Here is a 72,089-nt window from a genome sequence, read left to right as displayed (position 1 = left end):
TATACATATATATATATATATATATATATATATATATACATATACATATATATATATATATATATATACATATACATATATATATATATATATATATATATATATATATATATATATATATATATATATATATATATATATATATATATATTTTTTTTTTTTTTTTTTTTTTTTTTTACTGATTATGTATTCCGGATTACATGTCGACACAGCTATAGTATGATTCATCATTGACCTATCACTGATCAGACTTTAGACTTCAGAATGTGATGAATGAGTAATGGATAAAAAGTATGCTAATATTGTTGAAGTATCACTATGAAGAGTAAGGTGTCCATTTGTAAGTTTTTTTTTTTTTTCATTGGTTTCTGCCATATGATTTAAACTTTTTTAAAAATGTTGTTTTAAAAATTTGTTAAATTCATCTAAACACACGATTATCACACTGTTTATCAAAACAGTACACATTTGTTCTGGTGGTGATAAGAGACCCCCTATAACTGTAAAGCTTTGGGTGTATGGCAATATACAGTCAGTGTTCTATACTGTATATCATAGATATATACACTTAATATCGCATAGGGACCTTGAGCATGCGTCAATATCGCCGCCATATTTGTACAGTGCTCCCAGGACAAGTGTCATTAACCACACAAGTCAAGACAGTGTTATTATGTGAAGATGCTGGACTTTAGCGCTGTCTACTGTGTAGTAATGAGCAAACAAAGAAAACAAAGCACAAAGGCAGAACACTTCATAGGTAAAATGTAGTTTTTTATGTTTTTGTATGTTATGAACTTTTGTGCTAAACAGGTCACGTTATTGATGATAATACAGTCGCTTACTGCAATTACCATAAGGCAAAGCAGCACCAACTCACTCTAAACACTCGGCTTATGCTAGTTTTGTTGAATAAAATCAGCAAACAATGCAAAAGAAATATGACAACGAGATGCTGCGGTGCCAGAAACGTATTATTGTCGCCTCAGTGAATGAGTCGTTTATAACGGAGATTCATTCACAAACGAATTGCTCCCTCCGTCAGTATGAGTAATGAAAGCAGGAGAGGGGGTGTGTTTCAGGACAAGATTAGATCAAATTTAACAGGGAGGGTGGATAGTACATTTCCACACACACAAACAAAAGCTTTTTGTCATGAATGCATGAGCGATCACTGATCCATCAATGTAGAAAAGTGATGTAAAATTATAAGTTTCGTGATTTTAAAAAATTGTGCATACTGACCTCCGGGAAAATTCCCGATCTATATGTGTATATGTCATGTGTAATTCTTTGGCTCTGGATGGCCACAGTCCTCCACTGCAGCTTGTTCCCACATTCATTTCAAAGGAGCGCTACCCTGTACTAAAATGGCGGCTCTATTGACGCATTCCTTCTAATAGACAACAACAGGGTAGGTGACATCTACTGTATATATCTATGACTGTATATAAATAAGACCTTTACTTCAGTCCCAAACTCAACAACCTCAGTCTTTAAAAGTTTATTGTTAATAGTAAATAATTTTAAAAACTTGTTATTATTGACCTATTGATTGTTTATAATAATAACCTAAAAATATATAATTAACTAATAGATTAATAGACTCTTTTGCACCCGAGAGAGCCTGTTTTTTTTATATATTACTTAAGACTAAAAACTCATGATGACGTTGATAACAAAAATGATAACATTATGGACTCTTCCAGAAGATCCACCCAGTCTCTAAATTAAAATATAATAAATTAAACAAGATTGCCACAGTGATTTAGAGCAAAAATTGGTGTTAATGCCTATTTTATGATATTCTTGTAATTAAAACTTTGTTAATTTTAAACAAAAATAGGTAATATTTGATATTAAATGAGACGTCAACACAGAATGTAAAACTGTTTTACCCAAAAGCATTAGTGTGTCTCTGGAAATAAATAAAAAAACACCCTATAAGTGATATATATGATGATGATGATAAGTTAAACATTTATTAACAACCCCAATCCTAGAAGCATAATGTAAGAGTAGGCCCTAGCTGTTATTGGACCAACAACAAGTGAAAATCAAGGTAAAAAAATTACTTTTTTTAATTAATTTTTTTACATAATTTCTAGTCAATATGTCATTTTGTCAAGCTGTGAATTTAGCAGTAGCAGGACAAAGACATCTTCTTTTCTTTGTATTCAAAAATGTTCAAATGTCATTGTCATTACAGAATACAATAGCCTTGGAGATGAGGTGTGAATGGAATTTTTAATTGCTGTTTTATTTTGTTTAAATAAAACAACAAAACAAAAATGAATTCTTATGATTTGTCTGTGCTGAATGACGTCCACTGTTAATGGACAAATCCAACACACAAAATATGAGTGGGGAAAGTGTGCTCTATAATAAAGTTTTTTTTCTGTTCTCTCTTCGAGTCCAAGGCCAAAAGTGGGCACAGTTAATGAAATATACATAATAGAAGACCTTTGTGTGACACTGACTTGCAATGCAATATAAACATATTGAGAGAACAAACAAATAATACACAAAGCCTGTGCAATCTAACTAAATAAAATAATAAATGACATTTTTTATCACTACAGTATAGCTCTGATTCTGTCGTCACATTAAGCTGTTTGTTGTAAATGAGTTAAACCCCCTCTATAATTTGATGACTTTATAAAGGCGTTCTTAACCCTCTACCGCATGGTGTTGCCATATGGCAACATTATATTTATGTTCATTTCCCTGCCACTGTTTCATCAACTAGTTACATGGAGTTACTAACATTCCAATTTATTTATTTGTTTATTTATTTATTTATTTATTTATTTGTTTGGAAAGAGAAGACCTTAGTGTAGCCAATGGTGTGCTTTGGTTAGGTCACATGACATGAAGTGTTTTTCTGTACCACAATTTCTGACAGACATTTATTGTGAACAGTTGCTGAATGCAAATAATAATAATTTCCCATAATAAACATAAAGCTTCTTTTTTTCACTGGGGGTTTCAAATCTCTTAACATCCAATGAACATTTCCGTCTAACAAAAGGCTTTTTTTAGTGGGGTATACTGCGTGACTGTGATGGCCGAAGCCAAGTAAATATTTATGTGTATTTCTTGCATGACAGAGTGATTTGAACAAGACCAATACTGTATATTTAAAGGAATTTCATTAAACACTCATTATGTCTACAACTACAAAATACGCCAGATATTTGTTATACCGACAAACAACTTAATAGGAAACAGGCAAACTCTTTTCCAACTCATTTATGCAATAAACAGATTCATTATTGCCTATAAGTGAATGCTGGTGTCCTCAGCTGTGTTGCCCTAAGGAGTTGAACCCTTATGACGGCTAATTAAACACTAACATGACTGATGATTTGTTATGCTTGTCAGTGACTGATACTCACAAATGTCTCTGAAAAAGTGTTCCCAAAAGTCGAAGTTTTGGGATCTACAAAAACCATTTATGTAAATATAATAATCAGTGCTTTAAAGGAATGAATTACAAAATACCCAAACTACTGTAATTGAGTAGTTTTTTCTCAGGACTTTGGTTATAAAAAATGTTTCCTTTTATTTGAGAACATTTTTAGCACTGTCTTCATCTTGCAGTCAATAGGTGCGTCCCAGATCGCATACTTATGCACTATTCTACGCCATTTTGTAATATAAAAAGTGTTTACACTTAAAACTATAAAAAATAATAAATGCACTTTAATTACGCGGATGCACTCATTCGACTGGTAAAATGAGGTATGGAATAATGGACACTTCACGCACTCAACCTCCGCAGGTTTGCTCACATAGTGAAAGGGGCGGAGCTTTGAGGCACTTTGATAACTTTATTTATTTTGAGTTGTGAAAGTGAAATTCTCATTTGAGATTAATTATAGGGATTCAATTCATTTGGGATGACACTATGGAGTTGAGTTTTTAAGTGCATATGTACATAGTGAATGAGTGCATAGTGTATAGTGTGCCATTTGGGATGCAGCTAATGCTTTGTGTATTTGTTTCTTGTCTTCTATGATTGGCTACCCTACTGAAAAAAACAGGCTAAACCAGCTTAGGCTGGTTGGCTGGTTTTAGCTGGTCGACCAGGATGGTTTTAGAGGGGTTTTGACCATTTCCAGGCTGGTTTCCAGCCATTTCCAGCCTGGTCTTAGCTGGTCAGGCTAGGAGATGACCAGCTAAACCAGCCTTGCCAGGCTAGAGGTCAAGCAAAAACCAGCTGCGACCCGATTAAACCAGGCTGGTTAAGCTGGTTTTAGCTGGATTTAGCTAGTCATTTTCCAGCCTGACCAGGCTGGAAACCAGCCTGGAAATGGCCAAAACCCCTCTAAAACCAGCCTGGTTGACCAGCTAAAAATTAGGCAACCAGTAGGCTGGTTTAAGCTGGATTTTTCAGCAGGGTAAGAATAACCAGTCCCCATGATTCACGTCCAATCAAATCACACATAGTAAAAAAAAAAAAACAATCTGATTAAACTTCAAACTAGGTGGAAAACTATTGTATGTGCACAAGCATTCAGGAATGGTATACAAACTTGTATTTGTTTGTGAATTTATGGTGGGGGTGTCATGTTCCGTGAATATCTCTCTACCAAGAAATATCATGTGTTTCTTTCTCTCTCTCCTTCAATGAGGCTTTAATTCTGATCAGGTGCAGTCAACCTTGCGAATCGGCTCTACTGATTCTCTGTCCTGATTGGTCCACGAAAGAATTTGCCTGTGGATATAAGACAGAGCTGCGATCTCTGCATTGTGGAGGCTTGGAGCCAGCAAGCTGTCTGTCTGTCTGTGATGTGGTTAAATTGTTGATAATGTCTGAGAAGACCTTTCACCTCTGGGGTCCGTTCTTCGTACGTGGATTACTCAGTTAGCTGGATTTGGATATTGACGATTTGACATGATCCAGGATTGTTTCGTTCTTCAAAGCTGATCTGAGAGTTGTTGTCATAGCAACAGTTATGCTAGCTCAAACCTGATCGGAAGCAGGTTCAATTCATATAAACAGGATTAGATCGGGTCAGTTCAAGCAAAGATAATAGACAAAGTACCGAATTATGATATTTTCTTACAGTAGTAGTTATATACACTTGGGAAAATAGTTTAAAAAAATTAACTATATATATAAAGTTATAGTTATTAATAAAATAAATAAAGTTATATTAACAAAACTTATGCAATCTGCACCCTCGAAATGAAAGAAATTGATATGAACTTTTTAGATCGCTTTAGTACAATTTGTGTATGATAATAGAAATGCAGAATATGTGACTTAAAAATAAAAAAATAAAAAATACATTTATGCAGTCATGAACATGTTTTGACAGTAAATATGCCAGTGATTATGCTTCCCAAGTTGCCGACGCCTTTACCAATATCAAAATGTTTTTGTAAACATCCAGTTATTCCATACAGTGATTAAAAAAACGGCTACTATAATAAAGAAAATATTTTCTAAATGTAGAACTAAATACATTAATATGCATTGAAATACATGATGAATACTCTTGACACATGAAAGTGTAAAGCCTGCAGTTCACAACATATGTGGAAAGTTATTGCATGTCATATTTAACAAACCGTCGACTGCTAATTTGATGTAATTTTGCTCACATGGATAATTGAATATTAATCAGATGATGTCATTACGCTGCTGTTTCGTCAGCCAATCGTTGCATTGCTGATCATGATTTCGAGGATCGATAGATCTGTCCTTCACAACACCTGCAGCGATCTTAGATCAGTTCATCCAGACATTCTAATCTGATTCACGAACTTGTTTGAAGAACCAAATTAGCCAGAGATCAGTTATCAAGATTAAAAGATCCAGGATCGGCAAAATCATCTTAGATCATTTACGCGAGGTATGAAGAACGGACCCCTGGTGAGAGGATTAGTTTAGCCAAATCATGCGAGTTAACACAAAACCTGTTAAAGCTTCTTTTCTTTATCTTTGTGGCATAAAATACTTATTTATTGTTTGTTCAATTAAAGGGCACCTATGGTAAAAAATCTACTTTTCAAGCTGTTTGGACAGATCTGTGTGTTGGTATAGTGTATAGACCGTCATACTGGGGTGATATGAACACACCCAGTCCTTTTTTTTTTCAATTTAACTACAAAAAAAGGGTCGGCCAATTGGAGCTGTTTTCAAATCGATCGCACCATTACGTAGGTGTGCGATACCCCCGCCCACCGAATTGATTGACAGCTGCACGCATTAACATGTTCCGGTAGTCACGTGTATATGTCAACAAGACCAGACAGACATACGCAAAGTTCTGTTCTGTTCGCTAGGATCAGCAATCATCATCAAATGTGATTAAGAGTAAGTTTCACATGTTTAAAGTGTTTTAAAACAGAGTATGTGTGTAATTAATTACAGCGTTTTACTTCAGCTTTACTTCATCAGCACAGCCGCGTGTCAGAACAATTATAAAAGAAGACGCTTCAATCCCGGTTTGTGGAAGTTAAATCAGGTTTAAATCAGGTGTGTGTGCGCGCGTGCACGTGCTTTAACTTTGTAATGATATTGTGTGTGACTCATCAATGCAACTTCACAATACTGATTAGTAAAGGTTAGTTCTTACTGTAGTATCTCACAAACGCTACGTGAAACCTTCTTCCTTTAAGTCTGTCTGTTGTCTGACGCAGCTGAGGGAGGAGGCATGTAGAAACAGTGGGCGGGCAGAACTCGGCTTAAAGGCACAGTACGACAAAACCACCACCTGCTGGAAATCAGTATAAAACTGCATCTTGTAAAAGGTATAATGAAAAATCTGATGGGTGTTTTGATCTGAAACTTTATATACACATTCTAGAGACGCAAAAGACTTATATTAAATCTGAAAAAAGGGGTAACCTAGGTGCCCTTTAATTGTTAATTTATTGGAAGCCATAGGGATGCGGTATTCTCCTTGTAAGAAAATAAAGTGAGTTAGTGTGGTTTTTGTATTTTGTTTTCTTTTGTTTATTAGTTTAGTTAGATTGAAATATGGAAGTTAGGATGTTTTGTCATGTTGGCCTTGACGCCCCTGAAGACTTATTTGATTTCTTATGTTTAAGAATGTGTGTGTATATATATATATATATATATATATATATATATATATATATATATATATATATATATATATATATATATATATATATATATATATATATTTGAACTCTAAGTTTGTTTTTGTGAGTCAGTAGAAGGGAAAATCTTTATCCAAACCTCCATACTTTCTTCATTATTTCTTCCCAACCCTAGACTGGGGATATTGTAATAATATGTTCACTTTATAAATGTAGCAAGCATATACAGTGCAAAAGCATTAAAAGTGTCCAAAAGACACAAAATCATTAGACACAACAACCTAAAGACTTTTAAAATTCATGCCACTGATGAGAAGAAGGATGTCTTCTGTATGATGACTGAAATTACTACATGGCCTCAACCAGGGTTGGGTAAAAATACACTGAAATGGGTTTTAAAATAAAATACCAAATACCTTCATTTTAGGTGTATCAAATTGAACCACAAAACACAGCAGTCACAAATAAATTAAAATAAAATACTGTATTTTGTATTTTAAAAATACTAAAAAATACTTTCATAAATTAACGTAAACCTTTCAAGAATAAGCTTATTCAATCAATCCCTTCATTGTTAAACCGTAAGTAAACTATATTTGATCGCAGCTTTTCTCTGAGCAAATTATAACAGATTCTCTACCACCTCGTTCAGCTCTACTTATACTGTACATGAGCTAGATTTCTATACATTTTTTTTACTTTTTTTTTATTCATTTCGTATATTTTTATTCAAATTTCATACAAGAAGCCCTGTTCAATACAGATAATAGGGTAAAATGATACTATATCTGTTGATTATGTTTCTACCCATTATGATTATGATTCCACCCATTGTGTGGCCAATAAAATTGACAGTCTCTGTTCAATGATTATTCAACTTCTTAACATTCTTATTTTTTAAAAGTGTGATATTTAGAGCTGTTTATTTTTTCCCCAGAATTTCTTTCTTAAATCTTGCTTTATCGAATTGAACTCTTCAATACGCCTACTTAATGCGATACATGACTTCTGAAAACACAATGGAAAGAGTCATTTCCACATGCAATTTTTTTAATAATTTTTCAGTGTGCAACATAAAAACATGATACTTTAAAATTGCTAAAATTTAAGTCTATTTTTTAACTCTCAATAAACAGTTGAAGTGAGTATTAGCCCTCCTGAATTATTAGCCCCCGTTTAGTTTTTTCCCCAATTTATTTTTAACGGAAAGATTTTTTTTTTCAGATCATTTCTAAACATAAATGTTTTAATAACTCATTTCTAATAACTGATTTATTTAATCTTTGCCATGATGATAGTAAATAATATGTTACTAGATATTTTACAAGACACTTATATAGCTTAAAGTGAAATTTAAAGGCTTAATTAGTTTAATTAGGTTAACAAGGCAGGTTAGGGTAATTAGGCAAGTTATTGTATAACGATGGTTTGTTTTGTTGACTACTGAAAAACAAAGTTTTGTTTAAAGAGGTTAATAATTTTGTCCTTAAAATGGTGTTTAAACATAAAAAAATGCTTTTATTCTGGCCAAAATAAAGCAAATAAGACTTTCTCCAGAAGAAAAAATATTATCAGACATACTGTGAAAATTTCCTTGATCTGTTAAACATAATTTGGGAAATATTTAAAAAAGAAAAAGAAATCAAGGGGGGATTTGACATTTTCATGACGTCATCATGTACTTCTTACAAAGTATTTTCAATACACAAAAATACTAGACACTGAAGTATTTTGATGCAAAACATGAAGCCATTCTCATAAACCCCATCACATTCAAATTACAAAATACTATTTTGTATTTGAAATACATATTTGAAATACTTTTGTCATAAATACTGCCCACCCCTGGCCTTAACCTTTATGTAATGTTTTATGCCCCTTTGTTATGCTGGAGCTGTTTTTTTCCACTGTTTACTTCCATTATAAACCTATTTTTTGATTGCAAAACCATGACACCAAATAATCATGCACTCTTGATTGTTAATGGTTTTCCCTGTTAAGAAGATGTTGAATTTCTCATTTTTTTACTGTTGATCATCAGTTGGCATCAACCCTTCAGATAGACTTGTATGAAAACGTGTGCTTTTATGAAGTACAAATTGCGTAAATACACCTATTATGTTCTGACAGCTGAGATGCTTTTGATTTTCATGATTTTGATTTTCTCAGACATGTCAAAGTAAGTACGCATAGGTCCCTCTCTCTTAGTCACACACACATACACTAAGCCAGAAACTAAGCTTTTTGCACTGCAACTGATGATCAACAGCAAAAATGACAAATTGTACCTCTTCCCAACAGCGGAAACCACCAACAATCAAGAATGCATGATTATATGCTGTCATGGCTTTGCAATAGTGATGGGACGTCCGGATCATTTTACTGACTCGGATCTTTGAGTCTCTTTCATTGAGATGAACAAATCTTTTTTCGAGTCATTTCATTCATTTGGATCAATTTGCCAAAATATTATTAAAATGTTATGAATTGCTTCCAAACACATCTACAACTAGCCCAAAAGGTTGATCACATAACAAATAAGTCATAAATAGAATACTACAAGAAGGAGAAAATAATAATTCAATGTTTACCTGCTCTTTTGTCTATGAAGGCATTGTTGTCTCTTTGCTCAGCTCACCTCTTGATGTCTTCAAATGTCAATGGTTCATTCACGTTACACTGACAGTCACATATAATCTTATAATCTCGTTCATCATGTGACAGAATGACTCAAACCCAAGGACTCGAGAGTTTAACGGTTCAATTCTTTTTCCGACTCTAAACGCAAATGATTGGCCCATGAGGAACGAATGACTCAGAGCCGATACAGAACTCGAGAGACGAACGGATCAATTCTTTTTCTGGCTCTAAACACATATGATTGGCCCGTGAGGAACGAATGACTAGGACCCAATAGAGGATTCGAGAGATGAATGGTTCAATTCTTTTTCCGGCTCTAAACGCATATGATTGGCCCGTGAGGAACGAAAGACTCTGACCCGATAGAGAACTTGAGAGATGAACAGATCAATTATTTTTCCGGCTCTAAACGCATCCGCGATGAAAGATTCAAAAGACTTGAAATGAACGATACCACCTGCACAAATGTGCACACACGCGGATGAACGAATAACTTCCTGAGAGGACTCGTAGTTCCCCAGTCAAATTAAAGATTCTTTCAAAATGAACGAATCGTTCATGAACGACCTGTCACTACTTTGCGATCAGAAAATGTCCTAATAATGGAAGTCAATGGGGCAAAAATAGTCACCAACATAACAAAAGGGTAGTCAATTTGCCCTGTATTGTTAAGTTTTTGAAAATCTTTAAAGCATTTACTTAAAGCATGTGTCAAAATAAGATTTGGCACCAAAAATCATTATGGTCAAATTTAGACTCAAAACCAGCCCAGAGTGAATAAAAACATCCCCAACAGTCCACAAGGGTAAAACAATAGCTAGATACACTTCAGAACAATACGTTTTCAAATACATGGACAAATTGCATGTATTCTATCAATGCTCTGAGCCTGGTTTCATCGCCAACTTCAAAACACTCGTAGCTTGTTAGTCAGAGTTTAAAGTGTATAATAAGCATTCAAATATAATCTCAGCTAGATTTTTAGGTTACACAGAATTTACTCCACATCAGCCTGCTTTATGGCAGGTTATTATAGGTGCAAAGAACCTACTGCTGTAACGTGTTCTCACATTAAATTAATCTAACATTTTAGAATTAAACATTTAGAAACACCCTTAAAAGATAATGACACTAAGCATGTACTTATTTTTTTATATATTGTATTATTCATCCTACTTTTCGAGTACATTTAGAAAGGTTAAGTACTTTAAGTGCTTTTTAAAGGCTTATCTTTTACTCATATTTTGGCAAGTAATGTTACTTTTACTTGAGTATGATTTATCAGTAATCTTTATTATAATTCAGTTTTTTCAGAAACTTGCTGAACGTGTTTTATAGTAAATAATTATGATAATAATAATGATAATAATAATAATAATGATAAAAATAATAATACCAAAACACTTTGTTTTCTCGAAGTGTTAATATTACTTGTGGCATCAACACATTTGACTTTCTGGAGTCCAGGTGGTATTGGATAAGACCACCAGGTGTGACCTAGTTTTTTCTTATGCTATTTGGATAGGCCACAAGAACAGGCATCAAAGATGCTAAATTAGTTTCCTAAATAACCTCTTGCTGTAACCACTTCAAGATATTTGCATCTTTCTTTCTGCCCAATGGCAACTTTCTATTCCTGACATCCTTCCAAATTTACAGCCTCAGGTTTTTAGAATGTTTAGTTTCATGTAGACCTGACCTGTAGTTTGCAGAAGCTATGATTATATCATGTATTAGGTTATCTTTCATACACACACACACATTTTTTTTTTTAAATCTTGTTGGGGACATATTAACGTAAACATTGATTTTACTTTTTTTTTTTCAGTCGCTTTGGTGCATTTCTCACAACACTATTTACATTTGCACAACAGTTCATGCATTTCTCAAAACATTAATTATTTGTGCACATCATAGTAGCAGTTTCTCATTCCTTCCAACAAATTGCAAATGTTTTTAGACATGCATCAACTGCTTTCATATAACTTTCTGCTGTTTATAACATTATCATTTGTTTATGTCATGTCAGTCAAAATGAACTAAACTTGAGAATGCTGAATAGTCATTCAATTTAAAACTAATAGTCTTCATTTCATTACTTGCAAAAATGTTAAACTAGTTGTCAAAAGCTGTCAAGCCAACTTTATAATAATATTTAAATCTTTTTTTTTTTTTTTTTTTTACCTGAAAATGTCTTCTAAATTTTATGAATGATTTACAGACCTATGTATGTTGTAGGTTCAGTTCAATATGTACTGTAGTATTGTTTACAGTTGTGGAAAGCTCTAGCCAAAGGGAAAAATAAATATATATATATATATATATATATATATATATATATATATATATATATATATATATATATATATATATATATATATATATATATATATATATATATAAAAGTGAAACATACAGGGGGGTTACTTTGGGAAAATGAAGATAAAGGAGTAGTTCTTAGCTAGGTTACTTATAGTGAGTTTGGATCGATCTGATTGGCTAGTTAATGAGTGTAGATGAATGGCCAGCTGCAGGCCATCATATCACATGCTCCTCTCGAAATTAGTTTGTGAAACTTCATATAGTGCTGTCTTGAGCATTTTCAGGAAGTTTTACCAAAATCTGACTTCTTTGCGTTGAAAAAAATGTATAGAGTAAACTGTCTTAATGAAAACAGGACAAAGCTGACTATCTTGTTCATAAATAATGGTGTCATGACTTTTCATCTTGATCACACTGACACTTTTTATCATATCAATACTTGCTTTTGAGGAATGACCTTTGCATTTTGAGCAAGTGACATGCTTTTCCAGGTTATCAACTAGGTTTTGCAGTTTACTGCGTTTACTGTTGTGCTATTGTAAATAGTGTTGTAAGAAATGCATCAAAGTGACTGAGAAAAACTTTCGAAATAAAATATTTGAAAAGATGTCTAAAATGTAATATTTTTTACTATAGGCTATGCAAACACAATGATAATAAGGAGTATCTTTAACAAATGGAGTGGAGTGATTGCAAAATGTAATGTGAGTAGACATCCGTGAAAAAGTGAGAACCATGGCTGCAGAGGGGAGTAGAGTTCATTCATTCATCCATTCATTCAATTTCCTTCAGCTTAATCCCTTTATTCATCATATGTTGCCACAGTGGAATGAACCACCAACTTATCCAGCATATGTTTTACATAGTGGATGCCCTTTAGCGGATGTACTGGGAAACATCCATACACACTCATTCAAACACATAGACTACAGCCAATTTAGTTTATTCAATTCACCTATACCGCATGTCTTTGGACTGTGGGGGAAACCGGAGCATCTCAGCCACCGTGTCAGCCCCAGTTTTTTGTAACAGAAAACAATAATTTGGAATGGGAAAATGAACTGGTAATGATGAAAAAAGTATAATTGGAATGAGCATTAAAACCGACTGAGGTAACTGAATATTTAATTTATATAAATATACACTACACTTTAGTATGGGAATTTGTATTCCTTTTTTAACGCAACTATAGCCACAGTGGCTGGTCAGGCCCAGATGATGATGAGGGTTATTATTATTATTACAGTGAAATAAATTATTAAATAATTCCGCCCGCTCTGATCATACAGGTTTGGTTTTCAGCAGCGGTGGAATGAGCCTCCACTCTTTCTGTAACAAGCTACAAGTCGTTTATCTCACTAACTTAATCTGACTTATCAAACAAAACATTGATTCACTAACTTTTCTTAATAGTATTACAGTAGTAGAATATAGCCTAAGGTGTACATTCTGGCCAAAACTAACTCAGAATCTTGTTGTTATTAATCAGTATTTGTATATACTTTTCCATGTATTTATGATGTATTGTTTTTTTAACCAATTTAAGATGTTTGACAATTTTAAGATAAATATGTTGCATTTGGCATGGTTTTTGACTTAATTATGAACTATTAATGGACAAAGTTAAATAAAAAAATATCCTGGATTTGAAAATATTGTGTTCCTGGCTTTCACTGAGCTCAGGTAATAGTTTAATGTATAAAAATTGTGAATGAACTTGACTGTTAATGTCTTAAATAATAACATCAAATAACCAACATTTCTCAAAATGGATACATCTCGTTTTGCAACGAAACTCTATATATATATATAAGCACTCACAGCAGCCTTCCTCCAAAGTCTGGTGTGAATAACAGCTTCTCTCAGTAATGCACAAGCCATGTTTCAGATCCCCCACTGACTTGAGGTTTGCCAGCATGGCATCATATCTGGCCTTTAGATGGGAGAGACTCATTGAAAGGAAGCAGATGACAGAACGCACTGGTATTTCCATCAGGCAGCTTGTGAACATCCAGTCACAGGTGAACATGCAGTCATTTTTTTTCCAACTGCCACATTTCTCATGCGCTCATAATGGCAGTGTGAATCTAACACTATATATCGTCACGTCAAGGACTTTGACTCTTCAACAAAAACAAAACAAGAACAATATAGCCTTGAAGTGAAATTTATGTATATTTCGAGAGAATCACGTGCTTATGATTGCTAGATCCGCATTATCCAATTCACTACGCTCCAATCAGATGACCACTAAACTACTATAAATACCCTGGGTTTCATTCCACTGCTATCTTCGTTTTGAAGAGTCCCCCCTTCCACCCCTACTCCTCCTTCTTAGATGGGTGACACGGTGGCCCAGTGCGTAGCACTGTTGCCTCACAGCAAGAATGTCTCTGGTTCCAGGCTTTACCAAACCAGCAGACATTTTGGTGTGGAGTTTGCACTTCTCCTCGTGCTCACGTGGGTTTCCCCCGGGTTCCCCGGTTTCCTCCCACCGCCTAAAAACATGCAATTAAGTTAATTGAATTATCTAAATTGGCATCATAGATATGCTTCTAGTACCTAGTTATCTTCAAGAGCAATCACTTACTGTTCATTGATTACTACAGCAGGGGAGTTCTCGAGATCTACCTGAGCTCAAACGGGAGGGAGCCCTGGGCTCGAGGATCTCATGAGCTCAGGGCTCTCTCCCGGGACAGCATGCCAAACAAGCTTTTATAATTAATCATCAGCTAAGTGTGAAATCTTGAATTAAGTCACAGCATATTTCAGTGGATACTGATGTCCATTTTCTGGTAAGAATGTCAATAAGCTTTATGGATTTGCTAACATTAGCCACATTTCCACTGTCAGGCCAGTGCGAGCCAGGGTTTTATTGGGCCGGGCTGGGCCGGGCCAAATCGGGACTTGGTTTAATTGATATCTCTAACGCAAATTGGTTACCTTTTCTTTCTGGAAGTTAGCTGGGATTGGCTATATAAAATATTTGGATATGACTACATATGACTACATACCAAAAAAGAGAGAACTAACAAAAGCAAAGGTGGCAAATCAAAGATCGAAATGCACCAATCAATGCATCAAATCACACATGGTGAAAAATCTCACAAGGAGCTCAAATGCTTATGTTGTTTGTATATATGCAATATAGTTTATTTTTAAATTCTGTAATGTAAACGTCAAATGGGCGGTTCCTTCCACTGTGGCGATCCATGATGAATAAAGACACTAAGCTGAAGGAAAATTAATGAATGAATAAAGGACAAATGTGTTGAGAGCTTGCATATTTGTAAATGAGTGACAACAGAAACGTCTATGTACTGTATGTTATCTGGTCTTTGTGTTTCCTATAGCCATTTTCCCAGTTGTCTCTTTAAGGAGTTCTATTAAACTGTACAAAGTTATTTTATAATAATTTTTAGATGAATCAACTTAACTTTTTTAGCCATCTCAACCATCAATTAATCAAACTGACAAAAATATAAAGTTTAAACTTTGTATAACTATATATATATATATATATATATATATATATATATATATATATATATATATATATATATATATATAYAYATATATATATATATATATATATATATATATATATATATATATATATATATATATATATATATATTTTTTTTTTTTTTTTTTTTTTTTTTAAATGTAGAAAAATAAAGATCAAAATAAGTTTAAGCTTGAAATTATTTAATGACAGTAAACTGGCTGTTGCTTGCTCATAGTTGAAAGGCATTAGAGAAAACAGCATGGTTAACAACATTTAAACAGCTTAAACTGAATGTGATGGTGTAATTCCACTAATATTTAACATTTAATCTCAACCCGAGGAAGGCAACTTTCATTGCAGTCACACTGTTTTATATGATTATATTCACAGTTTGAAGCATATTGCAAGCACCTATTTGTTTCTGCACTAAAATAAAAAGTGCTGGCCAAGAAGCTGCCAAGCAGTGATAAAAAAGGAAACAAACCATTACTTTTTTTGTGATTAAAGAGACACAGCTACATTCAATCAATCAATCAATCAATCAATCAATCAATCAATCAATCAAGCGAGCAACCAAGCAACCGATGTTATTGCATCATGTCCAAAGACATGACTTTGTTTGATAAAAGTGAAACACCATAGCTTACATAAAACACACAAATTATTTTGCATTGTGTTTGAAACCCACTGTGTTCACACAAAAGAAATTCACAAATGAAATGGGTTTCTTTTATGAGCAGCAGATCATTTTCTATTTACAAAGCAAAACATATGAATACAGCAGGGCTGTTTCCGAAATCACATTCTCTGTAGTACAAACTCATTTAAAAAAACAAGTTATTTATCTTGAATAAAAAAGGCTCTTTCAACCAATCCCCATATCAACTAAGCATATATCTTATATATCTGGTCGTTGTCCAGTCGTTTTCTTATAAGGTGGTAGACTTACAGTTTTTCTAGGCATCATTGATATTCTCCAGTGGTAAACAGCAATCTTCTTATATGTTGTTCCTCAGAGTTATATCCAACGTATCTCCATGTCCTTTCCTCTCCATATTTTGGTGATCTCATTGGTACTTACACCAAACCCACCTAATCTTTTCCAGTCTTGTGATTGGAACACAGGCTCATTCTGAAAATGTACCACTATACATTTCTGGAGATCATGAATTATGTAGCCAGAAGTGTGTATGGCTGCATTTAATCTTTAAAACAAATGCTACACAGCGGTATGACACCATTCCTTTTTCGTGCTTACCAGCTGTCTGCTTATCTCTGTATAGATGGCTTTTCCTGTCAGGATTCTGCCACTCTAATCTTGTTAATTTTTGTTTTGGTGGCAGAGTCCAGACTGTCTTGTCTTGTTTGTTGTGCTCTGCTTGAGTTTTCTCGGGTCGAGCACTTCTTTTTCTGTCATTGTGTGTGATATGTGTAAGCGCCGTCTCGACCGTCGGTCTGTGCATGTTCCCGCTTGACATGGGCATGCGAGGTCTGGGCATACTTGGGACCCATGCTCTTGTCCAGGGATCTCATGTGTCAACGCTACGTACGCACAAAATCTTTGTGTATGCCAGGTTTCACACTCATGTTTAAATTTACTAACGATGAAATTAACGTGAAAATGTGCATTGGCCCTCACCAACTTCATGTCTGGTGTACGAGTATTTCTTGTGTGTGACATGGAGCTGACGATGACGATGACCAATCAGAGTTACTTAAGGGCAGGCCTTTCAATTACTTTGTTACATTGGTAAAATTGTTCATTGTTATGGCATGTACTGATGTTGAAAAAAATATATATTAAGCTTTTTTACTGTTTCATAAAATGTTTTAAAATGTTTAAGCAGCTTTTTTTTTTAAGTTTATGCATCTGGTATGACATTGTGATAGCTTAAAATCTCCCTCCTCTAAAAAGGAGACAATGTAATTTTTTTTAATCTTTCAGTGTGTGTTTGTGATAAAATGTTAAAGGTATAAAGTTACAATTATCGAGCAGTTTGTACTCATAAAAAAAATAGCTTTTTATTTTTTTATTATGTCATGTTTAAACATTCATCCTGTGAAAAATGTTGATATTTAATATATTTAATAAATGTGATAAACAAAATTTAATGTGCTGTGTATTGAGTACAAATCTGAAATTAAAGGCTATAAAATTAATCGCTATGGAAGAGAAATTGTACCTTTTTTAAAGGTACATCATTGTACCATAGCCTAAGTAAAAACCAAATAAGTCAGCAGAGGTACATATTTGACCCATGAAGGTACATACTGCTAGGGTACAAATATGTACCCATGTGAAAGGGTACAAGAGGTGTACCCTTGAGGTTACTGCCCCAGTGACAAGCCATTGTACCCGTTAAGATACAAATTTTGCACATTTTTTTCTGACAGTGTAGAGATGGAGCTGCTGCTTGAACTATCCATGCTTGTTCAAATCGCCAGTAACTTTAACAACAAGCGTGTCAACTTTCTGTCTTCTTCTGTGTTACAAGCAGGTGTCAGAAGCTTAAAGATGTGTAGCACCATCTAACGTCAGAGAGTGAAAATTGCTTGGGTTTGAATCAGGAAAAAACATCTAAAAAAATGCAGATAATAAACGCAAACAAAAAGCTTCCCGGTGTGTACGAGCCTTAAGACCAGCAATCCTTGCCTGCATGAAATGTTGCACATTATGACAAGTTTTGCATGCTACACAACTGAAAATTTTAGTTTTTCGCTCAGAATTGTAGTATTAAAAAGTACTATAAAGTTTTCTAACTGGCGAATGACATGATCTAGAGGGTCTCTATCATTTTATTGTGCACGTTTGTAATTTCAGGAGTCGTGTCTTTGGAGGGCAGGGGAACTCCGGTTTAAAATGCAGTAGCTAGAATCCTTACTAGAACAAAATTTATGATTAAACTTATAAAATCCTGAACGGTTTGCTTGCCAGTATCTGATGAAGCTCCTGTCGCATTTTCTTTATAGACCAAAATACCAGACAGAAACATTTTTCTTCTTGACATTTGACTCTGCATGAGAGCCTCTAACATTGCTTTTTCTTGCTGAAAAGGTGTAATTGCAGCCACGTCAAAAGGGTACAGTTGCAATCAAATGGTCTAAATGGTCATGTGTTTTTCTCTGTAGATTCCCCTGAGTCAAACTTATTGATGCAGGAAGTGAACACTGAGAATATCATAAAGTTTCATCAATAGCAGTGTTTCAGCTGATCAGGCATATGGGTGTAAAACATCGGTCATTGATTTCAGCATGTAGAAAACACTCAGGAGCTGACTTTGTCATCCACCACTTCCTTTGAGCAGTTAGCAATTGACTGCAAGCATTCTTTCTCTGCTGAAGGTTAGAAAATCCCACAACATGTCAAAGAAATTTGCATGAACCTAGACTAAATAGAACTATTGAAGACATCATTTTTAAGATCATGAAATGAGCAAAATGAAATGCATTTGAAATATGGAGATACAGAATGATATAGCTCACAATTGGAATAAAGGTAAAAGGGAGAAATAGAGCTTTTCACTATATATAACTTACTATATAATACAGTATTAATATATATATATTTCTTAAATTTTTTAAGGGTATTTTAATGTATAACTTTTACAAACGTATAAAGCATATTATTGGCATGGCATATAACACACACAATGCTTCTCCAATCCAGTTCTATGAATCTGAGTCTTTCATAATACACACACTTATTAATGATTTACTGTCTCTCTCCTCCTCTCCCTGTATTTTCTATACTCTACTTGTTATGAAGAGTGGGCAAACAGCATAGATCAACTTGATTATGAACCTAAAAGTATCCGAAATCAAACACACTATACCTCTTCCCCTCTCCGGTCTCTCTCTTCTTCAGGGCCTCTTTTTCTCTCTTTCTCCCTCTCTCTCACTCTCTCTCCTTTTTCTGTCTGTCTGAAATGATGGATCCTGTCCGCGCTGCACTGCTGTTAGCCTCCTCCGCCTAGTTAATGCTAGCTTACTCATCTAACGTTATCAAAACGTCTTCTATACCCTCATTCTCCTGATCATGGGTCTGTTTAAAGAAGGTATGTATGGAACATGCCTCAATAACGATGCCTCCTCTCCTCTTTCTTTCGCATTTCTCTCCATCTATTAAATGTTCTTCACACAGTGCCATGAGGTCGGAGAATATGGGTGAAGTAGGGCTAGTTGCGGCAAATGATGATGACGAACAGAGTTCGGAAGATTGTAGATTAGATACAAATTAATTCTATTAAGATCTTGCTAATATTTAACATCAGGTGGGAAATAAATGTTTATAGAATATAATCACTATTTAGATGCTGTTAGACATTTGAAATAGCCTAAGAATTATTAATAGCCTATTCACGAGGCACTTGTGACTTTATCACATCTGCATTATTTTTTACAAAATGTTTCCTTCCTATTAAAAATAAATATATTTCCAATCTGATATGTATGGGGAGAGAAAAAGTAGCACAAGTTCAGCAGATGGTGGATTCAAACCGGGTTGATGATCAATCGTGTCTAAAGATTATGCTGTGTGCTTTACGAGGTACGCCGCTCAAGCTGTAATGCTGATTCGCTTTTTACTCATTGTCTCTGTCAATCAGGCATCAATGGGCATAAACCGTGAATAGCTTATTCCAACTAGGTGCGCTATTTGCAGTTAGCCTAAAAAGACACTCCAAAATTTGCTTTTTTCCCCCTTGCAGGGGCCCAAGTGCGCACGGGCCCCTGGGCCTGTGCCCATAAGTCCCTTTGGTTAATTCGCCCCTACTCAACAGGCTCTATTTTAACGATCTAAGCACATAGTCCAAGCAAGTCTAAATCCACTTTTTAATTTTAACGATGGGAAAAACAGTCAGCGTGCCCAGCTCATACTCTAAAAGGGTTGTTTTTATTCTCAGAGTTATGGAAGAGTTTTGGGTGTAACATGTACTAAACCAATCAGAGCCTCAATGTTATATTCCCATTTAAGGGCATGTTGCAGTTGCACTGTGACACATTTGCTATTTAAATTACAGACTTTGTAAAAAGAGAAATTGAATGCTTCACTTACAAGAAGACAGATCTGCTAATGTGTGAGGTAAAAGCATGAGCAGATCATCTACAAAGCAAGCTGAATTCCACTAAAGCCCCCTGAGGTGAAGATGTGGGAGGAGGTAGTGGTTTTATATTGTTGCAGACAATAACAATATTTTATTTTATAATCCTTTAATGTTTTAGATATATTTATATGCCTGTGTGTGTATAAGCAGTGTGTACACAGGTTGTGGACCTACCTACAGGCACATACCAACTCTTTAAATAACAGAAAGAAAAACCGTGCAATTAATTCTAGACCAGATTTTAGTTGGTCAATGATGTGGTCTAATATAGTTGCCTCAAAATAACAATGCACTAAAAAGGCATCTTAACACACCTGCTTTTCAGACCAGCATGACCATGAGTGCACAAATGGTAGCAAATACATTTGCTATTTGCAGTTTTTGACTTTTCAACAACAGAATGATCAGATTTCTTTTCTAATTGATCATGCTGCAGAACTTTCTAGGTTGATTAACTGTAATGTTACTCTGGCTGGACTCCCATCTTGCACTTAAACATCTACAACTGGTCCAGAATACTGCAGCTCGTCTGGTCTTCAATGAGCCCTAGACACCCCTTGTCACATATCTCTTGATCTCCCTGCATTAGTTACTGGTTGAAGCTCGTATCAAGTTCAAATCATTTATGCTTGCTCACAGAACAGCCGCCGGCTCTCTACACTTTTACCTCCACATGCTTCTGAAAGTTTCCCTTCCAGAAGCCTCTGGTCGGTAAGTGAGTGTTGCCTCATAATGCCATCACAGAGAGGCTCTAAGCCACTTTCCAAAAGGTTTTTATTCAATGTTACCCGCTGGTGAAATGGTTTTCTTATTCGCTGAATTCTGATTCATCATTCAACTAAAAAGCCCTCTCTACTGCGTGCACTTGTGCACTTAATACAAAAATAAATAAATAAACACAGCACCCTCCCCTCCTTACTCCAATTGTTATTTCTTTGAGCAATAAAAGTTTCTTTGTAAAAGTATCACTTCTGGTGTGTATTGCCTCTTTATGTTTAATCACTTAATTCTTCCTCATTTGTAAGTCACTTTGGACAAAAGCTTCTGCAAAATACCTAAAAGCAAATACTATTTAAACCAGTGGTGGGCAAACTTTTTAGACCTGAGGGCCACATCAAGTTTTGTAAACCAAGTGAAGGGCCACATGTCAAATTCTTAAAAAAATAACTTTTATTTATAGTGGCAGTATGCATAGAACATGTAATATCGGACAGAGACATGTCACATTAACACAAAACAGAATTTTTTAAAATAGTTATTATTTAGGCAAATTTACAAGTCAAATGAATTTGCACTGATATTTATATATACTTATCAATCATCATAAAACAATAAAATAATCCCTTATAACATATAATAATAAAATAAAAAATAATAATAATAACTAATAATAATAATAATGATGTAATATTTTTTACAGTGGAGAACAGAAAATATATTGTCTGATAGAAAAAAATCTCACATTAAAACATCAAAAATATTTCTTGAAGTTTACTATTCAGTCAAATTTACAATAATCTAATTTGCACTGCTTTTAGAATACACAGATTAATCATCATAAAACTTGATAAAACCACAAATCTTTGGTAAAAGAACTTTTTAAAATGAACGTATCCAAGGAAAATATATTCTATGACAAAAATTTTTTTATTTTCATCAAAAAGGCAGCACGGTGCACTTCGCATGTTTGGAACGTAAAAGAGCGTTCGGTGTGATCGGCCCCTTAGGTTGTGCTCTATAAAATCAGCAATACTTTCTTTGCATATTAGACATACCTCGTTCTGTCTGATATTGGTGAAGAAGTATTTTGTTGTCCATTCTTGGTTAAACACATGACATTCAGAGTCTTTTTTTTTCTGACTCATTTTCAGTCATTAACGGTCAAGTGCATTTTAATATTCGAGGGTGTGTTCTAATTTTTATTGTTGTGCTAACTATATATGTTGTGCATATATGACCCGTGGGCCGTAGTTTGCCCACCACTGATTTAAACAAAGTGTATTTAACCTAGCAAAAGACACTTGCATCTTGCCTGTTGCCACATTGCACTGAGTATATTATATATGGGTTTAAGTAGGCCCACTCAGAATCTGTGTGTACAGAAATTCGGAGATTTCCGCAGATTTTTAGCCTAACATTGCTATATTTTCATTTTCCTAAATGTATGTAAATACATATTTATTCAGCTTTTAAATTAAAAAGAGTAATATTATTGACTAATAATATGACAATATCCATATGATTTATTTACAGGCCTATAAAAGACTTGCTTTGTTTACCAATTAAGTAGATCTAATAGAATTTACATTGTAAACATTCAATATAAGTTAAAAACATAGTATTTTTAATTTAAATATTAAATTTTTTAGTCGTGATACTCCCAAAATCATTCATTCATTTTCATCCGCTTTTACGGGGCCGGGTTGCGGGGGCAGCAGTCTCAGGAGAAACCCCCAGAATCTCCCCAGACAATTTCTCCAACTCCTCCAGGGGAATCCCACTGTGTTCCCAGGCCAACTGAGAGACATAGTCTCATCAGCTTGTCCTGGGTCTTCCTCGAGGCCTCCTCCCAGTGGGACATGCCTGAAACACCTTCCTAGGTAAGCGTCCAGGAGGCATCCAAAACAGATGCCTGAACCACCTCAGCTTACTTTTCTTGATGTCAAAGAGCAGCAGCTCTACTCTGAGCTCCTCCCGAGTGACTGAGCTTATCACCCTATCTATAAGGGTGCACCCTGCCATCCTGTGAAGGAAACTAATTTCTGCCTCTTATCTAAAATCTTGCCCTTTCAGTCTTGACCCAAAGCTCATGACCACTGGTGAGAGTAGGATTGTAGATTGACCAGTAAATCAAGAGCTTTGCCATTCGGCTTCTTCTTTACCACAACATAACAGTACATCGACTGCATTACTGCAGCGCTCCACCAATCCACCTATCAATCTCACATTCTATCCTTCCCTGACTCGGGAACTAAAAGTACCTCAAGATACTTGAACTCCTCCACCTGGGGTAAGGATTTTCCTTCAACCTGTAAATGGCAAACCACCTTTTTTTTCAGGTGGAGCACCATGTCCTCAGACTTGAAGGTGCTGATCCTCATCCCAGCAGTGTGACAGTCAGCAGCAAACTGCCCCAGCGCATGCTGCTCCCAAATTCATTCCGTGTAAATCTACAAGATTTTTACAAAAATTCTGTGCTGAAATAGGAAAAAATGTCCACAGATTTTGTCTGGCCTTAGGTAGAAATCCTATTTATTTTGTTTACATGTGCCAAGTTCAAACTTGTGCATCAGATTGTTCAAATTTGGCAAGTTCAAATGGGAAGTACAAACTCTCCATGAAGAGAGAACAGAAGAGTATAAATAGGAGGTCACTAAACAAACAAACAAAAAACCTCTAAAGCACTGCTTCTTTTCATTTTGACAGTTATTACAAATTAGGGTCCCACTTTATATTAAGTGTACCTAACTACTATGTACTTACATCAAAAAATAAATACAATGTACTTACTGTGTTTATAATGTATTTGAGAACACTTGTGGTGCTTTTGAGTTGGGATAGAGGTTGGGTTATGGACAGGTTTGGTGGCATGGGTAGGTTTAAGGGTGGGTTAAGGTGTAAGGGATAGTCAGCAGTGTATTTACAAATGTAATTACAAACGTTAATTACAGATGTAATTACATAAATGTATTTAATCAAGCGAAGTACACAGTAAATACATGTATTTACACAATAAGTACATTTTAACAAACTATTAATTCCTGTTTAAGTACATATTAGTTAAGGCCACTTAATATAAAGTGGGACCCAAATTAGGATAAATCTGAAATTAAAACCATGATCCATTAGTTAAAACCATGATCCATTCACTATTTAACCAGTGTCTCCAGAATGTGTCTGGACGAAATACCCATCATATCATTTCAAGAGTTCACACTTAGCTAATGATTGGTAATAAGCTAGTTTGGCATGCTGTCCCGGGAGAGAACCCCGAGCTCATGAGAGCCTTGAGCCCGGGGCTCCCTCCCGTTACAGGGCGAGAGAGGAGTTTGAGCTTGGGTAGATCTCTAGACCCCCCTGCGTGAGGGTTTCTAAGGTGATGCGTTGCTGACAGAATTGAATTGAATTTGGTGCTAATTTGGTTTAGTCAATTTAATTAAGTGTCATGTTTTTGGGAGTGTGGGAGGAAACCGAAGGACCCGGGGAAAACCCACGCAAGCACGGGGAGAACAACAACTCCACACGAAAATGCTGTCAGTTCGGGTAGATGCCCGAACCGGAGGCATTTTTGCTGTGAGGCCGCAGTGCCATTGGGCCGCCGTGCTGCCCTGTAGAAAAAGAGGAGGAGATGGGGTGGAAGGGGGGATTCTTCAAGACGAAAATGACTAAAGGTAAGATGTTTGGTTATTTATACTTGGTTAGGAATAGTCTGATTGGTGGTTCGTACATTAGCTTGACGCAGGGCCAGCTGTGTCAATCATAAGCATGTCATCCTCTCGAAATTAGTTTATGAATAAACTTCACTTATTATACACTGTTGAAAATGTCAAAATTGGATCATAGGAAATTGTATCTGTTTTTGCGCATGCAACTTTGAATAAAAATTAGCCCCACTCACTCAAAGTCGGTTCCCTACTTCCACTTTCAAAACATTTAGTTTTAAAGGTGGACAATAGAGGTCATATGTCAGGATAACACAACAAAAAGACAAACACAAGCAACTCAAACACTGTAAAACAGAGAATGAGTCAATGAGCCAAACACAAATGCTATTATAGCATTCACTATGCACAAACACATATCTTCTCACTGCAAATATGAGAGGAAATCCATCACATGGGTAACTACTGTATGCTGCTGTATGGAGATTCATTATGCTACTAAACAAATAAACCAGATTAGCATCCACAAACCGGGCATCCTGTTGAGTGATTGAAGCGCCCCTGTTTAGTTGTGTACAATATGCAGCTATGCTAATTTTCATTTTTTTTTAATACTTCTTGAAGTGCCTTTGGATCACAGAGAGTTGGAACAGATCTTTTAATCCCAGTTTCTTTGCAAATCCTGTCTTAAATTTGTTTGCATGTTTATATGCGTTACTGTGGAGACATGTTAATATGCTCACGTCAATCAATTCAGTGGTTAGGGAAAACAGCACTGCGTCGTTACATTGTGGTCAACCTTTTCTATTTGTCTTTTCCTAATAGATTTTATTTCCTCTTTCTAAAGCTAGCTCTTGTCTGACCTGTCTTCCCCTGAAATGTGTGATATTTGTGTATGGTCGAGGAGTACAATTTCGCTACACACTAGTTTTGTAGTATGAACACTACAATTTTGGACACACTATACCACCATGCACAATTCTGTCCAAACAGTTTTAAACCATTGATTTTGCATTATCGGTGCACTTTAATGTTTGTTATTGTCTTTTCTAACTTAAAAAAAAAGAAATGTGAAGTAAGATAGCCAAAGATTTATGACGCCTTTATAAAGAAAAAAAGATAACAATTTCCACTGAAACGATGGCCTAAAATAAATATGAATGTTAAATGTTGTCAAAACAAAGCACAGAAAAAAAAGTAACGCTTCACCTCTGGAAATAATAAATACCACCTTAACAGTATATTTGCTTGAAATATTGTCAAGAATAAGGTGTATTTGATCTTCAAACGCACCGGTATCTGTTGCAGGTTATATAATAAATCTCTCAGTGCTAAAGACAGAAACCTACAGTATTAGTTTACAGAGCTGCACATAATTGAGGGATTGTGAAGCAATAACGTCAGGATGATGGCTAAACCAGGGCTCAGATTCACAGTAGTTTTGAACTTCACCCCTGCTATTCACACACACAGAGACATACACTTTCATGCACACACAGATACAAAGATCACTGACCACACAAACTGTTAATGTTCAGTTAAATAATACAAAGTGGTGAAGGACTGAAAGATGTGTTCCCTCTCATTTCAGTTTTATTCTATTGTATTCTAACTAGTATTCTAACCTGTAACCATAGACAGCCCTAGTATAAATAGCAAATACTATGGAAGTCAATGGTTACTGATTTCCAACATTCTTCAAAATATAGTCTTTTCTGAAAATGATTTGGAACAAATCTAGTGTGATGAGTAAATGACACAATTAATTTTTTGTCTGATTCCTTAAAGTCATCTTTATTTCAATAGCAAGTTTAACATTGTCAGTTCTTTCAAAGCAGCTTTACATAGATGAAAAAAAAACAAAACAAAAAAAGTAATATCATTTTAGATTGTGGAATACGTTTAACATGTCAGGCAGACAGCATACAGTAATTGTGGTAGATTGCTGATATACAACCGGAATTCAAGAAAAGTAGGTACTACTTAAATTAAATAAAATCAATAATTTGCAATTCGCTGATTTTCTTTATCTTTTATTGAACTGACAGTGAGCAAATTACAAAAACAAAACATAAACTATGCATTACGGAAACTGTTTATTCTCACACACACACACACACACACACACACACACACACACACACACACATAAATGTGCGTGTGTGTGTGTGTGTGTGTGTGTGTGTGTGTGTGAATAAACAGTTTTTTGGTACAATGATCTAGATTTCCCTTTTATTTTGGTAATAAATGTAAGAGTCATTAATTTTTTTTTATATCAGCTATAGAATCTGTTGGTTTTGTAAGTAAGAAATGCATATTTATATAATGCATCTATTGTGTATGGCCATACACCTAAATCACATCACAATCATGAGTAGGTTCTTCCCACTCCACTACCATTGTGCAGCATCCACTTGGATGATAAGACAGCAGACACAGGACAGCACCACCAGTGCGCTCATCACACACCAGCTTTAGATGGAGTGAAGAGATAGTGGGCTCTATTTTGACGGTCCATGCGCAAAGCGCAAAACGCAGGGCGCAAATGCTTTCAGGGCGTGTCAGGACGCGTTTTTGCTAATTTAAGGATGGGAAATCTGCCTTGCGCTTCGGCGCATGGTCTAAAAGGGTTGAGTTTATTTTCTTAATGAGTTATAGGTGTGTTTTAAGAATAAACCAATTAGAGTCTCATCTCCCATTCCCTTTAAGAGTCAGCTGCGTCGCGCCAAGAGCGCATTCGCTATTTACAGGACGCAAAGTAAGTCTAAGTGGAAAAAAATGAGCATTTCACAAGCAAACAATTAACAGTTAACAGTTTTTTAACAGAAACATCTACTGCGTGAGAATGAGAGATAATGGATCACTTTCACTCTTGGATAGGGAAACCTTTACGCACAGACATCAATTAGTCTATAAATAAATACTTTTGTTTGTTAAGCGCAAATATTCGTTTCAAAACTATTTCTAAATTCAGTTTTAATTTCCAGCAAACGAATAAATGAATAATAATAGCAAAATGTGCTCAAAAACCTTAGTTATATCCTAAAACACATGCTTTGCCCCATATCGTCTAAAACCTGACAGGTGGGCAAGTCTAAGCTTGTTTTTAATAAAACAAATATACATATGGATATAATAAATAATACTGCTAATAATAATAACATTATACAAAAGCAAATTGTTATGAATGAACTGAAAAAGCCTCCCGAGATGAAGAAGACATAAAAGCAGTGGTTTTTCATATTTATGTAGGCTAGAAAATAATGTTTTGTAATATTTTTGTAATTTATATTTATATTCTATATCTATTCTTATTATATCCTATATATATCCTTAATATTTACATTTTTTCATATGTAAAGATATTTGCCTATTGCTCTCTTGTGCGTATTAAGCAGTGCGTAAGCGAGGCGCAACTCTGCGCCGGAGTTTAGACCGGGTTTGTTTTGGTCTAATGAAAAATCTATTATAGTTTCTCAAAGTAGCAAGGCGCCAGCGGTCCGCCTCAGAACGCCTTCCTTTTTAGACCAGAACGCCTATGGGCGCAAAAATGAGCACTAATGCATTTGCTATTTAAACAGCGTAGCGCAACGCCTCAAAACGACTCTTGCGCCAAGCTTAAACTACCAAAAGACTACTGCGACACGTCTTGCGCCACACTGCGCCGGGTGTATGATAGGGCCCAGTGAGTCAATTAAGAGTTATTTAAGAGAATTTTAAAAGAGGCAAGTATTTCTAAAAAGTCCACACTTAGAAGACACTAAGACATTTCCTCACTCTTTTTCACACATTATCAATACCATGTGATAATATTAGTTCTAAGATACGATTGCGCTGTTGCGCAGGTCCTCAGATGTGCCGTTTAATTCCAAGTCTGTCTAAGAAGGCCACACTTGGGGATATTTTTCATTATTTACAAGAATGTTAAAATCACCAACATTCAAAACTTTGTCAGTAGTCAAAGCTATTTAAGAAAAAAAACTATTTCACTCATTAAAGTATGCTTCATATGTATTTATGCATCTTTATTAACAGATGTAAAAGACAACAGATGTCATAAATATTCAGCGGTATGTTACAAAATCATGTTGTTTGCTATTTATCTTTATTTGCATAAAAACATATCTGTTTTTTGCGCTAGCATAATAACAATAATCTGAGAGAATTGTCACCATCTGCCACATGAATAAACGTATATGTAAATAAAACATTCTCTCACTTGGGACATCTGTACTGAATTTCCGCTGTTTAATTTTCTTTCGTGTTGTAATGGTAAAAATCCAGATAAAGAGGTCATGTTTCACATTTAGGCATAAACCCTGAAAGAAACCTTGTTTGTTTGTGTGTTTCTTTACTGGCATATAGTTAAACCACGGGCCTTGATTTTTACCCTTGAGTGACATACCGACCAGACCTCGACAAATCCAAACAACAATAACTTTCAAAGCCCCATAAGCTTTTCGTCTGGCCCACAAAACAAAGTAAACATGGTCTGTTTTCGGTTTGTCATAGTAAAACATTAGTCGTTTTCCACTAGTGCAGAAAGTCCTGACCATTGTGCCTGGTGACTTTACATACAGTATGGACTTCTACCTTATATATACATATATATATTCACACACACACACACACACACACACACACACACACACACACGCACACGCACACGCACACACACACACACACACACACACACACACACACACACACACACACACACACACACACATTCTGGGAGTCCTGCAAGAATGCTTTCTTTTCCATTCCAGATGACTTCATAAATAAGTTATTTGAGTCATTGCAGAGATGTATGTCTGTACAGTCATCCAAGCTCATGGGAGCCATACACGATATAAATTTTTTTCCACTGCACCATGACTTATTCTATACTGTACATAATTTCTGTTAAGTGACAAGACTTTGGTCCAAGCAAAGTCAGACCTTACTGTCCTAATTAAATAATTAAAAATCAAGACATGATAATTTTTTATTCTGGTAAAGCGTAATCTAGAGGTCTTTGCTTTTCATATAAGACACTTCTGATACCAAATGATCAACTTAAAGTCATGTGATTATTTGTTGTTCCTAAAACTTAGATAGGCAACAAGACTTTTGTCAGGTAGTGTATGTGTGCGTGTGTATACTTGTGTATGTTTTTTTAGCACTTCTATTCTTCTATTCTTTGTAAGTCATATTAAATAAAAGTGTCTGGTTAAATGTACTGTAAGTGTACTTAACTATTTGTTTATTAACCCTTTCAAGCTAGGAATAATGGACAACAGGCCACTAAATATGAATAATAATAATAATAATAATAATTCCACAATTAATGCGGTGATGTGGCCATGACACAAATTGGAGTGGCTGTTAGACCTCATTATTTTTGTAATAACTCATATACTGGAGTCAAATTTTATGCTTATTCTAAAGTTGCTGCAATTGTTTTTCAGTGGGCAGTTTTTTTGCTCCAAATGTGATTTGGTGTGAAGGACTAATTTCTCATTCCAGACCTCCTTTGGTAATTCCAACCATTATTATAGAGCTAATAACAGATATTTAAGCCATTAACATCCATACTAATGTTGTTATAAAACAGAAAGGGAGAAAGATACACAATTTGTACAAATTAGACGAAACATTGGTCTGAGCTGTACTAGTTTATTAATTATTCAATTAAACGCAAAGCTGAAAGAAACAAAAATGGCAAAAAGAAGCATACACTAACCTACTAATTATTTAGTCATTAGATCAAGTCAACAACAAGATCGCAACAACATAAAGCATGACAAGCATGTAAAAGATGTCAACCCAGGTTCATTCTGATTACGTACCCCTATATACATTTCTGAAGAAAGCAAAATACTTCACAGGAGCTATGTTTTTTGCAGTTTTTGTTTTCATGGATCCGCCAGAGGCTGCTGTGAATGCTTTTTGAGACCTCAAATGTCTCTCGCATGCGCTATTCACACCTGCTCTTCCCATGTAAATCCACCAGAGGCCACAGTCAACTGACTGAATGACTGACCGATCCCCGTTGCCCACTTCTCTAAATACAACCACCGATTCTTACCATATTTTCAGATTATATCACAATCCCTTTGAATGGTGGAGGGGTGTCGCGGACAAAGGACGAAAGTGAAGAGCAGGGGTTGTCGCAGACAAAAGTGAAGAGTGTTGAGGAGTCACGGAAGAAAGTGAAAGTTAACAGCAGATGCGGGAGGAGGGCGATTGAGAAGGGGGATCAGTAAAATGAACAAATTAAGCACTGATCATACCGTCCCGTATTGTTCAATGGAAGGCGAAATGCAGCGATATGTAGCTCTGGCTACATAAATTGCAAATTCCAGAGAAGTATATAGGGCTACGTTTTCAGAATGAGCCTATGTTGGAAGATGTAAAAAGTATCACTGAAAATCAAGATGATTCTAAATGTATGGATGAGCCTGTGTTAGTAGTTTCAATGGTTGTTATTTGGAAATAACATACCTTGGAATGTCTTGACTGACCAACTACAATCAAGTATTCCAGCTTTATGATAATGAACTTTATCATTAATGTTACGTCGGCTCTTTTTACTGAGTGAAAGGGAACCAGTAAACTTTATAAAACTCATCTGTTTATTCAGAGATTGACATTTTCGAATGCAGTAAAGCTTCAATATACAACTGTAAATACATTTCTGTATGTCCTGTTTGTTGAGTATAGCTATAGTTTAGCCTATTTTTCAAAAATAACCCACTGGATAACATCCAGCTATAATAAACCTCTTCATCACTTTAGCTGAAATGATTTAAAAAGGTATCTTGTTAAATGTATCTGATAAATGAAGTATGCTCATTTTGCTTGTTTATTTCTGAGTAAAGAGTCGAGTTTCATTCTAGGGTTAATTTTTTGTGTCATAAAAGAGCATGTAAACCCTTTCTGTAGACTTTTTGCAATTATGTGCCACATACCTTCTATGTACAGTAGATTAAATTTAACTCATTGAATCAGTTCACTCATATGACACCCTTACAAATTAGTCATGATGTTTTAAAGAAACTTTCTCTTCAGCTGAATTTGAAAGAGCAATATGCATTTTTTAAATTCATGTCATGTCTCTATTTATTAGTAGTCTATAGAGGACATTTGAAAGATGCAGCCATTCATTGTTCTGGCTACATAATGTGCGATCTCCAGAAATGTATATACAGTAGGGCTACGTTTTTAGAATGAGCCTATGTTGGAAGATGTAAACGTATCACTGAAAGTCAAGATGATTCTAGATATATGAATGAGCTTGTGTTAGTTTCAGTGGTTGTTATCTGGAAATAACATACCTTGGAATGTCTTGATAGACCAATTAGAATCAAGTATTCCAGACAGCCGTATAATAATGTACATTAATGTTAACGTAATGTCAGCACTTACTGTGATTTCTATTGAGTGTGAGGACACCAGTAAACTTTATAAAACTCATCAGTTTATTCAGAGATTGATTTTTTTATATGCAGTACAGCTTAAATATACAACTCTAAATACATTTCTGTCTATCCTGTTTGTCGAGTATAGCTATAATTTAGCCAATTTTTTAAAGATAACTCCCTGGAGCACTTCCAGCTACAATAAACCTCTCCACCACTTCAGTTGAAAAGATTTAACAAGGCATCTCCACAATTTGTTAAATGTTTTTGACAAGTGAATGATCATATTGCACGTGTATTTCTGAGTAAAGGTAGAGTTTCAATCCAGAGGAAATTTCAGGTGTTATAAAAGAGAAAATAAACCCATTCTGTAGACTTTGCAATTATATTTGCCACATGCCTACTATGTACAATAGATAACAGAGGACAATAAAACTCATTGAATCAATTCACTCTATGGCACCTTTATAAATATGAATCATGGTGTTTGAAAGAAACTTCCTCTGTAACTGAATTTGGGAGAGCAATATGTCTTTTCAAGTTAATGTCATGGCTGTTCATTGTCCTCTGTTCCTTAGTAGTCTTTATAGGACATTTTCACATTTCCAGCACACTGGCCTCAACCTCAAATGTCCTCCATATGAATAGAGTTATGAAATCATTACATCTGCTAATCTAGAGCGCCATTCATTTAGCAGTTAAATCACTCATGTTTATCTATATTCAGTTGATATCTTTTTGAGAATATCTGTATGTACTGGTTTTGGTGGTCTACAAGGACAGACATTTTATAATTGCATGGGTGTGTCCTGGGTGTACTCGATCACATAATGTTGAAATCTTTTCACGTTCATAATATACCACAGGTTGAGGGTTGCTTTTAGTGTTCAGGGCATATAATAAGCACTGTATAAAGTGCATTATGCCTATAGAGAGTCCTCATAAACTACAATACCATTATGTGTGTGCGGTTGCTTATGCAAACCTGGGTTTCTGTGAAAATGTGTTTGGAGACCAAATGTATTTTACAACAATTTTATTCACATTTCATTCAAAATGTTGCACTTCAAGCTATTATATATATATATATATATATATATATATATATATATATATATATATTAGGGGTGTAACGATACACCAAAGGCACGGTTCGGTTTGGTTCACGGTTTTGGAGCCACGGTTCGGTACGGTTCGGTTTCTGTTTGCTGTGGGGTTAGGGTTGATGTCATGTTAACAGCAATGCTAAGGGACAATTCACTTAATAACAAGAACATCTTAACTTTTTCTTTATTAACTTTGTCATCGCATTTTTAGTACAGTCAGGATACCCGAGTAAACAACTAGAATTAAATAAATACCTCCAATATAGACTAGTCAGAAAAAAAAATATTCTCTTTAGTGCAGCCATCTTAACTAAGAAAACTAAAATTAAATAAATAACTACAGTGTAGACTAGTGAAAGATCTTCTTCAAGAACAGCATAATATCCACATTCTCCGATGAGAGGCTTGATCTCTGTGCAGACACAGACGCTCATTTGTAATTATATGGTTTCATTTAGATAGATAGGTTTCCGTTTAAATTAATGAAAAATATACATATAATGTGTTTGTAAAGTGTTTTTTCATGACATATTCACCAGTAAAATACATTGCGGTTGTGTCTGAAAGTAATGTTAGGGTTGTAGTCGGCTGTATGTTTGCCTCCCGATCTCTCTCTCTTTCTCCCGCTCCCTCTATGCCGGTCATTTATGTACTGTAGGTCCGCCTTCACGAGAGCTGATGCCTGTCATTTCAGTAGGTCCGCCTTTTGACAGCTGATTGGTCAGGAGACCGATCTATCATCATTTGGCGACGCAGCGCGGGAATGTAAAAAGCATGGCAGGAAGAGCAGGAGAGAGAGCGCTTTTTCCTATGATCTCGTTTTTCGTGTATTTTTCTGACATGATTATGATTTTCGTTGTTTTTGCTTAACTTTCGTTTGGGTAAAATTATTTTGCATTACTTTTGCCAACTTTAAGTAATTTTGTGAGGTTTGTACATTTTATTTCAATTGATTTGTATATTATTTTTTAGCTCTGCTCCTTCCCGACAATATAGCTGCTTAATCTCCTCAAGTTCAGTCTTGGTGTAAGGTGGATAGGGAAAATGTCATACGATTTCCATTTTGCAAACACGTAGAAAATGTATTGTTGAAGACATCAGGTAAGAGGTGAAGGTCATCTTTGTTTATTTTATTCAGTATAGGGAAGAATGCGGCACTCGGTGCTGAAGACCTTTTTTTTCTTTTCATCAGTTTTAGCGAGATAAGGGGTTATTCATGAGTTAGAATTGTTTTATTATATTAATTTCTTTTGTTTGTCTTAACTATCACCCCCTTGCTCGAGTTTAACTAATTTTTGTTTGATACTTTTGTTTGAATTTGTTACTTTATTATATTATTTTTATTAGTGTAAATATTTCTATTTTTTTGTATATTTGGGCATTATTCTGGTTTTACTTTTGTACATTAAATCACTTTTGTTGGCAGTTCTGTTGCTTATACGCTCACATTGTGAAATTACCCCATTTTTTAAATGTTTTTCCTTACATGTAAGTTTCGTGAAACAGTTGAGACAGACAGGCGTGCGCTTTGTCTAGGACACGAATTCTATTCCTGTACTCAACTGGAAAACCAAAATGTTTCCACACAGATGACTTAATGATGTGTCTGGGGGATCTGCAATCTCAGTACTATGTGGAGCAGCCATCCTGCGTCCAGTAGTAACGAGTGTGATGCTTACTCAAGTCACATGACATAACATGCACTAAAATACTAACTTTAGAATATAATATTTAGAGCAAATTCTCATCATTACTAAAACAATTTAATCAAATATGATATTAAAGATGTGTTTAAATTGGTTCAATTAGTTAGAGACAAGTGACGTCAACCTCAACAATGGGCAGCAGGGGGCGTGAGAGTACCGCGGTACGCCACGAGAGTTTCGCGATACGTATCGTGGTTGGTGTATCGCGATATTTCGGTTCGGTTTTAATATCGTTACACCCCTAATATATATATATATATATATATATATATATATATATATATATATATATATATATATATATATATATACAATTCATATGTAGAACACCTGGAGGAAGCCCACACCAACACAGGGAGAACATGCAAACTGAAACACAGAAACGGCAATTGACCCAGCTGAGGCTCAAACCAGCGACCTTCTTGCTGTGAGACGAACATGCTACCCATTGCGCCGCCATGCAGCCCACACACAATATGTTCAAGGTCTGGCCAGAGTCTAAGGACAACGTTATTTTAAAGTCCAATAACCACGTCAAATAACGTTGATTTGGGTCAATTTTAGGTTGTGTTGGAAAGTGACCAAAATCCAACGCCTGATAGGTGTCATAGTGGTAACATCCACACAACGTCAAGGTGTAACAAGATTAGACGTTGATATTTGGTTGATTTTAGGTTGATTTTAGGTTGGACATTGGGTTCTGATGTCAACCTGATTTTCATTTTCAAACAAAATCCAATATACAAAGTCAATTTGACATCATGTTGGTGTCCTATGCCTGCAGGGTATTATCCATCATCTTGGATTTGTTTCTACTCAAGCGATTGTGTAATCCTACTCACTCAACACAAAAAAAAGATATCATACAGTTTTATGCAAAAGTTTAGCCACCCCTTAATAAATACAGATTTTGGTGTTTTTTATTGAAATTATGTTAACACAGTCCCTCTTGAAAATGGAAAAAAATGCTAAATATTTTCAGCAAACATTGATGAAGAGTTACCTCTTATCCCATAAATTGAACAAAAATAAAAACATTATTATGGCATGGTGCAAAAGTTTGGGCACTCAAAGAGTTCCAAGGTTTCAAACTTTAATCGACTTTTTAGAGCTGATGCATGGCAACAGTTGTCATTAGTACATGCCAATTTTAAAGCTTTACAAATACTTTGCCTCTTCAAACTTTGTGCACAAATTTGTAGACACTCACCATCCTTGAGTTTCTCTAAGCAGCTGTGAAAATCTCTAAGCAAGACTCTGAAAATGAAAGCTATTGATCCCCACAATGCCTGAGAAGTCTACAAGAAGAAAGCAATTGTCAACTTGCAGTTTCACTGTGGGAAAGCAATTAAGAGATGCCATTTCAGGGGAACTGTGGAGGTCAATATGAGATCTGAAGACAAAGAAAACTTGGAGATAAAAAATTCTAAATCCTCATTTAACTGTAAAAAAAAAACACCTGCAGGAAGATTTAGCAGACTCGGGAGTGGTGGTGCACCATTACACTATGTGAGCATTGACCTTCATGAAGACCTTCATGGCAGAGTCAGGAGAAAAAAAACTTGCATCCTCGTCAAAAAATCCAACGTCAGAACATCTACAGAAGCCTGATGCATTTTACAATCAAGTGCTGTGGACTGATGAAGTTAAAATAGAACTCTAACCACAATCAGCAATGACATGTTTGTAGAAACAAATAGAGCAGCATTTCATGAAAAGAACACCTAGCCAACTATTAAGCATGCGGATGGATATATCATGATTTAAGGTTCTGTTGCAGCCAAGGGCACGGAAAACATTGCACAGGTGCAGGGAAGAATAATTCCACTAAATATCATCAAATTCTGGAAGCAAACATCTCACCATCTGTATAAAAAAAAACTGATGCCGAAAAGAATATGGCTTTTAAAACAGGACAATGATCCTAAACATACCTCAAAACCCACTGTGAAATACCTCAAGAAATGCAAGCTGAAGATTCTGCAATAGCCATCACCATCACAGTGCCTTCATTTTAACATCGTTGAAAAAATGTGGATATCAAAATAGAGCTGTGCATGCAAGACGACCAAAGAACATTACAGAACTAGAACTTACAGAACTTGCCTTTTGCAAGATAAAAATGGGGGAAAATCTCAACTACAAGAATTGAAAGAATTTTAGCTGGCTACAAAAAGTGTTTGCAAACTTTGATATCTGCCAGAGGTGTTACGAAATTCTGATTATGTAGGGTGCCCAAACTTTTGCACAGTGCCATAATAATGTTTTTTTTTGTTTCATTCATAGTAGAGCTACACAATTATTCGAAAAAAGATTGCAATCTCGATTCGACCCCCTAGACGATCTTAATCCAGCATTTCTACGATTCTGCCAATCATATTTTCGAGTTCAGGAGAGAAGCAAAGACGGCTGCATGAGTCTTTTTATTGTTTCACATACATTGCTCAGCGACATTAGCCCCTTTCACACATACAGACCTTTCCGGAAAATTGCCGGCAATTTTCCGGAAAGCTTGTATGTGTGAACAGGTCCTTTTTGAAAATACCGGTAAATTCGTTCTGGCTATTTTCCGGAAAGAGAAGTTGTAACATTACCGGCAATTTGCCGGAATGCTGCGCTGTGTGAATGCAGAAGGAAGATTACCGTAATAAGCACGTGCACGTCTAGAACGTGCTGACGTGAGACGTCTGCTTTAGCCAATCACAACAGTCAGACGCATTTACGTCCGCGCGGTTTGTGAGAATAAAAGCCTTTGAATATTTTTCCAGACACATTTAGCTGCTAGAAGTTAGTCAGATCACGTTTATATGTTCTTCTTTATGCCAACTGTGTAAATAATCATCGATGAGATGCTTATGATAAGCTGTTGTTTGTTTACCTTTAAGCTTTGCGTGTGCCTTTGAAACAGCCTGTGAGCGCCTGCACACGCACATATTATGAACATCTCGACATGAGAAAGTGATCCTGCGAAAGTTGTTCACAATATTGATCATCCACAGAGTTTGTAATTTAGTCAAATGTTTACAAATACAAGCGCACCTGTTTAAAGCTCATTTGTGGTGAATGATGTCAGAATTTACCGGTATTTTGAAATGGATGTGTGAATGCTCTTTTCCGGAAAATTTCCGTAACATCCTCGCCTGTGTGAACAGCGCTTTTTTGAATATACCGGTAAAGTCGTTCCGAAAATTTTTCAGATATTTACTGGTATCACTGTGTGAAAGGGGCTATGGACACCTCTAAATGATGTTGAAAGAGTCACATACTGTATTTATAAGGTATAATTCACCTAAAAATGTAATTTTTGTCTTCATATAATGCTGTATTCACGGCCGGGAAATCGAACGTGACGTGAGCTGCTGACCATGACCTGTTACCACATAGAGGGTGGGCGCGCGTCCTACTTAATGATAGAAGCGCGCGCAACTACTTAAGTAAACATAACAGGTAATAAAGTTGTAAATAACATTCAGTATGTGGAACAGAGTAATAGTTGACTCTATAGTAGACGTGTGCGATAAGTATGATAGCAATGAAAATGAAACCGAAAGCGTGCACATCATTTAAATAATCATACAGTATTGCATTTTAGAGTAATGATTATGGCAAGCTTTTGATATGTTTTTTTCTTTCATAGCGAACACACAGTTGTGCATGAAAATAAAAGATTACAGTGTCAGTATAACAACTCGAGCCTATATAATGTTGATTTTACCTGTGAATAAACTGGTTTAATAATGTTGTCAATGACAGATTGCAAGCATAGGCATATATCTCAAACATAACTATTTAACTGAGTTATTTATAGAAAGTAGACCTATACATAATATTATTTTTGTTGTTTTACCTCATGTTTGAGAAAAAAACAACAATAATAATCGTATTATTACTCATATTCTCCTTTATTTTACATCTACAGAATCGTGAGAAAATCGTGATCTTTATTTCAAGCAAAAAATTGCAATTCTCATTTTAGCCAGAATCCTGCAGCTCTAATTTATAGCTTTATAGCTTAAATATGTTATTTATCAAGGGGTGGCTAAACCTTTGTATTAGACAGTATATGCAACATAGGTTGTGTTAGCTCAGCAAGGGTTTTTAATAGTAATCATAATTAACATTGGCTCCATGTCTGTTATATCTGGGGTCCTGTTGGCTCATCGGTGCATTCTCATCGTGATGATGCTGCCGGCCCTGGTCATTTGATCTAGCCTGGTCCATCCAATAAGAGAGGTCAGTCTCGAGTCTCTGGGAAAAATAATATGATGGAATGAGAACAGATATATTACATTATATTGGAAAGGATTTTGGTTACACTTGGGCTTTTTTTTCACAACAGAAATGGACAACAAACTAATGTGGAAAGAGGGGGAATGAAATAAATGCAGTCCAGACTCTACACACTGAAAATGTGTCAAAAATGTCATAGAAACACATGTACTGCACTTACTTACAATAAAACTACACCTGCGATTCTGATTTGAATATTTACAATGAAAAGACATTCTGCTAAATCCTTTTGAAGTATTAAGTATTTATAATGTTAAAGCGACAGTAACTCGAATTTCTAAAAACAGTTTTAATCTACGCAAGGGCTTTTTATGCGGCCCTGGCGCCATCTTGTGGATAGAAAACATCAACCATCTTGGGTCTACTACACTATGGCCAGCTAATGGCCGCTGACGTGCTATCTCTCAGAAATTGGAAATATTTTAAAATTAGCACTATTCTTACAAATAAACTGCATAGTTTCAATCTAAACAACTACATTCTTGACTAAAAAAGCCTCAAAAGTACATTTTGTTGTCTAACAACAGTAATATTTGTCAAACTGTAGCGTATCTCTGCTTGTTGCCGGCTGTATGTGGGCGGAGTAATACACAAAGGTGGGGGGTGAAGAGGCTTTTGTGTGATCTCACTAGCAAAATGTCGCACGGCTATCATCCAATCAGATTTAAGAACGTTCGAGGTTACTAAAGTAACCCTTCGTTCCCCGAGGAGGGGAACGGAAGCACTATAAGTGGATTTGATTGTAAAATCCACGCATTGGGAGGTTCGGTTCAGAAGCTACTCGTCTGAAAGAGTATTGAACGGGCCAATTAAGAATGAATTGGCAGCCCAAGCCTGCGCAGGTGAGCGGCATAAGCAATCAACTGAGTATATAAGCTCACCTGGCGCCAGCAGACGCTATCCTTTTTAAGCTGAAGAGACTTTCAACAGCTAAGGGACAGTTATTATGGCGACGGAGTATAGTGCTTCCGTTCCCCTCCTCGGGGAACGAAGGGTTACTTTAGTAACCTCGAACGTTCCCCTTCGGGGGGAACTTCAGCACTATAAGTGGATTTGATTGTAAAATCCACGCATTGGGAGCCCATTGAAAGCGCCATAATGACTGCACCTTACCAACACCCCCGATGAGGAGATAGTCAAGCAAGCGTGACGCACCCACATCATGGGGGGCGCGGTCCTCCAACGTGTCCCTGGCCCTAATTTATCCTACTTCAACAGAAGTTTTACGGATTTATATATATTTTTTGGGAAGTCGTGAGCATCTAGATAATTCTAGGAAAATACGACAGTACGTTGGGAAGCGTGCAATCCCGATAGGGAGGACGCTGCGGAGGCCATCCGTTACCCAAGGGGGGATAGATGGCAGAATTTACATATGGACTAGCCCTAAAAAGGGGGAGTACGCATAGCAAAGGAGTGGTTAGCGGGGAGGGAAGACACGGGTCCGCCCAGGGGGGGGACTTAACCGTGGCGGAATAAGCATATGGGATCGCCTAGTGGGGATCACGCATAGCAGGCACCTTTACCCAAAACGCGGGCTGACCAGCGGGCAGAGTCAGTGCTGGGGGCCACGGAGGAATCTGCAGGGCTCACCTGACGGGGAACTTTACTGACAGATAAAAAGGCGCACGTATCTCCGTGTTAGGGAAAATGGCGCAGCAAGCGTGTTTCAACACCCTACCGAATTGTTTCCTCAATCACCAAGGGTTACCTAATACCCTTGAGGAAACCGGCTCCACTCGCAGATTGTAAAACCTTGCAAATGTGTTGGGTGTCACCCAGCCCGCAGCTCTACAGATGTCTGTTAGAGGGGCGCCGCGTGCGCGCGCTCGAGAGGATGCGAAGCTCCGAGTGGATTGCGCACGCGCTCTCGGGGGACGCGGCTCATCTCGGCTCTGATAGTGAAAGAAAGGCATCCACAATCTAGTGGGAACTTATTTCGGTACGGCACTTCCCTGCTGCCGACCGCTATAACAGACGAAGAGCTGCTCAGATGATCTAAACTCTGAGTGCGGTCCGGATAATACGCAAAACGCGAACTGGACAATAAGAAGGGCTGGGTCTGCCTCCTCCGAGGGCAGCGCTTGCAGGCTCACTACCTCGTATTAAAACGGAGTGGTAGGAACCTTGGGCACATATCGCGGGCGGGGTCTCAGGACGTGAGAGAAGCCAGCCCAATTACAGGCACGAGTCACTGACCGAAAAATGCCTCCGGGTCCCCGACCCTCTAATCGATAGCAACGCGACCAGCAGAGCTGTCTTCAGGGACAGAAAGATACTGAGTCGAGGATCGAAGGGATCTGACGCGGCTTGTGTAGCGAGGGCGAGATCCTAAGAGGGCATGAGAGGGGGCGGGGTGGATTAATTCGCTTAACGCCCCTGAGGAACCGGATGATGAGGTTATGCGTTCCCACGGTGCTGCCAGCCACCGCGTTATGAGAGCGGAGATGGCAGCCACGTAACCTTGAGTGTGGAGGGCGACAGCCTGCTCTCCAACTTCTCTCGGCGTAAAGAAAGCACAACGCTGATCTGGCAAATTACGGGGGTCTTCTCAGCGAGAGACACACCATTCAGTGAATAGACTCCACGTCAGGGCATAGGCGCGCTCGGGGAGGGGGCTCTAGCCCGAGTGACGGTATTAGCCACCGCAATCGGAGGTTACCTAAGTCTTCCCCGCGTCTAAAAATCTCTTCAAAGATCGGCGAGGGTGCCAGGTGGTGCCCTGTCCCTGAGAGAGTAGGTGCTCTCTCGAAGGGACTGCCAGGGGAGGGCTATCGCGAGGGAGAGCTCTGACATCCAGGTCCGGTTGAGCCAGAGGGGCGCAACCAGCAACCTGTTCCTCGTCCTCCCTGACCTTGCACAGTAACTGCGCGAGCAGGCTCACTGGGGGAAACGCGTATTTGCGCGTGCCCCGAGGCCAGCTGTAAGCCAGTGCATCCGTGCCGAGAGCACTCGGTCAGGGAAAGAACAACTGGCAATGAGCGATCTCGGGGGAAGCAACAGATCGATCTGGGCTTCCCCGAATCGCGCCCATATCAGCTGAACAGACTCGGGGTGGAGTCTCCATTCTCCAGGACGCAAGGCTGCCGTGAGAGCGCATCGGCTGCACGGTTGAGCTTGCCTGAATATGAATGGCGTGCAGCGATTTCAGCCACGGATGACTCCAGAGGAGCAGACGGCGGGCGAGCTGAGACATGCGGCGAGAGCGCATACCCCCTATACGGCTGATATACGCCACCGCCGCCGTACTGTCCGTCCTGACCAGCACGTGTTGCCGCTCCAGCACCGGAAAAAAACGGTGGAGAGCGAGGAACACTGCCAACAGCTCCAGGCGATATGCCAATGCAACTGGGTACCTTTCCACAGGTCCGCATGCCCGCAACGCACAGCCCCCCAGCCCGTGTTGGAAGTGTCTGCTGAAATGACAACAAGACTGGACGCCTGTTCTAGAGACACCCAGGCCTGTAGGAACGAGGGGTCGCTCCAAGGGCTGAGGGCGCGGCGACACAGCGCAGTAACAGAGACTCGGTGTGCGCGCGCGTGCCATGCGCGTCTGGGGACTCGATCGTGAAGCCAGTGCTGAAGTGGTCTCATATAGAATAATCCGAGCGGCATGAAGCGGCTGCGGATGCCATATGCCCAAGGAGCCTCTGAAATAGTTTCAGTGGGACCACTATTTTACTGTCGAGCTCTCTCAGACAGTACAGCATCAGCTGAGCGCGCTCTCCGGAGAGGCGCGCTGCCATGGTGACCGAGTCCAGCTCCAGCCCGAGAGAAGAGATCCTCTGCACGGGGGCGAGTTTGCTCTTTTCTCGGTTGACCTGAAACCCCCACAGGTGGAAGTGCCAGAGCACTTTGTCTCTGTGCATAATCAACTGCTCCGAGAGAGGGCAAAAATCAGCCAGTCGTAAAGAAATTGAGTATGCAGATGCCCGCGAGCCGAAGGGGCGCTGAGGCACCCTCCGCGGGCTTGGTGAGGACCCGCGGAGACAGAGAGAGCCCGAAGGGGAGGGCTTTGTATTGCCAAGCTCGACCTTCAAACGCAAACCGCAGAAACTGTCGGTGGCGAGGAAGAGTGGAGACATGGAAATACGCGTCCATCAGGTCTAATGCTGCAGACCAACCCAGAGGACGAACGCACCGGAGGATGCGCTTCTGCGTGAGCATTCTGAACGGCAGCTTGTGCAGGCAGCGGTTCAAAACGCGCAGATCTAGGATTGGCCGTGACCCACCGCTCTTTTTGGGCACGATGAAGCGTGGGCTGTAAAACCCGCTCTCCATCTCGGCTGGAGGGAGCGGCTCGATTGCATCCTTCGCCAGGAGGACAGCAATCTCCTCTCGCAAGACAGGGGCGGACAGGGGGCTGACCCTGGTGAATACACACCCGTGACTTGGGGGGCCGTTTCGCGAACTGAATCGCATAGCCGAGTCTGATTGTGCGTATGAGCCACCGCGAAGAGCTGGCCCGCGCTAACCAGGTAGACAGAGCTCTCGCTAATGGACTCATCGCTACAATCGCTGACGTACCAGCAGTGGGGCAGCGCGGAGTGGGTGTGCTGATCCGGGAAGCTCGCGGGTCCCATGGAAAAGCTGGAGGTGAGATATTTGCTCTCACTCCAAACCCGAGCTCCGGAGGGGAGGCTCGAGGGGTGGGGGAAAGGAGACCGTCCTCCCAGCGCTCATGAGCCACTGGCGAAACGCACCGAATCTGCAAGCTAGAAAGCATAGCGTCCCAGACTGGCAGATTTCGGGCTGTCACATCTGGGGAAGTGAAAAGTGCCCTTTCATAATGTTTTCATGGCAGTAAAAAGTGCCGTTGGAAATGGGGCCCCGCCCTCCAGCGGGGAAAGAGCAAGTTCCCTCTTCTCCAGATGGCCTGTCCCAGGGGCGCTTCGCGGTCCGTTGCCGGACTTAGCGGCGTTCTGGGCAGGGGGGCTGCCTGCTTCCGAGGTGCCCGACGCGCTCGCTTCGCCGGAGGCGTGTGCGGGGGCGGAGCAGCTCTCGTAGGCGGGCGCCTTCGGCGAGGAGCAGGTATGAATGGCACGGCGGGCGGAGCGGGCTACGGACCGCCGATAAGACATCACCCACCAACTGCTCTCTCAACGCCTTGAATTCCTGGGTGAATTCACAGACAGTGTCGCCGAACCTGGCTGGGGATATGGGGAAGTCAAGAAAGCGGACTTTGTCGACTTTGCGCATATCAGCCAGGGGTGGCGCTCCTGGACCACTAATGTGGACATCGTCCTCCCCAACGCACACGCAGCGGACTCAGTAGTCCGAAGAGCTAAGTCGGCAGCGGTGCGAAGCTCGTAAGCCTGGGTTGGACCCACCCTCATGCTGCTCGGCCAGCACCTGCGCTTGGTAGCGCTGGTAGGTGGCTATCGCATGCAAGGCGGAAGCAGCCTGGCCCGCAGCTATGTAAGCTCTAGCTCCGAGGGAGGTAGATAACTTACAGGCTTTGGATGGGAGACGAGGCGGACCCCGCCAAGAAGAGGCGCCGCGCGGATTTACCGCCATCGCGCACTCAACCTGAGGAATCGCCACATACCCCCTGGCTGTTTCACCGTCAAGAGTGGTTAGGGTGGAGGAACACGCAGCACGAGCAGAAAAAAGTGCTTTACAAGACCGCGTGAGCCTACTGTGCACCTATGGGAAGAAGGGAACGCCCCTCTAGTCGGTCCGGCCGCGGAGCTGGGGGATAAACCATCTCCAACCCACGGCCGAAGCAGCCCGGGAAAGCACGGCTAACATGTCCGTTTCAGGATCCGTAGTGACAGCGCTCACCAGCCTGAAGGGGGCGAGCGGGTCTGGATCATCATCGGACAATGAAAGCCCACCCTCCGATGCCGCGGTGGACATCTGGTCTCCGGTGTCATCGGGCGTAAGGGCTACCATCTGTTAGACGGATCGCTTCCCCCGCCCGAAGCTTGGATAGAGCGCTTAGAGGAGCGGGAGGTCCGCGGGCCCGTGGGCGACGGATTATCTCTCGCTGAAACCCTCAGATCTGCCCGAGTGCCCGCTGCAGAGCAGGGGACAACTGGGGTGGTTCACCCTTTTGCAAAGGCTAACCGCGATCTTGCGCAACAGTCATGGCATCGCAATGACGACATGAACTGCCCGCGAGCAGCGCATTAACATGCTGGACCCCCAGACATGCAACGCAGTGCCCGCGCCCATCATCCGAGGACAGGAAACCACCGCATCCAGAAACGCACAGTCGGAGCGCCGTCCTGATAAGGACGTGCTGCACGACTGTGTTGCTCTTTCTGTGAAGTTTGCAACTTTATACGCACCGCTCTGGAGGACCGGACCCAAAGAACGCCAGGCAAGGGAGAAACCCAGCTCGACCGTCTGTCACTGCGTGTACACACTCTGGACCGGGAGAATGCTCTTGTTCGCTCAGAATCGCTGGTCACAGCAGGAGGAACCCTCATCGACTCGATCAGAAAGTCTCTGAAGCGAAAAGGATAGCGTCTGCTGGCGCCAGGTGAGCTTATATACTCAGTTGATTGCTTATGCCGCTCACCTGCGCAGGCTTGCGCTGCCAATTCATTCTTAATTGGCCCGTTCAATACTCTTTCAGACGAGTAGCTTCTGAACCGAACCTCCCAATGCGTGGATTTTACAATCAAATCCACTTATAGTGCTGAAGTTCCCCCCGAAGGGGAACCAGACAGAACTGTTGTGTGTGTGTGTGTGTGTGTGTGTGTGTGTGTGTGTGTGTGTATATATATATATATATATATATATATATATATTTAAATAAATAAATATATATATATATATATATATATATATATATATATATATATATATATATATATATATATATATATATATATATATATAATTTATATTTATTAATATTTAAAATAGAAAAAAAAATCTAAGGGGGCTAATAAGTCTGACTTCAACTGTATATATCAGTTCATTAGACATATTCTCCATGGTCTTCTTTAGAATGGACAAATTTTATCGAAGACATGATGTGAGTGTTTTTATGCTGCTTGTTTCAAGTATATTTAGTATAAATGACTGCACAAAAGAGAGGGACACTGAATTTAGCTGTCATTTCTCCATGAAGATATGCTCATGAAACATTGCCTTAAATGTATTGTAGCTAACTTAATATGTGGTTGCCCGTGAGTCATGGATGTCAGCAAGACATATTAACCATATTTGCCTTTGATCTTTAGGATAATTAGCTGCACATTTGAGCCACGGGTAGTGATTACCTACAGCACTTTGTCCGTGGCCTCATGCCTACGCATGATTTAAAGCAGTGGTGATTTTCAGCCATATTGCACTGATATTTCTGATATAGCAGTAGGTCAAAAGATTAAACAAAAAGACAATTTTTCATACCCTTTATTCATATTTAAGGGTACTCATATTAGTGTAGGGCACTGTATGTATTAAAAGCAAATATTTATACTTGTTTTAAGTCAAACTGTTAAATGACATTTCCACTTGAAAAAAATAGTTCCTAGCTATAAATGGCAAATCTCTATCACTATGCCTTTCATTTCTAGACTCTCTAAATTACTCTGTTTCTAGTCAAATGGATATATTATATATCAGGGATTAAGTATTTCTAGGAGGTTGTTACCACAGAAAAAAAAGACTGACATGCCACTCAGCAGCAATTATCCTGATGTACATTATTCAGCTATTACAGGGCTACTTTACACAAAATGTAAAAAATTAGACAAAAAACATTGTTCTCTAATAGGAAACCATCTGAGTGGAGTTTATGAGACATTCACTAACATGGGCATTATTCAGTCAGTTCCCATTGTTTTTATACTGTTCAAACTATATTTTTTACAGCCCTAATAAATGACATCAACAATGTTCTCATAATTCACCACTTTTTTATAATGATATATGTCACAAATACACACACACTTATCTTTAAGAGACATATTCCAGCAGTAATCACACTGCATTAAATAAAGAATTCTTTACTGAATTACTAGTGTGCGGAATGTTTCATCAATCAGATCATAATATGCTAATTTGTACAGTTTTCTGCATTACAATGAGCTGACACATCAGCCATTATGTGTTCTTATAATCGCAAACTGCACTCGACAATCTTTGTGAATACAGAGGAAATTGACTAATGATAATAAAGGTCTGCATGCTTTTCTTTTCTAACATTATTTATTTAGCCCCATAGATATGTATGGTTTTAAATTAAAATACACACCACAGGTACCTCAAGTTGTGGCCCTTACTTTAGACAAGCCAATTGGAATAGCAATTTTGTGTAGTCATCCCATGGTCATCCATGTAGGCTTAACCAGTGTAATATTACAATAAACAGAGGTAAGACTCGTGTTATTTAGGGAATCGAGCCCTTAACTGAAATTTATTTTAGCCTTTATGGTCTAAGTACTCACAATATACCAAGTGTTAGTTTTACTGTATCTTTAAAACCTGACTGCAGACCACAGCTTATAAGTAGGCTGTACTGACAGAAACACCCAGAAGGTTACGACATGTTCCTGGATCAACATCTATGTTGATCCAGGAACAGCATCTATGTTGATCCTGGAACAACATTCCAATCAGAATTAAGGGATAAGTTTGTGTTTATGTTAAGTTTAGGCTGACAGTGATCCAGCGAGGAAAATAAGCATTGAACACGTTGATATTTTTCTGAGAAATCACATTTCTAAATGTGCTGTTGACTTAAAATTTTCACTAGATATAAATCTAATTAGTTAACAAATGAAGTTTAGAGGAAAAAAAAGGAAAAAAATTAAGAAAAAAAAGTATTGAACACATGAGAAAGGAAGGTGTAGAAAGGCAGTGAAAGAAGCTGACAGGCAGCAGCTGAAATCTCTCAGTAGTCACTAAGCAACCCTCTGCCCTTCTTCAATGTAAACTAATATAAGCTGCTTTAGTCCAACATCTACATTAGCAGGATGATGATGATGATGAATCCAGGGCGGACATTACAGCAAGACAGTGACCCAAAACACAGCAAAGGGATCTCATAAATACTTCCAGAGAAAGAAAATCAAGCTGTAGTATGGCCCAACCAATCACCTGACTTGAATCCAATGAAAAATAGAAATTAAAGATCATATTTAATAGAGGAGACCCACAGAACTATCTAGATATTTACACTGTTGAAGTCTGTAAAAAACTCAATGAGAAACACAAAGAGATACAATTCACAACAGCTATTCAGCAAATTCTTCATCCCTTTACATGATCTTCCATTAACACAAAAACTATTTGCAGAAATAACCAGGCCATTAGAAAAAATCCTTAGTGTTTAGTCATACATAAGTCTAAAATTTCATTCATGGTGGTCTTAAAAGTGCCTTAAAAGTCTTGAATTGAAGAAACCTGCAGAAACCCTGATTAAGTATTAAATACATTTCAGCAGTTCAGAACTTTCTCCTTGGGTCATTTCATTGTTATTACACATAACTCATTTATCAGATTTATTTTTTATTTATTTATTTTTTCATGTTGCATTGTTTGGGTTTTTACCAAAATCTGGTTCAATTTTATGACACTTTGGAAGTTATCATTACCAGGAAAAAACATGACGTGTTCAATGCTTATTTTTCCTGCTTATTTTCCTGCTGTATAGTCATTATTTTATGTTTATTTCAGTTTTATTATTGAGTAATATGCACATTTAGATATTTAATGCCTAGTTCAGACTGCGTGATTTTAGCACCCATTTTGGCTCGCCGACAGGTTTTGAGAAATCGCTGACAAATGCCTGAAATCACAGGCAAATCGCTGCTCGTGCACGTGAGTGACAATCACACAGTATAAACTATCAAAGACGCGATCTGAGAGAATCGCCGATGAGTCGCCGATGCCAGCGAGATATTTGGCATGCTAAATATCTGGAGCTGTCGGCGATTCAAATCATACCGTGTGAATTGAGTTTTGACTGAAAATAACATCGGCGATCGCCTACAGCCAATGAGAGAGCAGCTTTCACGTGTGTGTGCGTGTGTGTATACCTGCTGCAGGCTAGCGGGAGGCTGGGGGAGAAGTTAAAAGCGATCTTTTTCGGTTTATTTGGACCCACGAAATGGAGGAAAAACTAGTGCAGGTTTGACAGGACTCAGGAGCAACCGTGTCTGTTTGACGTTTCATACATAAAGAAATTAGTTTATTATCAACGTTAAGGAGAAATGGCTAATTCCCTTTAAACCTAGGTGAGCAAATATGGACATTTTCTACCCCATTAAAGGCTTCTTTCTCATTATGTAGTTAATAACAAAAGACATACTACGTGTTTTTGGCTGTGAGACGTAGTTTGGACAAACTTGTCGGCGATTCTTCCTATAGTAAAGTCATGCAATGTGAAGGTCCTTGTCACAGATCAATCTTGCAGCGTAAACAAAGCAGTGACGAAACGCTAGCCCAGATAGTCATGCTGTGTGAAAACATCTGTGACGCGATTACTTTGAAAATCATGCAGTCTGAACTCGGCATAAGTGATGTGTGTAAAATACAATTTGTAAATAATTTTCTGTCTTTTAGTGAATATATGATTTTATGAAAGGCCTACCGTAGCTTTGTTTACAAACAAGTGATTCTAAGTGCATTTGCACTGTAAACCTTAAAATATAATTTAAGAAGTTATTTGAGCTATTCTCTTAAAAAAAGTCAACATAAATCCATAGATTCATTTATTCATTCATTCATTCATTGAAATAACCAACACAAGCTCAACACAAGGGGGGGTATGACGTCATTCTTTTTCACGATTACCAGCAAACTGATTATCTCTGTATGGGCATCTTCCCCGCTGTAACCAGTTTGTCCAGTAGCTCACCATGTACGTCAACAAACTTAAAATGTAGAGAGGAGTAAAGCTGAAGGTCTTTGCCTGAACCCGACGGGACAGAAAAGAACAGTCAGGCTATCTGCCAGTTACAAAAGAACAGGCATTCTAGCCGTCAAGGTATTCCGGCGGTCACGCATACACTGCGTATTGCGGTAGAGTGCGAAACGGCAATGTACAACACGCTAACAGTGAAGATGACCAGGTCACTCGCTACATTGAAACCGATGACATGGAAAATGAAATGGATGTTCTAGACTGATAGAAAATTAACAAACAATCCTACCCAAAATATGCATCCCGGCCAGTAGCAGCAGCAGTGAAAGGGTGTTCAGTGCTGCTCAGTGAGCACAGAACTGTGCTAAAGTTATTTACAGTGGATTCAGTAATGTTTCTCCACAAAAACACATTTACAAAACCTAATCTTGGTGAGTAAAGGATTTTCAAATTATAACTAAATATTAATAAAACCATAAAATCATAATGTTGACAGAGTATCTATGCTAATGTTGGCATTATTATTTTGTTATTCAGCTTTACGGTCGCCCTAATGCCAGATTGTGAAGAGAAGGTGAAACAAATCCTGCAGAGCCTTTATCTTAATTTCATTATTGCCAAATACCCGTCATAACATATAATTTATTTAAATTTAATTGGTTAAAAAACACTCATTTCTATTAGTGTATTGGCCAATTTAAAGGCTAAATGTATGCACCTAGGCTGATTTAGAGTGCTGAGATGTTATGATTTTACAGAGATTTTGTTCCAACTTCCATGTGGCCTATTGATCTTATTCTAAAATATGGAAGTGCGCCTGTTTTCGCGATTGTCTTAGAACTTCCAATTCGGTTGCCTATGGGAGAAATGACTAGGAATAATAAAAGGCAGAAAACGGTCAAACTACTTGCTCTACAAACAATTGTTTGCATGACTATACAGACCAAGTAGAATAATATAATAAGAAAATATCAAATTGCAACATCAAGCAGCGTAACAAGCAGTTTTTAACGTCAAAAAATGAATGGAAGTGAATGAGACCGGAAGTCTCAAGCCAAAAAGTTTCAAATGGCAGCAAAATTATTTTCCTGCTCGTCGGCGGAGAATAAGGTGAATAGCCTATGCTTGTTTTAAACAAATAATGTTAAAAAACGTATAAATGAATCATTCATTTGAATAATGTTGGGCTATAAAGACTTTGGGCTTTTAAAAAGCTGTCAATCAAAATGTACTGTCGGGCTCGGGCTAAATTCTGTTGGGCTCTGACTCTATCAGGCCTAACTTTTATGGCCCGAATTACAGCTCTAGAGAGAAGTTGAACACGACGATGAGGTTCGAGTGAACTCAAGTTCGAAGAACGGTTCCAGAAAGCAGGTAAGACAAAAACAGATTCTAAAAAGTCAAAAGCAAGTAAATAACAGGATGAGAATGTGGTAAAATCTGAAAATGTGATACAATCTGGCGAGTGCTTTTCCTTTTCTTGATTGCTTTTTAAAACTGTTGGTTGGGTTTAGGGTAAGTGGTTGGGCGGGTCAATCGGTGCTTTTAAAAACACTATTGGTTGGATTTAGGAAAGGAGGAGGGTGGGTCAGTCGATCGGCCAGTCAGTCAGTCAACAGCAGCCTCTGGTGGATTTACGCAAGAACAGCATGCACGAATGACACTCGTGGGAGAAATTTGAGATCTTAAAAAGCATACACAGCAGCCTCAGGGAGATTCACAAAAACAAAAACAGCAAAAACAATTGCACCTCCTGGGATGTATTTGGGGCTCTCCAGAAATGTATACAGCACTACATTTTTTGAATGAGCCTGGGTTGCAACAAACCAAGAAAGTCCATAGATTATTTCTGGCTCTGCTTATTAGTATAGTAAACATGTCACATGACAACTACATAATCGATGCAAAATATCAATTACCTAAAGATAAATCTATGAGTAAAAGACACATATCTGACCACAATAGGAGACAGTGTGGTGGATACAGCACACACTGTGTCCTGATGTGGATACAGAATCTTCCTGAGCCTCTACCACATTTTGCCTAATAACTCAGTCCAATATCCTCTGTTCAATATACTGTTCTAAATAAACAGGACACTACTATGCTACTAACCAAATGCTATCCTGGAGGACCCTTCAAAATGGGACACAGCTCTGTCTGGACATAATAACATTCATTCATTCACATAATAAAAAAAGATGTTCACATCAAATTTTCACACCAAACATTCATCACAGTGTGAACAGGCCTTTTCACAGAGGGAAGTCATCAATAGATGGGCAGCTGTGTCCAGCAGAACACAGGTGTCTGTTGAGCCAGTGTTATTGTAAGCATCAATAGTCTGCACTAATCACACAGTAGCATTTTCAAAGCTTTAACTGAGCCAAAACATCATCCTGTCTTCATTATACTTCACCAATGCTCAGCTTTAATTGACATTGCTGATAATTGCTAGACATTTGGAGGTCAGATAAAAATTTAAGTCAGAATATAGTTTTACTCACAGCCTCATCATAGCCCATGTACATGAATTGCTGGATCCACTGCTGGACGTCGGGTCGACTTCGGTCCCACACGTTTCTCTTAGTCCTGTGAAGTCCAGACAGGAACTCTTTAGCCTTGGACTGCTGCACTGAAATGTATGCTTTAGGCCTGCTGTCTATCTCTTTTGCTGCAGAAACAGAATGGGTAACATTCAAGGCACGGTTGATGGCATGAGAGTACTTTTAACATGTTGCTAGGATACATTTCTCAACATTTAGGTCCATTTTATTAAAAGTTTTCTCTATAGAAACTTTCAGCTTGGCACAGCGGGTTAATTACACATTCAATTGGAATGGAGACTATCTACCAAAACACTTTTAATCAGTATTTCAATGAACTTGTTGTCATAACAGTTAGGTTGTGTGCCCAACAAATATAGTTTTTCACTTAATTATATGTTAACCATACCTCACGATTCATGAGTGTTTTTTATTTATATACAAAATTGCAATAAGGTATTTTGATCTCATAATTAATTTTTTGTGCTTTGATTTTTCACGCACCACCCTTGAAAATGTATAAACAATTAAAAAATATAATTAATAATTATACTTGAAAAGATTTCAGAGCAGAGCTCAAGGTCCCGCGAGTCAATTCAAATCTTTAAATACAAACCAAACTAACATTCTAAATTACAATAATAAATTACAAACTAATTAATATATTTTTTTTAACAGTGTTTACTTTTACAAAGATATTCTTGTGAAAATCAAAAACTACATATATTTGTTAATTTAGCAGACACTTTGGTATCTATTAGATTTAAGAAATCTCAGATACTTTGATGCACTCACTTAGATGCTTTTGAAACCACTTACTTATGGACAATACAAACAGAGTGTATAAACACAAAGGGCCGTATCATACACCCGGTTGCAATAGGCCGCAAGATGTTTGGCGAGATTTGATGCTATTTTCAGACCAGTGCAACGCTATTTTTCATGTTTTGCACCACGATGTTTAAATAACAAAACCATTTGCGCCACTTTGTGTTTTGGTCTAAAAAGAGGAAGTGTTAAGGAGTATTGTTGGCGCGTTGCTATTTTGAGGAACAGAAATAGACTGCACCATTGACCAATTGAAAGCTAGTCTAAAGTCCAGCGCAGGGATGCGCCTATGCAGGTCCAAAACACGTACACATTGCTTAATACACACAGGATGTACAGCAATACACAAATATTTTTACATAAAAAAATTAAAGGAATAAAATGTTTTTATTATTAAAATAAAATTATTATTATATTATTAAATTATAATATGTGACGTGGTGGCGCAGTAGGTAGTGCTGCTGCCTCACAGCAATAAGGTCACTGGTTCAAGCCTCGGCTGGTTTAGTTGGCATCTCTGTGTGGAGTTTGCATGTTCTCCCTGCATTCGCCTGGGTTTCTTCCAGGTGCTCCGGTTTTCCCCACAGTCCTAAGACATGTGGTACAGGTAAATTGGGTAAGCTAAAGTTGTCCATAGTGTATGTGTGTGAATGAGAGTGTATGGGTGTTCCCAGTGATGGGTTGCAGTTGGAAGGGCATCTGCTGAGTAAAACATGTGCTGGATAAGTCCATTTCGCTGTGGCGACCCCAGATTAATAAAGGAACTAAGCTGAAAAGAAAATGAATGCATGAAATTATAATATAAAAAACACTTGCTCCATGCCTTTTTTTTCAGTTTATTCATGACAATTTGCTTTTGCATAATGTTATTACAGTTTTTCTCTGTCACTTTGGTGCATTTCTAACTACACTATTTACATTTGCACAACAGTTAATGCATTTATTAAAACAATTAGTTAATTGTGCATAATAAAGTAGCAGTTTCTCATTCCTTCCAACAAATTGCAAATGCTGTTGGACATGAATCAACTTGAATGCTGAATAGTCATTCCATATAAAACAAATAGTCCTCATTTTATTACTTGAGTCATTACATGCAAAAATGTTGAACTAGTTGTCAAAATCTGTCAAGCTAATTTGATAAAAAAATGTAATTTTTGTGAAAAAAATTTAAAAATTCCTGAAAATGTCTTTTAAAATGAACAATTTCATGAATGATTTACAGACCTATGTATGTTGTCGGTTTAGTTCAATATGTACTGCAATATTGTTTACAGTTCTGCACAGCTCTAACCAGTGTAATACCTAGTGTTTTTTTTGTTTTTTTTTTTTTGAATAAATTAGAATTGCTAAGAGCAAATGCAGTAAAAATGCGAAACATACATATTCGGTGTCTTGTACTCAGATACCTCACTATGCAGTGATGTCTAACTTTACTGTAGTTTTCAAATGGCTGTGCAAATAATCTAGTGCTGTCTTAAGCATTTTCAGGAAGTGTCACCAAAGTCTGACTTATTTGCATTGGGAAAAAAAACTCACATAGTAAACTGTCATAATGAAAACATGACTAAGCCATTTGACTATCTCGTTAAACAATGGTGTCAGGACTTTTCATCCTGATGACACTGACACTTTCATTGACATCAATACTTGCTTTTGAGTAATAAGCTATCGATTTTGAGCAAATAACACACTTTTGCAGGTTATTAAGGTTTAGCAGTTTGTACTAATTGGTGTGAGAAATGCATGAACTGTTGTGCAAATGTAAATAGTGTCGTGAGAAATGCACCAAAGCCAATGAGAAAAACTGTAAGTAAAGAGTAAAATTAAAGAGAAAGAGAAAGTAAAAAGGCTTAATGGAGGAGGCTTATTCTTAATCCTTGTGTTGCAAATGGTATGTCTAACTTGTTTTCTCACAAGTGAAGTGTTCAGTTTTTCCTCTTACAAAGTCCACCATGTAAATAGCTAATGCACCATGGTGCAATGCAACTGACTCTTGAAGGGAATGGAGATGAGACTCTGATTGGTTTACAGTTTTTCTCCATTGGTTTGGCTCATTTCTTGAAACAGAAATTACACAACATGGACAAACCTCCAAACCACCTGGCAATTGTTCACAACAGAATTGAATTTCTCATTCATTTCATCAAATTGCAAATGTCTAAGTACATCTTTGCAAATGATTAAGTACAGATAGTCTACATTTAGCACAATTTCCAAGTGAATAAATCTTGTTGATCTAAACTGATTCTCAGTCTAATGGTTGTTCTTTCCAAAATGTGTCAGCTTCATTTCATTGGATATGTCATTACATGCACAATAGTCTGTTCAATTGTCAAAACTAGTCAACACCATACCGCCCTGGATACCATACTGTAGGCGAATCCTTGGAACATTTGATCATTGTAGTGGATGGTTACGACATACGCGCTGTTTCTTTTCTCGTTGCATTGCAAGGGAGAATATACACTGTGAAGTGGATGAGAATCTGTGGCCACACAGGTGCAGCATGTGGATAGTCTGCAGGGTGAGGACGGCAGGCAGTGAAGAACTGTTATGAAACTCCAGCTTTATTTATAGCACTTTTTGTTTGTGTTTATATTACAGTTTATTATGATGTGTACAGTTTCTTTTTGCTCTGATATATGAAAATTACTTTGTATGTCGTTGATCATTACAATAAAAAAAGAAGTTACCATTTCCTTGGCAGTATGAGTGCAATGTGCGACGTCAAACCTTGAAGGCTACTCTTACTCTAAAATCCTATTTCTTTTTTTCAGTTTTATACACAATTGTATTCTGTTAGCTAGACATAAACAGTACAGTAACCATTGTCAGTGAAGGACAGGGCTAAGACTGTGAGGGATATTTTAGTGGTCCTTTGCCATAATGACAAAACAACTAAACATTTTGACTTGCAGTGCTTACACAATGCTAAAGGGACGAAGCATTTTGGCTGCACTGACTGTTTAAATGAGAAGAAAATTTAGTTTTGACCCATGAGTCAACTGTTTTGGGAAAGGTATGAGCTGTTGCAGGTGAACCACGGTGTTGTGCCGAACAATCCACATTATTTTGGCAAAAGCACCAAGAGTGTTGAGAATGTCCGGTCTGTTTCAAGAAATGAAAAGAATTAAGAAGGATATTTGCCACTTTTGTGGCACTGACTTTTTAAATAGGAAAATAATTTATATTTGATGCATGAGTGAACTGTTTTTGGAGAGATATGAGCTTTTGCAAGCGAGCTATAGTGTTGTGTTAAACTGTAACACTGTTTCGCCAAATGATCATAGAATTTTCAGAATGTAATTTCTGTTTCAAGATATGAGCCAAACCAAATGAAAAAAAACTGTAATGCAACTTATGCTCAAAAAACACAGCCATAACTCATTAAGAGAATAATCACAATATGTGCTTGCCAAGGCGCAAAGTATATATTTCTGTCAATAAAATAGCATTTTGTGACCATTCACACAAAAATACTTTTGTGTTAAAGATGTCACTGTGTCAGATTATGCTATTTGAATTGAATTCTTGTCAGGCTACACAATGCTTGCTGATAAGCGTTTACTTGACATTTTAACAACACACATGACATTACTGGGAAAGTGTTAGTAGTAATTCAAAGAGGCAAAATAGTCTGTACATCTCTGTTCTGAATAAAAATTTAAGTCATCGTAATAAAAACAAGTAACAATACACTGAGGTCACTGGAGCAACGGCCCCTAAAAGAACATCTTACACATTAAAAAGGTGTACATTAGTACCATCTTTTTAACCCAGGCTCATTATTATGTACCCTATATACATTTCTGAAGAGCACCAAATACGTTCCAGGAGCGTTTTTTGCTTTCACTAATCACCCAGAGGTCGTTGTGTATGCTTTTTGAAATCTAACATTTCTCTCGAGAGTGCCATTCACACCTGCTGTTCTCGCCAAAGGTGTTTTGTTCTCACCAATAGTGTTTTAAAAAGCAAAGATTGACCTGCCTCACCACTCCTGTAAACCCAACTGCAGTGTTTTTAAAAGCAATCCAAAAAAAAAAAAAAGCCATTATGGCAGCCTGATTTTTACCATGTTCTTAGATTTTAGCCAGCAGCTAGCTCTCTGCAACTCTCACATGGTCGCCCACTGAAGCTAAGCAGGGCTGCGCCCGGTCAGTACCTGGATGGGAGACCACATGGGAAAGCTAGGTTGTTGCCGGAAGTGGTGTTAGTAAGGCCAGCAGGGGGCGCCCAACCTGTGGTCTGTGTGGGTCCTAATGCCCCAGTATAGTAACAGGGACTCTATACTGCTCAGTGAGCGCCATCTTGAATGGATGAAACGTAAAAACGTAAACGTAAAAACCGAGGTCCCGACTCTCTGTGGTCATTAAAAATCCCAGGATGTCCTTCGAAAAGAGTAGGGGTTTAACCCCGGCATCCTGGCCAAATCTGCCCACTGGCCTCTGTCCATCATGGCCTCCTAACCCTCCCCATATCATAATTGGCTTCATCAATCTGTCTCCTCCCCACCAATCAGCTGGTGTGTGGTGTGCGGCCTGGGGCAAAATGGCTGCCGTCTCGTCATCCAGGTGGATGCTGCACACTGGTGGTGGATGAGGAGATCCCCCCCATTGTGTAAAGCGCTTTGAGTGCCCAGAAAAGCGCTTTATAAATGTAACGCATTATTATTATTATTATTATTATTATTATTATTATTTACCACATTCTCACCCTGTGATTTACTTGTTTATTTTATTTCTCGATATTTTTTGATTTACCTGCTTTCTGGAAACATTTTTCAGTGGACTTTAAAAACTGTTATTGCAGTCAACTCTGCTTTGTGTCTCAAGTTCGCCGATGTACTTATCAAGCTACCAGACAAACTGGTTAGAGTGTAAAAGTCGTCTACATAGAGGTAAGCGGTCAACTAGTATAGCAAGAAAAGGAACGACATCATACCACTTCATAGTGTTAATTTAATGACAAAATGCAGCCAAAAATACTTCTGGCTACATATTTCGTGATCTCCAGAAATGTATATAGGGCTACATTTTCAGAACGAGCCTATATGTTGCATTATTTACATTATGGTACTATAGTGAATCTTTCTGTGGTAAATAAGGTAAAAAGATATCCATTTAAGAACACTGATTTGCTGTACAATTTTCTTCACATTTTCTATAATAGTATAAATGAGAGAATGATGTGCAATAAACAATAGCTACAACTATAGCCATTAAAATCATATTACACAAAAAAAGTATATGATCAAAATTAATCTGGGGATAAATTGAAGACTAAAAAAAAAACAATATGGATATAACACTTGGCGTTCTGTCCACCTTGCTTTGACCACAATGACTACACCCCTAAAACTGTATATGTTCATCATGTCATATATTTTTAATGGCATTTCTTAAAGACTATTGTTACGAGGTGGTGTGGTCTAGTGAAGTCTGCATTGGGACAGAGCACCAGGAGACGAGCGGTCAATAAGTGGGTCAAGTTCAAATTACATTCACCCGTGTTTACTTGCTGTGATTCACGTGAAGTGGCTGAAAAACTGCAAGTTGGAGAGAGTGAGAGAGAGAGTGGGAGAGGAAGAGGAAAATGGACCTGGAGAGGGAGAGGCTGAAAAACCCTGCAGGTTGAATAGTAAGTACAGAAAGAGAGAGAGGAAGAGGGAGAGGAAGATTGTGTCGGTCCTGCTACTCCGAGAGAAAAGGGTTTTATGTTCATGTTGAGAATCTTAAGACTGTAAGGAGAATACGATGTTTGATGAAAAGACTTTACTAAAAGCTCTCTCGAACCTTGACTCCTTTATGTAAGAAGAACCTTGCAATGTTAAAAGTATGTATGGTTGTATTTCTTTTATGTTCATTGTGCATGTCGTTAAAAGAAAACTGTAAAACAGCATAGAGCTTTACATAGAAAGTGAAAAATATATATATTTCAAATAATAATTAAACATTTACATATTTGAACTGGGCTCCTTTACTTCATTTTTCTTTTAAAGTGCATAATTTAATTAAATCTAAATGATTTCACTGTAATTATAGAAAAAATATATATTTTAATATGTATATTATGCAGTAACCTACCATTTGAAGCCGTGCTGTATTAACCTCTAGGTAGCATTTAGTTTGAAAATGATCACAAAATATTGATCAAAGCATTTATTTATTTATTTTTTTTAAATGACAGAATCATCAGAGTGGTTTAAAACTGCCTTTGTTTGGCATTTAGTATGTGAACAAAAAACGAGGCCATGATTCAAGCATGATAAATGGCTGCAAAAATTAGTCACTTACTGGTCAAAAATGACCACCATAGGAACTGAATGGGAAATAAGCAAAAAATATGAGCATTCAGAAAATATTTTGCTTGCAAAAATACATATCCACCATGATGCAAAAACAAAAGTTCTCATCAGTGAAGAGGTGACACTCTAAAACACTAAAGACGGATTTATACTCTTGTGTCAAACACACACGTATAGTCAGGTCGCATAGCCCTCGCCGTGGCTGACGCCAGCGCTGATGCGCACCTCTCAAATAATGTAACTATATGTTGCGTAGTGCAAGCTCTGTGATTGGTCAGTTTGGTAGCAGTGACATGGGCAGTGCTGATAGCCGCGAGCCCAATGGAGCAAGCTTTTACAAGTGTTGAGTCCCGTGAAGGAGCTCCAGATGGAAACTTTTGTTTTGTGTGTACCCTATCATGCAAGATGTGTTTGCCGTGATTTGTTGCTATTTTCAGACCAGCACAACCCTAATTTTGACGTTTTGACCATGTTATTTAAATAGCAAATCCATTTGCACCATTTTGTGGACTCGTGTGTGTAAATCTAGAAAAGAGGAGTGTTAAGGCGCATTGCTGGTGCGTTGCTATTTTGAGGAACTGAAATAGGCCATGCCTTTGACCAACCAAAAGCAGGTTCAAACGCTTTCACATTGCTTAATACACACAGGATGTACAACAATACAAAAATACATTTACATATGAAAAAATAAAGGATTATAATGTTACAAAATTATATTTTTTTACCTAAATATAAAATACACTGCCTCCATGCCTTTTTCATGTTGGGGGGCTTTTTCAGGTTATTCATGACAGTTTACTTTTTGTATAATGTTATTATTATTAGTAGTAGTATTTATTATATGCTTATTTGTTTGTATTTTAATAAAAATAAGTTTAGATTTGTCCATCTGTTGGGTTTTGGACCATAAGGGGCATAGGACGTGTGTTTAGGTATATATTTTATTTTTTTGACTACACTTCTGTATTATTGTTCATTTATTCATTTGAAAATGAATTTTGAAGTAGTTTTGATCCAAATCTTTGTGCTTACCAAATGAAATTATTATGTAGGCTAATGGATGCTTTCAATGGAGTGTGTACAACACCATTTCCTTATTCACAAAAGTAAAGGAGTAAAGAGTAATAGTAAAGAGAAAGTAAAAAGGCCGAATCGAGGGGGCTCGTTCCTTATCCTCGTGCTGCAGATGGTCTGTTTAATTGTTTTCTCACAAGTGAAGCGTTCAGTTTTTCCACTTACAAAGTCAGCCATGTAAATAGGAAATGTGCTATGGCAAGATACAACTGACTCTTAAACAGAATGGGAGATGAGACTCTGATTAGTTTATCCTAAAAACACACCTAGCTCATTATGAGAATAAGCGCAACCCCACTCTAAGCCTCACTGGACAAAGAGTAGCCCACCAGCTAACCACGTTGGAACCCCGCTCAACAGAGGGAGATCTTCATATCACGCAAGGAACACAAGTAACACCTCCAGATTACCACTGAAAAGCTGTGAATAAAATGTAACCATAAAGAAACCATAGAAGGGTTAAATTGATTATTTTTAGTTTGCTTGGTTTGGTCTTACAAAAATCTATGGTTTTTACATCGTTACACTCAAATTTGTATTTTTCTTTCTTTACTCTTCTCTTTAACATGTATAAATGTGTTTGTGTTAGGTGTTTCTGTTAGATCAGTCAATAAAGTTTAATTGTGCATAAAGAAAGGTGCCTGTGCATATTTAACTCTCTAATGTCTCAAACGTTGATCTTGTTACTCTGCTTAAACATAGGTTTTTATTTTTGATAGCAATAGCCATAGTTGAAGTCAACTGTTCGTTTAAAGGATGGATGATTCATTCATTTATTAATTTTCTTTTCAGCTTAGTCCCTTTATTAATCTGGGGGCGCCACAGAGGAATGAACCATCAACTTTTCCAGCATATGTTTCACGCGGCGGATGCCCTTCCAGCTGCAACCCATCTCTGGGAAACATGGTGGATGATTTGTCTTTTCCTATTAAAAAAATAAATCATTTTGAAGCCCCCTTCAATATAATCTTGAATTCACTATAAGCTAATTTGCTACACAGCATATGTATACTGTATAGAAGCATTGAGAAACATGTCCTATAGTATGTATAAATTACTGTAAATGTAGTATGAGAGTTTAAAGAGCTGGCCTCTGATCAAACATATTTTCAACACAGGATGATAAGAGCCCAAAGCGACAGCAGTCCTGCCCAATTATCTGACTCTGATGAGGACACACATCTCTAGCCCAAAGCTTCCACACCTCTCTGCTATAAATATCAGCAATGTCTTTTGTTTATTGTCATCTGTGTTATCTTTTCTTGTAACATATCAGCCATCACTCTCTGTCAGTTTTAGAGGTCAGAAGCTGATGGGAAAATTCTAGACAAGTGTGAAGATTTGACGGAGGAAAAGATAGAGGGCATCAGGCTATAATTAAAGATTTATGGTAATTGACTCAACTGTTGGCATGATGGGTCATTAGGTGCAGAATAAATAAAGAGAGTTTATAAATTCCAGGTCATTAAGCAGATAAAACAAATAATCATTATAAAACGTTGATTTGCTTTCTGTTTTGATGAGTTATTACTCAATTAATAACAATAATTCTCATAATTTTCAATGTTAAGTTAGTTTTGTGAACAATGTAATACATTTTCTTGTCCTGTGTTGAAAAGAAAGTATAGAAAGTATATGAACTTAGCTAATTTACTTGGAATTGTGGATTTTAAATAAATAAAAAAAATGTTACTGTAATTAAAGACATTTTCTTTATTTTAATGTTTATATTGTGTGGTAACCTGTCATTTGAAGCCATGCTGTATTAACCGTCAGAATTTTTAAAACATTACAGAATCATCAGAGTGGTCTAAGGCCCAGTTTACACTAATACATTTTAAAATGTAATAGTACTAGTTTTAAAATGGCGTTTTAGAATAAAAATGATCTGCTTCCACACAGGCGTTTCACCTAGTGTTTCTGAACAACTCTCTGCAGAATGCTTTGAGCACATCCACCCATATAAGAGCTGTGCATGTCAGACTGTTTATCAAAGGATCTATCACTGGATCCAGTCTCACTATTTTTGTAAAACGTGATATTTAATTCATCTTGTTGTCTATATTTTTTTGTTTGTTTTCCATATCAAACTTGCAATGTCTGTAACAGTAGCAAAACTTATGTTTTTAAATGAAAATGTATTAGTATAAACGGGGCCAAAAACTTTAGTCTGCGACATGCAATTCGTGACGTCCATGACGAGGGTTAACTTAGTAACCGGAGCGTTTGCCTTCTGGAGGGGAACTTCAATGCTATGTGGAAACTTCCACTATGGGGAAATCTATGGAAAACGCCACAATGATTGAACCTTACCTTGCCTCTGATGAGAGGTTATGCCAAGCTGAGAGTGTGAGCGCACCTGCATCACCAGAGGCACGGTCTTCCAACGTGTTCCCTGACCCTTTTATATTCCACTTCTACAGAAGTTTAACAGATTTAGATATATTTTTCGGGAGTCGTAATGCATCTAGATAAATTTAGGAATTTTAATACGACCTGTTTTAAAAGGGCGTGGTGACACTGTGGAGTGACAGTCACCCGGTGCGTGCTCGCATGCCATGCACATCTTAGGACCCAAGCGTTGAGCCAATGCTGAAGCATGGAGCACATATGGAGCACCCGAAAGGCGAGACAACGGCTGCGGATGCCATATGCTTCAGGACCCTCTGAAATAATATCAGTGGGACCAGAGTTTCTCTTTTAAACTCTCTCAGACAGGTCAGCATCAGCTGGGCGTGCTCTTGGGGAGTTGTGCCGTCATGGTGATTGAGTCCAGCTCCAACCGCAGAAAAGAGATGCTCTGCATAGGGGTGAGCTTGCTCTTTTCTCTGTTAATCTGAATGCCCCAATAGGTCGAGGTGCATAAGCACCCTGTCTCTGTGTGAAATCAATTGATGCCGTGAGCACTAAATCAGCTAGTCTAGATATTTTACTATGCGGATGCCCGCGAGCCGAAGGGCCGCTAGGGCTTCCTCTGCGAGCTTGGTGAAAACCCGCGGAGACAGAGACAGTCCAAAGGGGAGGACTTGTACTGCCAGGCTCGACCTTCAAACGCAGATCACTGAAACTGACAATGGCATGGAAGTATGGAGACAGAAAGTATGCATCCTTCAGGTCTATTGCTGCAGACCAATCCCGAGGAAAAATGCACCGCAGGATGCGCTTCTGCGTAAGCATTCAGAATGGCAGCTTCTGAAGACAGTGGTTCAAATGTGCAGATCTAGGATTGGCCGTAGCACAATGCTCTTTTTCGGGTATGATGAAGTACATGCTGTAAAATCTGCTCTCCATCTCAGCTGGAGGGACCGACTAGATTGCATCCTTTGCCAGGACGACAGCTATCTTCTCTCGTAAGGAGGGGTGGAGGTAGGGCTGACCCTGGAAACACACGCCCATGTACTTATGAGGCCGTCTCGCGAATTGAATAGCATTGCCGAGTCTGATCGCGCCAAATGAGCCAACGTGATGGGCTGGCTCACACTAACCAGGCTGGCAGAGCCCTCAGTAATGGCTTCATCGCTGCCACTTGGCCGAAGGCGCAGGCGGGGGGGAGCAGCTCTTGCAGGCAGGCGCCCTCGGCGAGAAGCAGTGGATGTGGATGGTACAGTGGGGGAAGAGCAGTCTTACGTCTCCACTGATAAATGACTCTGCCCATCGCATCCGACTGCACCGCCATAAATTCCTGGGTGAATTCACTGACGGTATCGCCTAATAGGCCAGCCTAGGATATGGGCGAGTTAAGAAAGCGAACTTTGTCAACTTCGCACATATCTTCTTTTTTTTCCAAGTTTAGCTAGAGGTGGCGTTCCTGGACCACTAATGTGGCCATTGTCCTTCCTAAGGCACACGCAATGGACTTGTGGTCAGTAGAGCACAGTCGGTTGTGGCGTGGAGCTCGTGTAACAAGCCTACAAGCCTGGGTCAGAACCACCCTTGTGCAGCTGGGTAGTGCTGGTAGGTGGCATAGCATGCAGGATGGAAGCAGCCCATCAAGTGTGGTGAGGGCGGAGGCACAAGAAGATCAGGCAGAAAAAAGTGCCCTCAAAGACTGCGTAAGCCTACTGTGCACTTCCTGGACCTAAGGGGTGTGAGGCTTAGAAGGTCTTCAAATTTAGAAGAACATCCTCCACATACACCCATCTAGTCGGCCCGGCCACAGAGTGCCCTCCGCAGATATTCTCAACAATATCGCAAGAGAGAAACCCAGCTTGACCATCTACCGCCGTGTATCACACACTCTTGACCAGGACAAGCAGCCTGCTTTCTCGTTCTCTCTCTCTGTCGTAACAAACCCTCATCAACTCTCTCAGAAGCTTTGTGAAAGGATCTGAAGCAAAAAGGATGCCTCAGCTTGACACATGCGGTGCTTATATTCCAAGATCAATTGTAAGTAGCACCAGCTGTGCATGCTAACGCTGCCAATTCATTGGTATTTCATTGGCTCGTTTATATACTCATTTAGATGATTGATTCTGACAAAATCCCCATAGTGGAAGTTTCCAAAAAGCATTGAAGTTCCCTTCCTGAAGGGCGAATACAGATGTCATAGCATTTGTAAATGCTACTTTCTCCACAAAAACAATTCTTGAGCAGTTGATCATCATTAGTTTCTTTAAATAACAATTTAGCTACAATATTAGCTTTAAGTAATAGAAATAAATTACATTTCAAACTGCATTCAATAAAAAATTTATGTAATAATCTTTCACACTTTTACAGATTTTACTAATTCTTTAGTTTAAAAAATAATAAAAAAATCTCTCTGATGTAAATTTTTTGGACTAGTAGTGTTTTCTGTGTAAATAAATAAATAAATAAACTTATTATTAATATATATAAATGTTGACATCAACTCACCATCTCGTTTGATGAGGATCCTGTGAAGTTTACTGTCAGATGAACCTCCTAGAACAAGCAAATAATGAGATTTTTTAAAAACATATATTGAAATGAAATTTCATTGATGTTAATAGTCATGTAGGCTTTAAATTTCATATTTTAAGACTGTAAGTAATTCCATTTTTAGTGCTGTTCCCAAAAGAAAATGCTATACCAAAGCTCTTGTTTCTTCCTTTACCCACCGCAAAGAAACTATAGAGCTGTCTGTATAATATCCATATCAATTGCATCAGCTTAAAATATAAATGAGCTGACCCATATATATATATATATATAAATTCTTTTTTTTTTTTGGCTCCCTTTATTAATCCGGGGTCGCCACAGCGGAATGAACCGCCAACTTATCCAGCACATGTTTTAAGCAGCGGATGCCCTTCCAGCCGCAACCCATCTCTGGGAAACATCCATACACACTTATTCACAGTCATACACTATGGACAATATAGCCTACCCAATTCACCTATATATATATATATATATATATATATATATATATATATACACACACACACACACACACATGCAAACTTAGTGGAGTTACAGCTCCAACCTAAAAAAAAAAAAAAAAAAAAACACATCCTACTGGTAAGTCTCAATATTAACCCAATTTCAACCTTATTAATGATAGCTATGGGTCAACTTAAGAAACGATGGTATAATAGAATAACTGATTACCTGTTACACTGTTAACCATTAAAAATTTTACATTTAAACACTATTTTTATGTTTATGTTTTAAAATTCTTAAGTGTGATTTGGAGAAAACAAACATGTGCATAAAACCTCTGTGCATGCCTTTACACTAGGTGTAATATTTATAAATAGCAAATGCTGTCAGATCTTTGTCTTGTGAACAACTTCTAATTAATATTATTACAATATAAAAAACCAAACCACACGCCAATATCTGAATTTCTATGAACACAAAAAGAAAAAAAATCCATGTCTAAAATTGAAGTCCTGCTGGTTGAAGTTGAGGCTCCACATGAAATAAAAAATATTTCATGATTATAGTTACTGATCTGAAAAAACCTGCATGAGATTTGCCATTTCTTTATATTTACAGTTTACTAAGGCCACTCAAATGTACAATAACATACTGACACAAAAATAAAGTTTGTTCAAATATTTCTGATGTAGGGGCGACACGGTGGCTCACTGGTTAGCACTGTCCTCTTACAGCAGGAAGGTTGCTGTGTGAATGAGTTTGTATAGGTGTTTCCCAGTATTGGGTTGCAGCTGAAAGGGCATCCACTGTGTAAAATATATGACGGTTGACGGTTCATTCCGATGTGACGAGCCCTGATGAATAAAGGGACTAAGCCGAAAAAAAATGAATGAATGAATATATGACAAAAATAAAGTTGACATCTGATGACTCTATATTTATTTTAATAGATGCAGCATATTTTATTTTATATTTGTTTTTGTTTTTTTATCATTTTGTTTGGGTTTTACACATTGGTACATCAAGAAGTTGTGAAATCTCTTGTGAAATAAGATTTCAAAAAAAAAAATTTAATAATTTGTGTAGCCTATAGAATTTAGGTAAATATTCTAAACATTAGGTGAGTTTAATCTTTCAAAACCACATTAATAAAAAAAACTGAATTAATACTAATTAATTTCTAACACTGAATCTATGTTATTTCAAGAGTTCACACTTACAGTAGCTGATGATTGATTATAAAGCTTGTTTGGCGTGCTGTCCCAAGAGAGAGCCCTGAGCTCAAAAGATCCTCGAGCCCGGGGCTCCCTCCCGTTTGCAAGGCAAGAGGCATACCTGTCAACATTGGGATGTGAAAATAAGAGATATGCCTACCATATAATAAGGGATCCACCCCCCCAACAACCCATATGTGTGTATGTCTGTTTAAACACGCACCCTAAAGCCAGACTTTCTCTCAGCTTCAAATCGCGTGTACAGAATCCGTTAGGGAAACAGCATCTGTTTATCACTATGGAGCATGTCAGCTGACAGTCATGCACCACTATATCACTGTTTTGAGGATTGTATAGGATGGGCGATGGCACTTGTGATAAAAAGTAAATGGAATCACGCCATTTTTAATATTTATATATAACTGTTTTCATTCCTAAACAAAGCGAAAGCACAGAAGACGGCGCACGTTTTAGAGCAAGGGCGACCCCTGGTGGTTCGGCGGTATGGCTTGCGTATAGGGAGGCTCGGCTGTTCAGAGAAAGACTGAAAATACGGGAGAAATACGGGAAAATACCTTTACGGGATGATATCGGGATAGAACAGTAAAATACTGGAGAATCCCGGGTAAAATGGGAGAGTTGACAGGTATGGCGAGAGGGGAGTTTGAGTTTAGATAGATCTCGAGAACTTCCCTGCTGTAGTAACTAATGAACAGACCGTGATTGCTCTTAAAAGATAACTACTTACTAGGTTCATGTCTATGGTGCCGATTTTGATTAGTCAATTAACTTAAGTTGGATGTTTTTGGATGGTGGGAGGAAACCGGGGAACCCGGGGGAAACCCACGTGAGCAAGGGGAAAATATGTAAACTCCACACAGAAATGTTGGTTGGATTGATAAGGACTAGAACCAGTAACGTTCTTACTGTGAGGTAACAGTGCTAATCACTGGGCCATCGTACCACCCATCTAGGAAAGGAGGAGGAGTAGGGGTGGAAGGGGGGATTCTTTAAAATGAAGATGGCTGTCATGTGGAACTTAGGGTATTTATGGTGATTTAGGAATCGTCTGATTGGTGAATCATAAATTGGTTAATGTGGGGCCGGCTGCAAGCAATCATAAGCACATGATCCTCTCGAAATTAGTTTATAAATAGACTTCACTTATGATCAATTTGGTGCACAAACACTACATAAGATGTTCAAATAGCTACAGTGCTATGACTTTGTCACAAAACTGCACCTGCTCAGAACTTGATGTGGCAGTTTCCAGATTAAAGACTTATGAACCATGTTGTAGATTTACACTCACTGGCTACTTTATTAGGTACACCTTACTGGTACTGGGTTGGACCCCCTTTTGCCTTTAGAACTGCTTTAATCCTTCATGGTATAAATTCAACTACTGGAAATATTCCTGAGATTTTGGTCCATATTGACATGATAGCATCATGCAGTTGCTGCAGATTTGTCAGCTGCACATCCATGATGTGAATCTCCTGTTCCACCACATCTCAAAGGTCTATTGGATTAAGTTCTGGTGACTGTGGAGGCTATTTGAGTAGAGTCAACTCATTGTCATGTTCAAGAAACCAGTCTGAGATGAGAATTATGCTTTATGACAGCGCGTTATCCTGCTGGAAGTAGCCATCAGAAGATGGTTACACTGTGGTCATAAAGGGATGGACATGATTAGCAACAATACTCAGGCTGTGACATTGGCACAATGCTTAATTGGTACTAATGGGCCCAAAGTGTGCCGAGAAAATATCCTCCAAACCATAAGATCACCATGACCAGACTGAACCATTGATACAAGGCTGGAATGTATCCATGCTTTCATGTTGTTGATGCCAATGATGCCATGATTCTGACCTCACCCTCTGAATGTAGCAGCAGAAATCAAGACTCTTTAGACCAGGCAACGTTTTTCCAATCGTCTATTGTTTAATTTTGGTGAGCCTGTGCGAATTGTAGCCTCAGTTTCCTTTTCTTAGCTGACAGAAGTGGCAGCCAGTGTGGTCTTCTGCTGCTGTAGCTCATCCGCATCAAGGACGTGTTGTGCAATCAGAGATGCTTTTCCTCATACTTCGATTGTAACAAGTGGTTATTTGAGTTACTGATGCTTTACTATTAGCTTGAACCAGTCTGGCCATTCTCCTCTGCCCGCTGGCGTCAACCAGGCATTTGTGCCCACAGAACTGCCTCTCACTGGATATTTTCTCTTTTTTCTCTTATTTTCTCACATCACTGAGAAACATCCATACACACTCATTCACACTCATACACTATGGCCAATTTAGTTTATGCACTTATGTATATACAGTATGTTAATTCACCTATAGAGCATGTCTTTGGACTTGTGGGGTAAACCGGGGCACCCAGAGGAAACCCAAGCGAACACGGGGAGAACATGCAAACTCCACACAGAAATGCCAACTGACCCAGCCAGGCTGAACCAGAAACCTTCTTGCAGTGAGGCGATCGTACTACACCACTGTGCCACCATGCTGCCCAAAAAATAATGACTTATATTAAATATTTTTTAAAGCTTGAAATATTTAATAAATGAAGTAATCATTCAAAATTGCAACATTGTTTAAAAAAACACATTGTAAAACATTAAAGCTTATTTCAAATCCAACAATCCAGGCCTTTCTAATTTACACCACACTTCATAAAACCAGTTCACAAAGCTTTTATATTCACTACCCTTTCATTAGCTAATGAAACCACTTCAAAAATTTAGTCTGAATGCTCAAAATAATGACATACCTGAGGGTAAGCAGATGGACAGGACACTTATGAGGAGAATGGCTGGCACACAGAGGCTGTGGAGAGACATTATTCAGCTGTGGCTTCACTGTGTGCTCGAGAATGATTTGGTCAGTGCTGAGATGAACAACGCCACCCTGGATGATCAGGTACACATTCCTGCTGGTGACCTGTTAGTGCTTGTGTAGGAATGTGCACTGGAGGCCAACAGAAAGACCCCCAACCCATATAAATACCACAGTGGTTCATGCATGCTGGGGTTTGCATTGACAGATCGATTGCTTGCACTGGTTGTTTGTTTCTGGGTCTCAATGCTCAAAGACTTTAGTAGCACTTTATTTTGATGGTACTTTCGAAAAAAAAAAAAAAAAACATTTCAACACATTTCTAAACATTATAGTTTAAACTCATAACTCATTTTAATTAATTGATTCCTTTCATCTTTGTCCTGATGACAGTACATAGTAGTTTATTAAATATTTTTAAGAGACCAGTATTCAGCCTAAAGTGACATTTAAATGCTTAACAATTAGACAAATCATTATCTAAATAATGGTTTGTTCTGTAGACAATTGAAAAAAATATTGATTAATGATATTGACCTAATTTTTTTTTTATTATTATTCTAGAAAAAATAAAACAAATAAGACTTTCTCCAGAAGAAACAATATTATCATAAATACCATGAAAAATCCCTTGCTCTGTTAAACATCATTTGGGAAATATTTGAGAAGAAAAAGGAGGACTAATAAATTTGACTTCAACTTTAAATAATAATTATCAGTCATTAGAGTTGAAGTGGGTTATTTCCATTGATTATTATTATTATTATTATTATTATTATTATTAATTGCTTTTTGCAATGTGACTATGTCTACACTAGTCTGTTAAAAAATAAATAAAAAAACACCCGCTTCGAATGTTATCACTCGATTGAATGGGCATTATCAGTGGTTGTCAGCTGATAGATATGGGCTCAGAAGGCTGTTATCATTCGTCCACATGGTTAATAAGCTATACGAATAGAGAAAACTCTAGATCCAGATCTGTCTTTAAATTACTGTGACGGTTAGGGTGGGGATAGACTTTAATAAAACACAATGATTGGGAATTTTGATAAATAATATAAATAATTCTTGTGGTTATTTAGCTATAATAATAGAGAAGACTCCGGATCCAGATCTGTTTCTACATTACTGTGATGTTTGGGTTTAGAGTTGGGGTAGGGTTAGACGGTAATAAAATACAATTAATGGGAAATTTTATAAATAATACAAATAATTCTTGTTAACTTCCAGCTGCAGCCATATGTGATCTATAGCTAATTAACCATGTGGATGGATGACAACAGCCTTCTGAGCCCATATCTATCAGCTGATAACCTCTGATAACGGCCATTCATTTGAGTGATTACATTCGAATCGGCTGAAAAAATGTAAAATTGCATTTTCATCTAAAAGTGCTCTGCATAAACATTATCATTTTCAGGTGTTTCCCAAACGTTGTTCATCCACATTAAAACGACTTAAAATAATTTTGTCACTGTACTTAACAGGCATTTTAAAAATGACTGTTCACACTTACCACATAGATTTTGACAGACTTTGATGTTTGCATTTTGTACTGCTGACTCGT

General features: G+C 37.9%; 1 protein-coding gene across 2 annotated transcripts; it reads right to left on the bottom strand.

Annotated features, from left to right (window-relative positions):
* Positions 1 to 39,129: 39,129 nt before the first annotated feature.
* Positions 39,130 to 70,573, bottom strand: ecrg4b (ECRG4 augurin precursor b). Of its 2 annotated transcripts, none has more exons than NM_001326575.1 (4): positions 70,455 to 70,573; positions 65,977 to 66,024; positions 52,872 to 53,038; positions 39,130 to 39,497 (listed from the first exon to the last, which is right to left on the bottom strand). In NM_001326575.1, the coding sequence occupies exons 1-4, from the start codon at positions 70,522 to 70,524 to the stop codon at positions 39,348 to 39,350; spliced, it is 435 nt and encodes a 144-aa protein (NP_001313504.1). In that variant the 5' UTR covers positions 70,525 to 70,573; the 3' UTR covers positions 39,130 to 39,347. The 2 variants fall into 2 exon arrangements, with proteins under 2 accessions (NP_001313504.1, XP_021332615.1); XM_021476940.3 differs by having other exon boundaries at positions 39,133 to 39,497; positions 65,977 to 66,021; positions 70,455 to 70,563.
* Positions 70,574 to 72,089: the final 1,516 nt, after the last annotated feature.

The sequence above is a fragment of the Danio rerio genome, chromosome 6 (genome assembly GCF_049306965.1).
Source record: "Danio rerio strain Tuebingen ecotype United States chromosome 6, GRCz12tu, whole genome shotgun sequence".
In the NCBI taxonomy this organism is placed as follows: domain Eukaryota; kingdom Metazoa; phylum Chordata; class Actinopteri; order Cypriniformes; family Danionidae; genus Danio; species Danio rerio.
This window is presented reverse-complemented; position numbering and strand designations above follow the sequence as displayed.

Coding starts and splice junctions, on each gene's coding strand:
- ecrg4b (NM_001326575.1), bottom strand. CDS start 70,524: ATGTCTCTCCACAGCCTCTGTGTGCCAGCCATTCTCCTCATAAGTGTC. Junction 53,039..65,976: donor GATCCTCATCAAACGAGATG/GTGAGTTGATGT, acceptor CTGTTTCTGCAG/CAAAAGAGATAGACAGCAGG. Junction 39,498..52,871: donor ACATGGGCTATGATGAGGCT/GTGAGTAAAACT, acceptor TATTTTTCCCAG/AGACTCGAGACTGACCTCTC.